Below are 72089 nucleotides of genomic sequence, written 5' to 3' on the forward strand. Positions count from 1 at the left end.
ACAGACGTGATGAATCATAGACTATTTTTAATGTGCAGAAAAACTTGAACATGAGCCGAAATCTTGCTGAAACACATTAAATTCCAGGAGATTAAACAGCACACATGCACTTCCCCAAACAAAAGACACAAAGGAGGAGAGAAGATTAAATCATGCCAACATGTTGACTCAGCAGAGATAACATTAAATGAGAAAAGTTGAGCTGGAGAAAATAAATATTTGGAAGCAACACAGAACGTCAGAGAGTCTTAATGGATTATATTCCATTATATTTTGAATTGTCACCTGGCCCCTGCGTTTGTGTTTTCATTTGCATAAGTATAATATATACAGTTATTCGGTGCATGAAATGAAGTGTTTAACATTCCAACAAACACAACTTACTTCTGAAGCACTTGCTCTGAGATTCAAATGTTGCTGCAGATGGGTTTACAGCCTTGTGCATTGGTATCCAACGCAGAGGATATGTGACAAAGCCTCAGTATTTGGCACCCTGGGAATGAGAGTGGTTTATTTTCCTTTTTTATTAGTTTTTTTCGGGCATGTCAGTTAGAACAATCATCATTACACATTATCTTAGTTTAAGCAAAGCTAGATTACAAGCAAAAGCTTATCTAGTCCCATTCCAGCTACCCACAGAATACATTATCTTCATCATACTATTTTTCTTATGACATTTAACAAGTATTCAGAGCTGCAGTCCAGCTTTAGACAGTCAAACAGACTACGAGTGTGTCTGCGCAAGGGCCCATATTAGTCCGTCACGAGTGAACAACAGTCTCGTCTCGTTGCCTGGCATGTCACAAAGTCACAAAGGGCTCCAATCGACAGAGATCGTTTCAGTGATTTGATTATAAGCTGGGATGGGGTGAGAGCCCATTTCTGACGTTTATTTGTTTCAACAGTCCGTCTCTTCTGCAGCTTTCGCCACACTTAGCTTCGCCATAAACTCCTAGTTGTGGACACATCCACTCACATCCTTGTCATGTACCCGCGAATTGCAGAGATGTCAGAGCGCATCCCAACCACAGCACTCTGAGCTTGCATGCATGAACATTCCACATCCCGAGGCGAGCATTTCAATTGTCATGAACGTCGACATGTACACATCCTCGATATCCTCCACATCCAGTGCGGCAAGCCAATCCCTGACTGGTAAAGTCTTTCAAACTTTTCACCCCAGTTTGTAATGCAAGTTGTAAATTACAACTTTTTTACATTCTGAATATTGCTCCCACAATATAGGGATTTTCTATATAAACGGTAGATGTCAGTTTTAATCAGAATCAGAATCAGAAATACTTTAATAATCCCAGGGGGAAATTGTTTAAAAGTAGTTAACAAGAAAATATGACCATTTGGCATCTATTCTAATTTTCTTTAGCCTATAAATGTATCCAGAATCGCTGTTGTCCACAAAATAAAAGTTCTGGTTGAAGGATCTACTCTAAAGGTATCTCGGGCCTGATCCTGAGAGAATTTAAATGTCAACTAGTTTGCATGAACTAGATTTTGTACTCTAAAAGGACCAGTTTAAATGTGAGACACGAGGAAACGAGTGAGAGGTTGGATGATACATAAGGTATGACTGTTTCTTTAAAGTGGAACAAATAAACTGTTATGTATAGTGCAGATTTCAGTTTAAACCTGATGTTCAGTTCTATTCCTTTAATAAAGAGATAACTTTATTTCTAAGATTTGTATTTTTCAAAAACACAAGGTTCATATTGTTATTGTTGTATTGACATTGTAATCTCAAGTTTGCATACAGTATATATACACAGCAAAACATACAGCATACCCAAGGTCACCAGATAAGCTCAGCTAGCTCATAAACAAAGCAAAGGCTTAGTTAAAGAAGAAGAAAGAAAGGTTGCTATCAGCCATCCTTTCTTCTCCCATGGGAGGCAGGTGATTTTGTGGGCAGGTGGGCCTTAGGGAGATTCTGTGGGGGCCTGACTACATGACAGCTTCAAGGAGTGAAAAGTGACTTTAAAGAAGAGGAGGTAGAAACCACAGGCTCAGTTTGCATTTCACTGCTGGATTCCAAGCATTTGAGAAGTAGAGTGAAGACAAAAGGTCATTCTGTAATTGAGATATACTACACTAACAATGGTCTCTTAGCAACTGTTGATGTGAATCGGTGCCGGGTTTCTATATACTGTATGCCAGTCACGTCATCAAAGTGACGTCCGTACTCCCACCTGACCAACCGTGAGTCAATCACGGCTCAAACATGATGTGTCACCCCGTCAACGCATCAAATAACTGCTTATAACCAAACGTACAAGAAAAATGATCAAACATCGGCGGGATAAAAAGTACATACATTTACAGAAACCCATGTTGTGAAAATGTATTTGAGGTGTCCTAAGAGTTTTTAGTTAGGCCCATGTCCCATCCACTAACACGGAGGGGCGGTACTTATGACCTATACTGCAGCCAACCACCAGGGGGCGATAAAGATGCTTTGGCTTCACTTTTTAGGGGGGCGTCAAGCCAGCCATCGGTATTTACAGGCTATGGTACAGAGATGGAGAGCAAAGCAGCAGAGTGGAGATCAAAAAGTGCAGACCAATCAGAGCAGACTGTGCTTTCTTTCATGAGGGAGTCTTAAAGAGACAGGCGTAACAACACAGGGTCCAAGACAGAGGGTGAATACAGGTGCAGCATATGTGTGCAGTATGCTTTCTGAACATTAGAGAATTTAAACAGGTTCTAGTAAAGCCACAAAATAAACCTATGAACCTGAAAACGAGTATAACAGGCTTCATTGTCACATTTGGAGGTCTAATGTGTTTATCTCAATGAAACAAGCTGAGATCAAAAACATTTTTGCTGCTGGATGCCATTCATGATGTCTGCCAGATAAAAGAAAAGATCCCCAGAGGCTTTAGTAGTATAATAATTATAACAGAATTATGATAATTCTGGGTTAAAGCATGGCATAAAGACAGGTTCTGTTATTTATCATTTTCCTACAGTATAATTTGAGTGTTTGGACTGAATGGTTTTAAAAATGGTTAATTGCACATGGCTTGAGAGGCCACTATGTGGGGATAGCCCCACTCACAATGTTAAGTGCCCAGAGTGTGAGAAAACAACAATACGCAAGCCTAGCATGGTACTAATTTGATGCAAAGTGGGTCCCAGTACAATTTGATTGGCTCTTTTCCAAGTACTCCTGTCATCATTTGCTCATGATTGGTAGAATTATTTCTTTAGCGTTTATGTTTTAGCAGATCACTGTGTGGATTAGCCTAGCGCCCATGGCCTCTTGTTTCTCAAGTGTAAATAAGTAATAAAGGCCATCAAACACCGTGATGAGTGGTTATATTTTATATTTTGCTTAAGTCACTTTTGACTGGCCACATTTCCTCCACATTATCTGGAGAAACTCTAGATGGGATGCACAGAGTTTTAAGTCCATAATATTACACGGATATTATGTAAATACAACAGGGCAAAATCCCAAGTCACTATATTAATATTTTTGAAGGGATATTGCATGCTAGATTATGGTACTTTAAGTAGTGCAGTATTTTAAGCTCATTGTAAATTCAGACTGAGATATGCTGGGTATAGTATAGTGATTTTATACAGGGATTACAAGGATTAACTTTGAACTAGTGTTCTGCTTTTTTGATGATTCAGGCAGCATACTTTTGACCATTTATATACTGTATTTCTGAACACATTGAATAGGGCCTACAAACATCTGCCTTCTCTCCATCAGTAGGCCTTCCCAGCCTCTATTACTGCGCATATCTTGACTCAAACTGTTGCACTGCCCCTGGCTGCCAGCCTGCCATTTGGTTCTCTGCACGGTCAGAGTGGCTTTGGGGACAGACTAAAATAGTGTAAAGACACTATTCAAAGTAGTCAAAGAACTATTACAATTTGGTTAAATGTGCTTTTAAGCCCTCTGATGGGATGTTCCAAGGTTACGCATTAGTCAGGCAGAAATTCAGCTCTGAAATGTGGTGATGGTTTCTTCAAGCTATTTCAAAGTGATGATGGACATTAGAGGGAGCTGTAAGAGTAAAAGAACGCTGACATTTCATCTCAGCAAGCTTTTTTATGACAATAAAATGTTAACAGGGTCCAGATCACTGTGACCATCCATCTTTACTTTCTGTCCTAATAAAGAGATTTTTTCTCTTTCCTGCTCTGGAAATGGGAAATTCCACAGAGGCATTCAGTGCTATAGAAGAGCTCCAAATTGCTTCCTATTGTTATCTCTGACAAGGCGGAGATGTTTTCATTTCTTTCTATTTGTTGTTTAGCAGCACATCTGAGGTCTCCAGATTGCCACTGGTTTTGTAGAAAGTTAGGGCGTATTAATTATTATTTAATTATTTAATTATTTGCTTATTGGGTTTAATATTTATTTCTGTCACCTTGCTTAATCCGCATCTTCTATAGACAGAGATTTCTGCCAAAACTGCCAAAGCTCTTGGCTAGGTGCCAAGCTCACACCGAGATCAGAATTACTTGCGGTCTGAAATCAGACCTCCTAAAACACTTTGAGTAGGGAACGGTCATGACAACACTCTCTGCTCAGCAGGGATCTCTGTCACAATCTGCAATGTCACGGACAACATTAGGTCCTGCAGAACAGAGGAGCTGCTGACATTCAAGCTATTCTAATGTTCTGGTTTTGACCTTACTTTTACAGATTGAAGCCAAAGGATGATACTGCACATTAAAATGAGCACCAGTTGGCAAGTGACTAAGTACAATCATGTGCTCTACTTAAACATTATAATCGGTAAGTACTTTAATTTTGATAGATAAATATAAATCTATTAGTATTTAATAGTTATTTTATACAAGGTGACTTAATAAAACCTATAATGAACATTAAACCAAACCACTAACAGTATATACAATGAATGAAAATTGATCATATTACTGCATCAATATTAATAACCCATCCCTGATGGAGCCCATTTTGGCCGCATAGTGTGTACAGTTCTGTACTGTACTTATGTAAAAACTTTCTGTTAATAATTCTACGATTACTAGTAAGATTTTGAATGCAGGACTTTTACTTGTAACAGAGCATTTTTTAAATAGTAGTATTGATACTAGTATTAATACTTCTTCCACCAAAAAGTCTTCACATCTAGACCAGTTTTGCTTGACTAATCACGTTTTTCCATGGGTGCTTTTAGCTGCGGCAAGTCCACATGCCATGGTGATTTGCATTTCCATTAGGAAGCCAAGATGGACCTTCGGGGCCAAAGCTAGCCCGACATGCCTCCAAGTGGGCAGCAATGACATGTCACTGACTGCTTCCAACCAGTGACGAACCCCCTTTCTTTCCCTACAAATGTGTTTCGCTAATCTTATGCCTGTGCCGCAGGAGAGCAGTGAGAAAGACGTTTTAAAAAGTCTCCGCGTTCAGCTCTTGGTACTTTTGTATAGCGAGTCTGTTTGTACTTTCAGATAGGCCTTTCACTTTTGATTTTAAACATTGTGAGAAATGAATATGTGTGAATATGACTACAACTGAATTCGATGTGATATAAATAAGTAGTACAAATGCCTCCCTCTAATGTTGATTGCTGATGAAAAATTTTTTATGTAATTAGAGGCTCTAATTTTTTGAGAGGCTGTTGTGTCTGCTCTCAACGCTGTTAGAGTTATAAAAAAAAACGGGTATTGATTAGACATCGCATCATTAAGTTGTAAGGGTTATCCACTAGAACAAGAATATTACACCATAAGACAACACAACAGAGCAGAAAGACAAAGTGCATAACAAATGGCTCTTTTGAACATTGCTAAATAATTTTGGTCTTCTCTCTTATGAATAGTAATAAAACAAGAGAACACAATGTTAACAAAGTATCTGACAAAGTGGGAGCCTGCCAGTTTGTTGCCATAGCCATGCCTTAATAATGGCCATCAGAGCAGATAAGTTCTGGGTGAACGAGTGACCAAAGGATCACGCTAAACCTGGATCCATAAAGTGCTTTGCATCTCAAAAACCAATCCTACTTACAGTAACTCTCTCGGCACAAGCCTGATATCTTTTCGAAAATACACTATAGGCCCATGTGGCTGCTGATAATGTTCTGGTACTTAACAGTTATATGTCAGAGTGCATGTCTATCCAAACCTGTTACTGCTACAGCACATAGACATGCAGCAGAGAGTTCAAATCCCTCACCTGGGAAGCTCTAATGCCCTTGGAAGTGGATGGCCACTCTCTTTGCAACTATAAAAAGATTTCCCAGTGACGGTACACTTGTTTGGCTGAGATAGTAACAAGGGGGGGAGTCACAGCTGTGAGCCCTGACTGCACGCTCTACCATGGGGGTCAGGCAGCAGCCGCATAGTCCATTAGCACATTACACGGCCCTCTCAGCCAGGAAAACGAGAAAAAGCCATTGAACATCCCATTCCACCCCGACACACAGATTAGAGTGGCCCTAATGCAGCTGCAGTAAGGTATGCTGCTCATGAAAGAGGAGAGGAGGAGAGGGAGACAGGGACAAGAGAGTGAGAGCGACAGAGAGTGAGGGGGAGAGGGAGGCAAAGACAATATAAGAAAGAGAAACGAGGAGGTAAATGAAGTGTGCACCACTGATGATCATTCTCTCTGATGGTGCATCGGTAAAGCATCCAATAGACCGCACACTCATTAGGGAATGAGAACAGAGTGCCATTTCCCTCCATATGCCTGGTGAAAGCAGGCCAAAAGTCAAGATGACAAAACCTAGCACAGAGCATATCAATATTAATCCTGCTGTATCAGCACAATAGTGCAGTTCTCAAAGTGTCCATCTTGTCTCTTTGTTTATAGTCGCTCTGATGACATAATTCCAGGGGGAAACAGTGTTCCCTGTATGCTTGGGTTGAATGGCGGGGCATGTACTACATTCTTTTTTATACTTTGCGTTACAGTTTGTTGGTTTCTGGGCCACTGCAACAAGCATGTGTCAATGCATTGGTTGTGTGTGAGGAATTACCCATCTCCAACGGTTCTAGGAGTTTAAAGAGCTAAAGGAGAGGCTTCTAATTTTGAATGACTCTAAAGCGCTTTATTCACTTGGTGCATATCACATATCACCGCTAACATCACTGAGTTATTCTCCTCTTCCTCTTTCATCCGCTGGGTTTAGTTTGTCCTTTGATTTGTTTTCCTTTCACACACTGTAATGAACATTTGGGAGAATACATAAAAGGGTAGTTGCATGCTTTTATCTACAAGGAAGTCTAATATCATCCAGAGGCTTGGCATTATCATACCAACAATAATGCAAAACTGCCTCAGAGACAAATGAAACCAATCCATTTAATAAACTTTTTTTATTTATTTTACAATCCGAGTGTCTGTGTGTGTGGCGATGGTTCTTCAAAGCATAAGCCTACAAAAGCTTTCACAGCGTGTGCCGCCTTTATAATTTGCTTGAAATCATTCAACGGACACCACACTTGTTCTTCTGCATTCTCGTTTGCCTCTGATGTTGACGGAGGGGGTGGTTGAAGGGGAGTAGTATCATGTAGACAAGTCATCTCTATTACATTTATTTTTGAAAAGCATTATAAGAGGAGGAGAGTGAAAACATTGAAGCTTGGTCATATTCTTTACTTTCTGCCCCTGGAAACAGGCCTTAAACTGTACTGACACAGTGGGAGGATGTGATAGATTGGATGCCCTATCCATTATCGACAGATGCACAAACAGAGAGACAGGTAAGCACCAACAGTCTATTGTTCACTTTAAAATACCCCTGCACGTCCATGATACAGTAGGCAAGGGTACATTAAAAGGGATATATTATGCTCATTTTCAGGTTCATACTTTACACGTATTTTTGGTGTGTACTAAAACATATTTACATGCTTTATTGTTCAAAAAATCACATTATTTTTTCTCAAACTCTCTGCCTGTATTCATCCCCCTGTCTCTTCAAGCCCCCCTCCTGAAAAAGCCCAGTCTGCTCTGATTGGATAGCTTTACCGGGTATTCGGCATCTGCACTCTCTGCACCGTCATTGCAGCCGGGGAATGACTGTAACAGAACTGTAGCAGCACTTTCCTCTATAGTTGTGACAGCACAGTTTCCGAATACACGCTCTGTGCATTTCTCTGTAGATTGAGTGTTTTGAAACTTCCACAGTATTTATATAGAACCCGGACCTCTATTATAATTAAAAAAGAAATTAAACAAACAAACAGGGAATTATCACCTTTTACAATATTGGACCTAGGGATGGATGCCGTAACCTGGTATGAAACAGGCCCCAGGGCTGAGCTGTTTAAGGCCGTATAAGCTTTGACACTATCGGTTCTTTTATCAGTACTTTTAATTGCTTTGGTTTTAATTACTTATCATGCTGCAGCATCTCCTCGGCCTCTGTTGGGACTGAGCTGCTTTATTAGGTTGGATTTAGGCTGAACTATAAATACATTCTTATTCTGTTTTTAATTTATTATTTACTTTTTAAAAGGCAATTATGTATTAATGAAAAAGAACCCTTAAAAGTATTGATAAAAAACTGAACCGATAAGGGGATCTATAAGAGAAGTAGTATTGATAAAATCTTACCCATCCCTTATTGGACCTTTAAAAGTGGACTGTACATGCAGCGATGAATCTATATAAATGACTATTCCTGGAGGCTGTACCAGTATACAACCATCAAAGAGAGCTGCTTTCCTTGACCACTTGCCCAGCCTGTCACAAATAATCCTTTTTGTGATATGCTAATTTAATGCTAATCATAATGTTTTGTCTTTATAGCTTTATGAGTCCAGTGAGACCTCACCCTTTAATCAGCGAGAAAAACATATGTGGCCACCGTGTCCCACAGTAATTTAATCCAGGAGCATAGCCATCCCCTTTATGCTAATATTCCATTAAAGTAATCAGTGTGTGTGTTGTGTTATGTGCGAGCAGACAGCTGGTATGAAAAATAACTCCTGTCACAACATGTTGCTACAGTGACTAGTCTGTCTTATCTAATTAGTGGCTAGTATGGATATTCTGCTAAGCCTAATGTAATTCTGTGTCCCTTTGTCCTAACAATAAAGGGCCCTTTCATGATTAGCTAACTGATTGATGAGCTAATCAATAGTCATAATCATTTGCATTAAAATAACAAAATTTATAAGTCGTTGTACATTGCAGGCAGGCAGATAGCATTAACTGTAAATATGGGCAGTTAGTGAGAATTTCCTTGCAGATTTACAATTCTCTTAAAACAACTAAAGGTCACATACAATATAATATTTCCATATCTTTTATTATAAAACAGATGGTGGTGCTATATTAATACTGTGAAATATCAATACACTTAATACATGGAAATGCCTGTATTCAGGAACTGTGCCTTTAAATGAGCCGCCAGGACTTCTGTACAGTTGTGATGCCTCAACTATAATATACGTTATGGTCATTCCTCGGCTGCAGTAATGACGCAGAGACGCTTAGAAGGCAGACGCGCATGAAGCTGTAAATTAGCTGAAATAATCATTACAGAATGAGTACAATTTGGGATGAAATGATAAAAAAAATTAGACTCAATGGGGTTCTTGATTCACATTGCTGCCGAAAGAATCGAATGCTGTAGAAAAAAAATGTCAAAGGTTGTTTTGTTTCTGTGTGTGTGTGTGTGTGTGTGTGTGTGTGTGTGTGTGCGCCTAACCAGGATATGCTACCTCAGCCTCACCTTCACATTTCGAGCGCATTTCAAATATAGTTCACAACAGAAGTTGACATTTTCTCTCCTAAATTTATCTCTCTGCAGAGACTTCATCCTCTTGTTTCAGACACAGAACGCTTGAGGCTCATTCATTCCTGCAGACATCTGTCAGTTCCCATAACATGCCCCCTATGACTTAGTTGAAATGCCAAGTGATGGCAAAGGTAATGCAGAAACACCTCCTTTGTTTTAATCATGGGCTCATCAGATTGGAGAAAAACTCAAGCTGAAACATTGGGTCTCTCTCAGTTATCCCATGTCCAGCTGGGCTGTATAGGACTTTAAAAGGAATCGTTTCCTCCGGAGTACAAAAATGTGTTGGTATCTTTAGCATGTGAGGCTTATGCATATTTATCTTTAATGATATACGGTGAAGACTGATTCCCTGCAAAGTAAACAGAACAATAGGAAAATAAAAGTGGTAACTAAAATGAATGGCGTTTCTCATAAGATGACTGATTATACACATGCAGCATCAAATGTGAGTCGTTTGACAAGTGCGGTGAAATAGAGGTTTTCTTCCTGGCAATTAGTTTTTGATTTATTGCTGAAATTACAATTCATAAAACACCCCAGATTATTTTGCATTCAACTGAACACTACTTTTATGCAAAGTCTGTCGAGCAATATTCCATATATTCCATTAGTGTTGTAATGTGCAGAATTGGGCAGGAACAGACAAAATGAAAAACAAGTTCATAAATTACTTCTATTCAAGTCACTGATTCCATGATTCATTATTCATTAATTCGCCCTACATCATAAAAATGTGTATATGCACAGGGCGATTTTGCAGATTATTGTGAAGAACAAGGCCAAGACAAAGAAGACATGCGACATCACTGTCAGTTGAAAGACTGCTTGAATAGCTTGCATCAGTATACAATTCCTCTGACAAATGACTGTTTGTAGTGAAAAAGCATCTCTTAGAAACAAAGGCGGGCTCTGCGAAAGGCACAAAGACCGAGACAGGAGGGACAGACAAGGAAACAAAACACATCAAACCCTGATGCCAAAAATGCTGCCTCTCGTAACATCCTATTCTAAGCGGTTTCTAACACTGACACTGTCAATCTCTCTCTGTCAAGCCACCATTTATTTATTTTGACTAGAGTGAAAAAACAAAGAGTTTGAGGTGAACGCGAGGTGTGCTTATATCCTCGTGTGCATTTGCAACCACAGGATATAAACACTGGTGAATCACAGCAGGAGAAGACAACAAGCTGATTTAAAGGGCCAATTTGGTCGACAATGTTGTGCTGCTTTAAAAATAGCCTTTACATGTAAAACCATTTAAATGGCTTGGCTCGTACTGGGCTTTTTCATTTAGCCTGTTCAGCTCTCACAACATAATGGAGCGAAAATTGCCTCAGCCTGCTCAGGGATGTGGATTTTTGGAGGGCAGGGGCAGAGTAGGATGGTGTTGACACAAACAAACATCATGCTATTTTTGCCCGGATTGCTCAATATCAATATTGTGCTGATTTAAAAAAAAAAATACTATGTATAACTCCAGTGTCTAAAAAAGAATAAGCAGACAAATAAAAGCGTAAGCTTAAATCTGTCACATCCCCCACCTCCACAAAAATGGCACCTCGTCAAATAATGCAGCTTGGTCAGTGGCCCTGAACGGTCTACTGTCACACTGCACTTACCTCTCTAGCTTCATTTTTGCAGGGCTGCCTCTAGTGGCCATAGCAATTATGACAGAAGTAAAGGAGGAAGTAGCATGTTGTGGCGTCGGGGTGGATGGATGGGTGAAACTAACACAGGATTTTCACAGAGGAGACCGCTGCTCCTGTCCACTGTGAATACAAACTCAACTGTGTCTTATTTTAAAGTACTTACTTAACTTGCGTCATGTACGTACGTTTAACCCAAACTAGGGCTGTAATGATTCCTTGAGTGAATTGCGTACTAAAAATCCTAATCGGGCCTTTCTTTAGTTCATTGTATGTAAATAAACAGCACACTGTCTTTCCGCACAGCTGATTATTAAGGTGCATAAGCCGTGGACACCACATTCATGGACACATGCCATGAAAAAGAGTGATGGCACAGATTACAATGTGGAGGAAGAGAGAGAAAATAGCGAGGGGCAAAGCAACGAGACAGGCTGTAAACAAAAGACAAAAAGTGTCCAAAGTTGGTCGTCATTTCAAAAACAAAACAAAATACAATCTCTGTATTGTGTGTCCGCATAAATCCACCTTGCTTAGCACCACGACTGTGCTTTAGTTTCCACTATGCAGTCCATGCATTCAATCTCCACAGACCGATCATAGACAGAGACAATGTAATTTAACAACGTTACAAGGTATGATCCTGATGAAACATCACTCGTAAAGGAGTGGAGTTGAAAAAAGGAATTAGTTGTTAATTTGAAGGAATTAGTTGTTAATTTGAAGAGAGTGTTGTTATTTACATTTACTTTTACATTTACACGCATCACTTACTTTTACTAAAAGTTTTTCTTATTTGATTAAGGCATGATAACTCTGAGTCGGCATAGTGAGTCAGGGAAAACGTGCTTGATTTGATTGGCTGCCTGAGTTAAGTGTGACATTGAGTGATGTGACTGCGCTAAAAATGTGAAAATATAATCTAAATTTAACTTTTACTATCTAAATTCTAGGTACTTTTTTTCCTTAATATCCTCAATACACTAGGAGAGCTCTGGTATCAGTGAGTTTTCTGTAACAACATGTATCCAATGGTTTCGTAAAGAACACTGCAGACTTTGGGAGCTGTAACAGAGCTCTGGACTTGTTTGTATGTATACCCTGCTCTCTCATACACCAAATTAGACAGGGCGTGAATCACTCCCTGTTTGTGTTGTCAGAAATAATGTCAGAGTACTTAACATAATTTCGGTTATAATCTACGACACACCTGGAGCAGAATGGCGCTGGAATACCGATAGCATCTGACTGCATTCAAACTAGAAAAAAACAACATGGGTGAATAAATCTCCTCCATGACAGGACAAATGGTTTGGCAGCTGTATTAATCAATCCTCATCTGTGAAATATGGCAGATTTATAATATTCATACAGAGCTGTGCTTTGTCTCTGTCTGTCTACTGAACTAAAGATGATGTGGGGAAAAATTGCAATTGATTTGGTTTTGTACACAGCATGCAGACGTCCTAATTATTGATTAGTTACCTTCGATGAATTCTTTTGATGTGTTGTCCCTTTGGATATAACATTGACCTACCGACAGGCCATGTAAAAAGAATTTACTTAGTAACAAAGTAAATATGTAAGCAAGAAAGTAGGTGAGCAGTTACAAGAGTAATTATCCGTCAAGTCTAACTGTTTTCTTACCTACTATAAAAATATCTAGGTTATATTTATATGTTATCATTCATTCATTCATCTTCAACCGCTTGTCCCTGTCGGGGTCGCGGGGGGCTGGAGCCGATCCCAGCTGACATCGGGCGTGAGGCGGGGTACACCCTGGACAGGACGCCAGTCTATCACAGGACACATAGAGACGAACAGAGACAGACAACCATTCACACCTACGGGCGATTTTAGAATCATCAATTAACCTGCACGTGCACATGCACGGGGAGAACATGCAAACTCCACACAGAAAGGCTCCAGCTGAGATGCGAACATGGAACCTTCTCACTGTGAGGCGACAGTGCTAACCACCACACCACCGTGTAGCCCATTTATATGTTATTGTATATTTAAATAATAGGACTGAATATATACACAAATAATTTATGAATAAGGATTTCGAATACCTTGTTGCAAAGGCCATCAGTTCCAAGTACTACGTACTACTTACGCTAATAACAAAAAGCTATACAATAATAACTGAAATATATAATATTATATAATAATAAGTCTACTTGTGCAACATTTGGGTGTTAAAGAACAAGTTACGTGCTTGACACTCCCATTGCCGCACAACTCTGAATGTGTACCTGAGTCCGTGTGAATTCAGCTGTATTCCTCTGTTCTGTAATGCACAGTATATAATACACCCAAACGCTATCCATGGACCAACACAAAGTCTGACGTTTTAATTGAATTTACAGAGATCAGGAATTGACAGCCAGACTCTCTCAGCATGGAATAGTACCTCCAAGTTGAGTTTCATTTCCAATATCCACCTCCGGCTGAGCCATTCAGTCATAATCTCTGAAGCTACAGGGTGTCGTCACCTTCTGCAAAGTGAGAGGAAATGTATTGCTCCATGCATAACCCACTTTAGTCGTCAATACCTTTTATAAGTATATTAGGCTATATGAAACATGCTAAATGAGGCATTAATTGAATTGCGTTTTAAGGAGAAGCATATGTCCACAGACCTATTTGTTCCTTTCAGCCCCATATTTAATTTAATTCAGCTGTGAGAACAGAACAGAACTCAGTGGACCACAAAACCACGGCGCAGCGTGGAGATGTAAATGTGCCACTAAATGAATGAATAGGTCCCCGTATTTGAATAGAAAGCTCCTGAATACAGGCGTTTGCATTTCTCTGTTGAGTGCACTTTTTGATACTTTTACCGTATTTATATATCACCCCAAACTGCTTTATAATCAAAATGACATAGCAATCTCACTTTAATAATATGGAACCTTTAACAAATTGATTTTCACCTGAGCGATTCATTATTAATAGGTCTTCTTATATTAAGGCAAACTTATATACTATATATAGGGGAAATTGTAATATGTTCTAGTCTACCTTTTGTCAGCACAACACCGTCATAATCCCAGCAGTATATAGACTAGTCAAAGAGATGATTATTTGCAGACATGCCTTCAATATTTGAAGCAAAAATACAGAGGAAAGTGCCAGTAAAGCTCACATTCATTTTGTATTAATGTCAAAATGAGTTCAGCAGCACGGTCCTGATTCAGTCGTGTTTAGTAACAATTCTGGTCTCTGTGTGTGTGTGTGTGTGTGTGTGTGTGTGTGTGTGTGTGTGTGTGTGTGTGCGTGTGTGTGCGTGTGTGTGTGTGCATGCGTGCGTGTGTGTGTTTGTTTCAGAACTCATCTTGGCTCGTGATTAGACTCCCTTGCCTCCTTCACTGCACTCAGCTGTGAATATTTCTGCTGCAGTCCCTCATTGTGCATTCTGACTCATCGAGAGTCTTCAGATGTCTACCCACAATGAAGGTGACTCCAATAACCACCTTTCTGCAAAATGAATATATGACAGGTTTGCATGGCCAGTACGGGATAAGGATGCTAAAAATATGCAGGTACGTTTCAAACTCCTTGAATTTGACATTTCCATTGTTCTCAACTCTGTTCACCTCTCAATTACTGTAGGCTTAATATCACAATTAAGACTCATCGATTTCGATCCTTACTGCCCAATATATATATTTATTCATGTGCTTTGTTTCTTACTACAAAAGGAGACTTTTCACCATGGTTTTCAGTAATCAAATGTTGTTAGCCCAGTGTTGCTAGAAAGGGAAGAGAACAATGGGGAAAGAAATGAAGACGAGTTATGAACCAGAATACCTCTATGTAAATAAATAAAATAAAGGGACAATAGTAGCCTGGTTCACCTACAGGGTGTTTAATTATAATTCAGAGGGTGTTAAAATATGATATGGAAAATTAAAATGGAAGCTTGAAGAACAGCACAAGATCCTATAAGAAGAAAAGTTTAAACCATGGGAGAGGAAAACCAACGGGTCATATCAACAGGGTAACGTACATCTGAGCATCATCTACATACAAGCGGAACTGTCTGCCAAAAATGTTTACCAAGAGTTTACACAAGCATTGAGGGATGTTATATCTAACAGTATGAAATGACCAACTGCTATTTTTAGTCACGTCATAAAGTATTTTTTTTAATAGGTACAACACAAGACTAAAATCACGATAGTGTAGCAGTGCTGCCTGCTTTTCTACCTTGAGTTTTGCTTATGATAATGACCAAAAATAAAAGCATGTTTAATTTCATTTCATTATAAATGTTATTTATATTTATTTTAGACAGAGAAGCGTAAGATTCTGACCACAGAATAAATATCTACATTTTGTTCATGTGATATTCTACATATATTTACTAGAGGTGCGTGGTTCGGCTCTGACCTAATTGGAATCTGTGTACGCTCTGAAATAATCAAGCCGCCACCATCCAAATTAATTATTTTCTCTGTTGTAAAGACCTGCACCATGGACAGTTCACTCCCCCTTCACGTTCATTTCCGACAGCGGAGGTCTGCTCTGCTGAGCGCTCAGTGCAAAATACCCCTAGCAAAACTAAAATCTGTAGTTATAAACTTGACAAAGGAAGAATAACTAAACATTAAGTTCTGAAATCATCAGTGAGGCATATGTAGCTGTAAAAAGAGACATCGAATCTCTAGAGCTTCCGCAACTGTCAAGCACCCAAGCCATGCTGCTCAGGTGGGCTATGTGGCTGCTCCAACCTGTTAACATGAGAAGCGGAGGAAAAAAGCAACAGGTTCAGCAACGCAATCAGGCTGATGACACGCACCATTTATGCTGGGGAGGCTGGTAACATGCCGTAAGTATGGATTATAATGTTGGATGACTGTTTCAACAATTTTATGGGGAGACACAACAGTGAAAGTGAAATATTTTGTCATCTTTTTTTAAACATTAGGCGTGATTGTGTGATATGGTGTCAGGTCATATTTGAATAAAAATACAGGTTGCAATAAGAGTTGTTTTTTTATGTCCAAAACAAAATAACGCCAATGCTGCTCACACAAGATATGTGTCTCAGGCATGGATCATCAGCCACTTTGGCTAAGACAATATCAGGCAAAGTCAAAGTGTTTAATCCTACTGACAATGTTCAAAAAGCTTATTAGAAGCAAGTCAATATAGTTGGTTGACTACTAAACATTCAAGGACATTTTAAGGTGAGTAGTGGGTGAGAATTTTATCTGTTATTCATACCATCTGGTGCTGAATTTTTTGAAAGAAAGATTTAATAACGGACATTTTTGAGGCAGAAAGCACCTTGATTTTTATATTTATTAAACTCAGTAAGAATATATGTCATCTTACAAAATCAATGTGCAATGCTGGACAACCTTCTGCCAGCATTGCAGCAACTGTCTTGATTCCTTTCCATATGTCAACCTGGATATCTAGGGATGTATGTGCTATGCTGTCTAGACAACTGTCCGTAATGACTCCTAGTATAGAAACGATGGTCCAAATCTGCCAGATGTCTCTTCCAGCACAAGCTGAAAATACATCTGTATGTCACGCCTAATTTAGAGAAAAGAAAAGAAAAAGGCACAAAGACAGAAATACAACCACGCTATCACAACATGTTAAAATTCCAGCCACTTATACAGAGCAGGTGACATCACCGCAGTGATATGTTATCTAAAAGTTTCAACTGATGATTAGAATTTTCCACAGGGAGCTGCATGAAATATCAATTGTGCCCTTTGACTGGCATTTGGACACGCTACTCTACTGATTACCCGGGGTAGCCAGCACTGTATTCTCTGCTAATAGGGCAAAACTGACATGCTGTTCATTAGCGGGGCCTAGTAATCAAAGGTACACAGACCCTCATTAAACAGTTGCCAATCACGTATCCGGGATCAAGTCAGAGACAGCTGCAGGAGGTTTTACTGAGCGCTAAGGGACAACGAAATTAGGCATGGTATTCTAAGATAAGATAAGATAAGATAACAATATTCCGTTTGGCAGCACTCCACACAGTTTAGCCAATAAATAATAAATATATTATTCTGATAGACACCCTTTTTTAAATGATGCCATGCTAAATGAAGAACTCAAATGTATGAGTTTCACTTTGAGTTTGCCTCCATGCAGATTCCTCAACCCTGAAAAAAAAAGCTTTTCCTTCCCTCAAAAGAAGGATCAAAGGCACTGTGACAAATTAAACGACAGACTATTAAGAATAATAATAGTATAGGCACATTCTGCCCAGCTGCGCAACTGTCTCTGCAATAAATTGCCATTAAGACCATTCAATTTACAGTTTAATTAATTGCCATGGGGAATGTGCTGCTGCAGTCATTATAATGCACACTACGGCATTCGCTGGTGAGACGCTTTTTCAGACATCGATGGCTTAGTTTGATGTTTTCCCTGGTACGTGGGTCAGGTTATCGTAAAGCAGTCTTTAGGGGTTATCCGTGGTCACACATGCAGAGATGTTGACTGGCTGGTGGCTGACAGTCATTGCGAAGCACAGCACAACAAGCGCAGGCAGGTGGTGCTATCAAAGAACCAGAGAGAGATGCTTAATAGGACACCCAAAGGCTGGCAGTGATGCAACAGTCATGGAAAGGGTCCTGATCAAAGGGGAGGATGAGCTGAAAGCAGCCATCAGTGGAATAAAGTCCCAAAGAACTGTTGTACTTATGCACTATGACTGGTATACGGCTTAATATGAGTGCTAAATGCAGGCAAAATACCATTCAGAGGGTTACGTACAGTGCATTGGCCGTTTTAACACCCAAAAAGAAAAAAAGGCTTACTTTGTACACAGTCTCTTTGCTTTGATTATGACAGAGTAGCCTATTAAATAGTGTGCAGGGGATCTGTTGCTGATGTTAATGTACTGTACAGTAGAATGTTGATGATCTGTAATGTGAATACATCCAAATGTCACCATTAACCACACAACATGCCTATTCTCTTGACAGAATAAATCGTCAAGTCAGAAAAAGTGAATCAAAATCGCTCCAATTTAACAAAAATGAAAAGTTTCTATAAATATTACATTGTTGATCAGCTTGCATTTCCAATCATGCCCTGGCCCTTGCAGCTGATGGAGAGCAGCTGTGACATCTTGCTATAAAAGCTGCGGCCAGCTCAATCTGGTGAGGTTATCGTTGCCCACTGTGCATGACAGAGCAAGTTGGAATCAAGTCTGACACAAATCTAACCGGCGTACATTGTGAGATGATTGATTCTGCGCAGGCCCGGCTCACCTGGCACAAGCCTTGTTACGGCACTGTAGCAGCACTTTTTACTTATAGACAGTATAGCTGTGACATCACAACCATACAGACGTCCTGACGGCTGCATTTCTCTGTGGAATGAGCAGTTTGATACTTCCACACTAATTAATGCATAAAGAATCTCAAACGGATTTATAGCCTGAATATGGGACCTTTAAAGTAATTTTCCGGTTTAAAATCATCCCAGGCTCTTTTTCGACAAATACACTTATCAAATAAGCCATCAAGGCAGTTTTTTTTTGTGTAACAACTATTAACGGAGATATCCCAGAAAGTCGCTAACAGTCGCTAACAGCCGAATGCGGCTAAAACACTGATTAGCTTGGGGCAGCTTGGTAATGGCATTAAAACGGCATTTTTAACCACTAATACTGCTCAAGGTAACACCAAACCTCTGCAATAGCATGAGAAGCGTCCCGACACATAAACCGAAGCACAAATGGGCTCCTTCCTTTTGGATTGACTTTGGTAAATGACTTGAATGGACTTTACTACGAGAGGAGCTGGTACCGAAGCCAGTAGGTAAGTCTCTCAAAACACTCTTAATAAATTCCGGGTTCACTAACTACGTTGTTGGTGCTTTGGTTAATGTGTAAGGACTCTTATCATGCTACTGCAGAGGTTTGGTGTTATCATGAGCAGTAACAAAGCCATTTGAATGCCTTCACTGTGCTGCCCCGAGCTAATCACTGTTTTAGCCGCATTCTGCTGTTGGCGACTTTCCGGGATATCTCCGTTAATAGTTTTTACCCAAAAACTGTCTCGATGGCTTATTTGATGAGTGTATTTGCCGAAAAAGACCCTGGGATGATTTCCGTCAAGCCAATCTTCATCTTTTCCTTTTTCTTTTTTTTTTTTAATTGTTTGAGGGTTCTCCTTCATAACAACCCTTTATTGTATGTTCATCTTGCTGAGCAGCATCATGACCTGAATTACAAGTGAGTGGCTACTTTACCCTCATCAGTTATTAACAATATGAGCCTCTCCAGCCGGTTACAAACAGAAAGGTTTATTCTATCTGTGACTGAACATTATTAATTCTCTTATCTCTGAAAAATATTCATTAAAACAACTGACGGTGAAAGATTACTATGCACAATTGGACCACCAAACCATGCTCAGTTTGCTCTGACAAGAGATTTTGAGGTAAAGGATTAATCTCAGTATGAGTAGGTCGATACGCCTGAAGTACCGCAACTGTTTTTTTTGGCTTTTTATATCTACTTCCACTTTTATGCACCATATTTCATCCATCTACACGGTTTTGAGAGAGATATGAACGTTTTAGTGACTACTCTGTGTGTGATTAACAGAATAAGATACTTCCTACATATGGGACCATTTGAGAAGTGAAAAGAAACACGAAAACTGTGATGGTGTTAGCAATTAACAATGACTTTTTAATTGCAAACGTGAGTCTTTACATTTCTCTTATAAGAACTCTGAATATCCACAGATGTTATGTTGCTAGGGCTAGAGTCAGAACAGTGAAGAGATGTATTATTATTATAGCAATATAGTAGACAGAAATAAATTGACTGAATGAATGGAAATTGCTGCATGCTTTATTAAGGCAATAAGTGAACAAAATGTCAATCACAACAAGGAACTGTGAAACTTTTAAAATGAGAGACTTTATGGATTCCCAATGAAGCTTATTTGCACAAAGCCAGCTAGTATAAACAGAAGGATGCTTAGAAATGTTAATGTCTGACATGGTGGTGGGCGAGAAAGAAAGCATAATTGAGGTCTTGCCAGGTATCTACATTAAAGACAAAGCTGGAGTGGAGAGATATGTTTAGACAAAGTGCCATGAAAGCCTCAGTACTTTCTCCAATAATCTGCTCCTCTCTCCGTATTCAAATGACAACACGATTCATGAAAGTCTTTCAGAGTCCTTTTTAGAGCCGTGTGTAAAGCTAAAAGGATAGGTCCACTTGTAGCTTAAATTATTTTCAGACGTTTTTGTTCTCTATATCGTTTGGTGGAGAGAACACAAAGCTCTGTTTTTGAAAAGACACGGTGATCTTCTCTCATTTATTTTAAAAAATCCCATGAATGTGTAAACAATGTTAGAGTAACCTCGGAAAATGAAATTGGCACCGAGGCAAGTGCCTTGCGTTGAAACGGACTTAGTTCAGAGGGATGACAGTGGTGTGTTGATAGTGTGCAGGCAACAATTCTGTCTCTTCTCACAGCTGGAAATTCTCTCAGAAACTGCAGCACAAGTGTGTAGATGCTATGCTACAGAGTGTATTTGACTGAAGTTCTCACCTACTGATGTTACCTTCAGCCGAGAGTTTAAAGCCCACAAAATCGTTCTTTTGTTTACCTCGAGGTGGTTGCGTTTAGTATGCTGCATACAAACCTTCAGCTCTTCTGCAATAGTCACACGAAGCAAAGGTTAGACTCTACCCACCTTGCAGCTATTACCACAAGACAAAACTTTAGCCTGAGGGTCATGAATATAAATTAGGCTGAGTTTAACATGGTTTTCAGAGGATTATGGGTAACTTGTATATATAAATGATGATACGCATGATTTATTTTTATATTAGAAGCCGTCCTTACCTCAAAGTAAGTTTTCTCGATTGCAGCTATTGCAGAGTGGCTAATTGAATATATCACAGAGGAATTACAGCTGAACGTTATTGATGCTGTCTGCGGTGCACCCTTGGGTTCTTCTTTTTGTGTTGTATTTCAAGAGATGGTACATTTAGGGAAATAGACGTATTCACTGTCTTACTGAGTTGACACCACTCTCACTGTGCAGAAATATGTAATTGGAGCTACCTGCACAGACGTACATACAGCTGGTTATCCTAGCTTAGCTTAACATAAAGACTGGAGGCTGGGGGAACTGCACCGTCTAGGCTGACGTGTGGGAACTAATTAAGCAAATAAGTGTGACATATCTCTTTTATTTAATCCGTACAATAACAACACCAAAGACAACACTCTGATTTTTTGGAGCTAATGTGCTCAACTATTTCTTGGCCAGGAACAGTTGGAATGAGTTCTAATCCACTTGTGAATTTTGAAGCATGTGCATGTATTCAAAGGCGTTTGCTAGCAAGTACTAAATGAGAATACAAACGTCATAACACCACACTCAAAATCAGTTGGAAGCTAGTGGTGGTGACACTGTAGTCATGTGATCATGGTGTAGTTTTTTTTTGTAGCGTTAGCTTTTTGGAAATCAATAAATTGGTGTTAATTTGTGAAAATACTTGCTGAACAAAACGTGTCAGTATCATAATTTAAAGAATAAATAAATAAATTGTCTTCGAACAGAGCCAGGCTGACTGTTTCCCTTTGTTACCAGTCTTTATGCTAAGCTAAGCCAACTAGCCCCTCGCATCAGCCTCCTATCTACCAGATTTGAGTGTGGTGTCAATATTCTCATCTGACTCTTAGCAAGAAAGTGAAAACATTTCCCAAAAGGTATTTTCCTCAAATGTACTGTCACGGATGTAACTAAATTCCTATACAGCATGTCTGCTAAACTAAAGTTATATATTAAATTTATACTCATTACATATATGTATCATGTCTGATCACATCTGAATCCGATCACTGTCCACTTATATCTTTTCTGCACTACAGTTCTGTTTATACCTGTTTCAACAGTCTACTGCATGTTTACATCATATACACCCGTTCACATGTCTGCTTACATCTGATACACGCATGTCTTTCTACATCTCACGCCGACGATGTTCTCCGTATCTAACTCTGTGACTGGATTCTAACCTGTACTAATTAACTAACATCCTGACACTTATTCTTCTTTCACACTTTATTCTTGTTGATAGGTAAAATGTTTTTTTATAGTTGCACTGACGTTATTTGCTGCTCTGACTGCCCTGAATTGCCCCCCGGGGACAAATAAAGTTTTTTGAATTGAATTGAATTGAATTGAATTGAATTGCACAGAACAACAGCCATATAACATTCCTTATATTCAATACAAACACCTTATGTGAAGAAGACGTTGTTCAGTGTTTAGGTTCAAGAACAGGTGGCAGTCCTCACCATACAGTACTGCCAGCAGGACATTTCTCCAGGTGTGAATCAATTATGGCATATATAATACAACTATTACTTGATAACCTTCACGTTTGTCTCAACACAAATGTGTTTTGCAATGAATTAATGAGAAGAATGAATACAACATACAGTACACACACATTCAACACTTAATATAAGAAATATAAACTCTCCATATTATTATGATGAGGATGTATACATCTGTAATTACCATAGAACATCTGTAAACATCCCCATCGAAAAGTTATGGCTTCTCCAAACTTTATTTTCACTTTATTGCTCATTCGTATTCCCTCCTCTTTCCTTTGAATGTCTGCTGAGTGGTAAGAGTGACTTGATGTCGTAACTCCGAGCACGACGCTATAGATAAGGCCTTTACCTTCTAAACTCATTTTGGGGGAGGGTCTCTAAACGTGACGGATGAAACCATGAGGTAAAAGCAAGAAGGAAAAAAAAGGCAGGAGGGGAGAACGAGGCCATATACTGTAAAGACGAGGTACCTCAGGTCTAAAAGAATTCTCTCCATGGATGTGCCGTTATCCCAGTGTGCCAGTGTCCTTTCTCAAAACAGACCTGAGCCGCTGAGCCCAGGGATATTAATTTGCAGCTCTAATGTTCTGTGGCACAGGAATTGGAGTCATCTCAACACAAACAAATTGGAGCATCTTTAATGCAAGTCATGCCTGCAGGTATGGTGGCGAGCCGAATGCCCCCCCCCCCTAAATTCTCTGGCGTGACACTGGTTCAGTGGTCAAGCTGGGTTTTTTGTTTTTAAAAAAGGAGTGAAGGAAGGAAGAAAAGCTGTGTGTGATACTTATGATTGATACGTTTCTGATGAGCTCCTGAGTGCAGCTGGCCAGTGGATCAGAATCTATTTGTCAGATATGATTGCAGTGATATTGAGGTAGGGAAAAAAGAAGACGGATGACCATATTGAAAAAAACTGAGAGTGAGAAAGAAGTAATAGACACTGCAGGGTAGGAACAGAGGGTGGTTTGGGGAAAAAAATGTTGAAATGGAGGTGCGATCAGTGTTTCAGAACACTCAGGCTATTACACAGCCTGTCAGAGCTGCCTCCCCATGTACTTGCCCCGCTTTTAGCTCCCCCAGTTTCAATCCCCTCGTCAAATCTCAGCGATGATTTGTGCAACTACAAGACTATATATGATCCTTTAACTTTGTGGCTCTTTCACTTTCTGACCCTTCTTGCCCTCCGTCTTGCTTCGTACACGTTTAAATGGAAAAAGCACAACACATTGCACCTGAAACTATGGGAGTGTCAATAACTGCTGATCCCTTGTCCTTTCTTTAAAGCGGACATATGAAAAACCAACCCGTCCACAACCCAACACGTTACATATTGCCGTTTTGTCAGTACCCTTGTCACTTGTTAATGCCCCGGGTAGCCTTACACACCCCACCACGGTTGCTGTTACAGGAAACACATGGTTAATGTTGAGAATTCACACAAAAGGTTGAGGCAACAAAACCAATTGGTAAAGGTTAGGAAAAGATTCCTGGGTGAAAGTCCAGTGTTTTATCCTGCCTCCATACACAGAGTTTGGCGCTCTTAATCCTGGAGCACTTGCTCCGAGCTTCTAATATCGCAGACGGGTCTACAGTTGAAAGCCTGGTGCATTTGGCACTTTGGCACAATTTTAAGGTTTTGTACTTCGCTTGAGTGTTTCCATTTCATGCCACTTTATACTTCTGCTCCACTAATTCAAAGGGAAATATTGTACTTTTTACTCCACTACATTTGTTTGACTTTGCAGAGTCAGATGAATACAAAATACAAATTAGCTGATAAATGATGATGTATTATTATAGATTAAACTACCAAGCAGTGTATGAAGTCACTTAAAATGAGCCTCATCTTTACCAGCTGCAGCATAAAAGAGATGAACAGATGAATGCATCAATAATTGTAATCCAATATAATTATAAAATGGGCCATTCCGCATAATGAGCACTTTTGATGCATAATGGCACTTTTATACTTTTAAGTACATTGAATGAATGATGTTTTTTTAAACTTGTAACAGAGCATTTCTACACTGTGGTACTGCTTTTACTCAAGTAAAGGATCTGAGTGGCTCGTTCAATGCTTATAAGTGAATAATGATATTTGTTGATATTGTATTGTCACTTGTATAACATTTATTATAATTTATAGGCCTGCCATCTGCATCCAAACTGTAGCTCCTATTGTAGGGTTGTGATTTAAATAAAGGAGTGTCTGAAATGTGTACTTTAATTGTAAGATGGGGCTTTGGATAGTGCTGCCTGGTGATCATTTTCAGGAAAAACAACATCCGCTCTTGGCACATAGGAGGTAGCCTACTCAGTGAAAGTATGAGCGCATGCATGCAGGGAGGGTGGACGTTGTTTTCACTCTTTGCGCGCATTGCGAAGCGCATCAGACTCTCCTCCTGTCCAACCGCGTCTGCCTCTATGAACCTCCACATACCAGGACTCGTCTCTCCCTCTCTCTCTCTCTCCCCCTCTCTCTCGGAGAAGGGGTTTTAACTTTCCGAAGGCGACAATATTTCAGTCGACTCTCAAGGTAAACGCTTTATTGGGAGAGGAGACCTTCATATTTATTGCGGAGAGAGATAACGAGACTGTGACGGCGGCGTTGTGCCGAGCGGGGACCTGTTCCGCCCGAAATGATTGGCTATTTCCTCAAATGAGAAAGTCTGAGAAATGTCTTTTTCCCTGGGCGACACCGTCGGCATCCCAGCCATAATGTACAGGCGGAAACAAGCTGAGTGTTTGCATCCTCCAAACAATATTTGGATTGTCAAGAACTCCAAGGTAGGAAATGGATTCATCAGTTAAAGGCAGATTTCTGAGTTTGCGTTTAACAGCGCGCGTTACGCGTGCCGAAAACAATTGTCTAGTGATGATGGGTGGTAAATTCTCTTTACAAATATGATTTTTTTTTACATTTACGCACACCTGCCTATATCGGTGTTTAATAGAAATAAGTGTCTCGTCGCAGTGTGTGTTGTGATGGAGCATGTCGAAGATAAAGAACTCTGCGCACAGTTCCCACCCGCGACTGCTGGAGCATAGATCCCGTCCTCTTGTCCGTGAGTGTGTTGTGATGTGAGAAATGCTTTTGGCGTGAAGTGATCAAGTCACTCTGTGGGCTCTGTACTGTAATAGTGTTTTTTTTTTTTTTCATTTCCTGTGTGGAAATTGTTCAGAACACTTTGCCGGAGAGTGCATTCAAGAACGTTTTTCACCCTGCAAATAGGCAGCGGAGAATCAAAATAGTGTTCGGTGTATCATCATTTTTACGCATGCAGTAAGATGTTGTGTATGGTGATGATAGGGATACATTTTGTAGAAAAGATTTATGCAGCTTGGGCAAAAATAAAGAGGAATGCAGCAAGGAGCTCATACGCACGCACGCACGCACGCACACACATACACACACACACACACACACACGCGCGCGCTTTCCCTGTGATCTATCCCTGGTGCCTGCAACAATTGGGTATGCACAAGTGATGTCAGGTCTGATCGCTGCTTGAACTGCAGTCCTTATAGATTGCAAAATCTCAGCCAGGAAGTAGCTGACTTTCGACTCACAGCCTCAGCAGATTTCACATTTCTAAAATTAATTTCATAGTCAATCTGCTACACATTAATTTCACTGTGGGATTTTAAGTGTTTGTGTTTGTTGCTGTACTGAAACTGTCTATCTATCTATCTATCTATCTATCTATCTATCTATCTATCTATCTATGTATCTATCTATCTATCTATCTATCTATCTATCTATCTATCTATTTATCCATCCACCTAGCGATCTATCAATCCATCTGTCCCTCTGTCCATCTATACATCCATCTATCTGTCTGTCACTTTCAGTAAATTAATGCTAGAGACAAAACACAATGTAGATGCTGCTGTCTTGCCATCAGCTGTCGTCTTGCCATTAGCTGCCGTCTTGCCATTAGCTGCCGTCTTGCCATCAGTTGCTGGAGACCGTGAACATTAGTCAATGAAGACACCTTAGCCGGAGCCTGCCTCTCGCAAACATCACACCACTCTAGCAACAGTGTACATGGCTGCTATTGACAGCAGCGTGTCATTGAATTATTCAAACGCATGTCGCCGAGATGTGAAAGATTTACACATCAAGGAGCACTTTAAATCATCTGACAGAGGTGTAGAAAACACTAAGCCAAGTAATAAGAGTGCAGCGATATAAGCAAGAGGAGAGAAGGGTCCAGAGGAGTCCTGACTCATGGTGGTCCCTTGCTGAGAGTGCAGATAGACATGTAGACAGACAGACAGGACAGACTATCAGCAGGGATAGGATTGAGATTAATTTCAAGTGGATTATGACATTTTACACAGTCTCCTTTGATGATAATAGTTCATAAAAGGATCAGTCAACACGGTCATAAGCCCATTAATCACTTCATCCTTTACTGTCACTTAATCCGTCGGTGGACTTTCATGTGCTGAGGCCAGGGGGCTAAGGTTCATTGACAAATGTGCTCTTGGATGCATTTGCATTTTCCGCAATGAGCTGTCATGCCATATCCTTATCTGCGATCATCAATAACTACCTGGCGTTAATGCACATTATACGCCAGCCACAATTTCCAAAATTAAATTAGAGAAAGATGAAGTTGTTGTTGTCGAGTGCTGAGAGCAGATCTCCACATGCGGTATACCGGAAAAAAAAGCTGTGAGAGACACAGGCCGGATGAAATAGGTTGGTAAACATGGCCGACTGATAAGACGCATTAGTATTCCGCTGCATCTCCCCACGCCGGCCCCGAGGCCTGGCTGATAATACCCGCCTTCGACTTTAGGGTCAGAGGTCTGAGGTTGATTGGCAACAGGCTGACACAGGGAAACAGAGTATGCTGACTGGAGTCTAATGGGGTTGAAGCGCACAGACCTATCAGCGTGGCTGGCATGTTAGCGATGCCACTGTCTCAGTCTTATCCTCGCACACCTGGATGCTACCAGTTCGTTCACTAATCTATTAGCTCCTATGTCAGACAGGCAGGTCAGTGCTTGTGCCATCTCTGTCACGCTGGATTGTTTTCTTGGCATGACGTTTGCTCTGCCTCATTCGCTTTCAGCTGTACCTCCCAGCTCTTTATACCTCCCAACCATTACTGTCTACCAACACACCCAAGTGCACTCAACCAGAGAATTGCATGTAAGTATGAGCTCTCTCTTTCTTTCCCCTCTTCTCTCTGTCTCTTTTGTTACCGTTCCAAACACCTCCACCCTCTCGTACACATATATTTACTCACAGCCACCCTTGCACACAACACAAACACCCACAAACAAATGTGTGACACAAACACGCAGAGCATGATTATTTCTATGACTCTCCATTGATTCAGAGGTGTCCTAGAGTGCTCAGCTTTCACAGAAATAGCTTATTCACACTTAAAACTGCCATTTGCTCGGAAGAAAAGCCCTCTCTGTACCAACAACACAGCAGGGACAACGTATCTGGAAGCATGACAACACCAAAAAGACTTCACAGAGCATCCCTAAGTAATGACACCAAAAGTAATCCGCTGTCAGCTTTTAGCTTTTGTGCAGAGCGGGAGTGTTATGGTGGCAGAAATAGGGAAGTATTTAAAGAATACATATTATGGCTATATGCATGACAGTCATTGGATCTGGTTCCATGTCAAAAAGAGTAAGTTTATTAGTAGTGATCTGTTGGCAATACCTGATGAACAAAATGGTCATTTTTTTGCCCGAGAATCCAAAGTTTTGAGAAAAACTTTGAAATCTATAGCTCTTTTTTGGAAGAGCAGGATTTTGTTCTGCTGGTGCAATATCTGTTTAGGCTGCAAAATTACACCATCAAATATAAAGTGTGGCGTAGAAGCCAATAGAAATAGCTTGTCCTCTTGCAAGCTGTCACATTTGATTATGGTAATCACAGCAGAGCTTCAGTATTAATGCGGTGGTGATTTATTGATGTTTAAATGCTATTTGTAGCCCCTTCAACTAAACTGGCTATCCTCTGATTTGAAAAATATGCTTTTTGACATCTGAATAACTCACAAGAGGACGTTATGTAAAGTTTGCTTTTGACACCCAGTTGGAACCAATGAATAGACAGTAGTGCAAATATTTGTCAACCTCTTCCATCAGGTCACAGCTAACACAGCAACACATGATTGGCATTTTAAGGACACCTTAGCGAGGCAGATGCCACTATGGTGCTTCAACCTGTATCATACCCATTTTCCATCAAAATTAACATGCATAGGCTTGTAGGGTTTTAAATAAGGGATAGACTCCTTTTTCAATTGCCAGCATGCCTGTCTGGGTTTATTTTTCTGTGTCTCAAGTGTACAAGAAAAACAGCATTAGTAAACAGTAGAAAGCAGAATGAAGGGCTAGCAGGTTTGTAGTTATAGTTAGATAGTAGTTACTTATTCAGTCTCTTTGTCAAACTCTGTGCCGACTAATTTGAAACGATATCTAATGGCTGCTTGGGAATAAATGGAAAGAATTTTGTGGCTGGGATGACAAAGAGTCGCAGAAATGACCAACAGAGGCAACGTGTCATTGCATCACACTGAAAGGTGATGGCGAAAATAAGCGTGTCTATCTGGGTGTCATGTTTCCATTACTGCTGATCAGAGTTCAAACAAGCGTGACTGCTGCAGATCCCTTTGTCCTGGGAATGAATGCAGTTTGTAACCTTTCCCACTAAAGACAAAAGCCAAATGTAAGTAGGTTTTTTTGTCCAGTCAGAAAAGGACTCCCGAGACCATCCTGCCCCCCAAAAGCAGCAGTGTATGCAGCAGAAGCATCTGAAGTAGAGAGCAACCTCAGCACCGGAGGTTTTAGTTTTTCATACAAATTTGTTCATAACGCTAAATACTCACATTTTCACTCAGCTGACCCAAGAACTGCATGAGTGTGCTATCCCTGGAGCTATACAGCACGTGGTACCAAAGGGTCCACTAGTGTGGAACAACAATATCAGCACATTCAGACCCAGAAGAGTCCAACAGGGAGGAACCATGAAAACTATCTGGTGCTTACTGAGCTTCAGGAAGCCTGGGAGCGTCGGGTTTGTGTATTATTCATGGAGCAAAAAAACATGAAAAGTATAGCAAACAAAACAATATATGTTAGGGGGAAATGAGGAAGAGAAAGAGAGGTTTAGGGAAAATGAAATCAAGTAATGATAACACTGTAAAATTAAATATTAACACAGGAGGGAAACTGTTAAAGTTAAGAGGATGCTGCAAAAAAAAAAGGAGTGGGGATGAAACACTCTGCAGGTTATTGCAGTCAGTTTATTCTGTTTGATGGGAAGCTATACTGGAGTGCAGTTGCATAACATCCTATACTATCAAGCTTTAAAGAAGTGAAATTAAAGAAGTGAAATTTCCATTTTGCAGGTTGAGGTGCTACAAAGATACTGTAAAAGTATCAAAACGCTCAATTCACATAGAAAAGCACACGGCCCGTTTTCAGAAACTTTGCCTTAAACGTGCCGCCAGGACTCATTTCCCGGCTGTAATGAAGGCGCAGAGACGCAGAGAGCACAGATGCAGAATAGCCAGAAACGCTGGCCAATCAGAGCCAACTGGACTTTTTAAGAAGGGGGTCTTAAAGAGTCAGATGCTAATATGGAGCATTTCAGGAGGTGAATACAGGTGTATTCAGATTGACAGTATGAGAAAAAATGTGTTTTTTAAACCTTGAATGTGTAAACACGTTGTAGCAGAAACCCCAAATATAAATATGAACATGAAAATGAGCACAAGTACCCTTTGAGAAGTTCAAATAAGAGGAGCAGTCAACCCCTCGTGGAAAGCCATGTATATTGGATCTTATCTTTTTAAATTAATGTTTGACACAGAATGTAAAGGTTAAGCAAAACAAAGATGAACATGTTTGTTTGCTGAATATGAATAAACAGAGGTTTTCGACCGTGATTAATCTAAGGATAAAGAAAATATATGAATTCTCCACGAGACGGATAAAGAACAAGTTATTAACCTGTGCACAAATAAGCTATAATTCATATCTCATCACCACAATGCTATTTGGCATTATGTGTAATCTTGTTGTCTTCAATGGGAAATACCCTCTCTTTGCATTTAGAAATAGTGCATTAAGCCAGACATGCACGATTGGGGTCAACACCCCAAGAAATAATCTGCTTTTGGCATTTCTTTATTTTAAAGGCAGATTAATCAGACAAAGGTTAAGGGTGGCAGCTGAGAAGCGGGTTCATTTTTGCAGTGTGGAAAAAGCTGGGAGGGAAAGAAGTTTACAATTTGGTTTTGATTCTTGTGATAGTTCAATGTAGAGCAGGTGCATGGCTTTACATCTGAAGTGGGCCTATTTATCAGAACACTTGATCTGAGCACTGCAGGCTGTCCTCTGTGGCAGACGCAGAACAAACATTCCACTTTATGGTGGGCAGTATCATAAAGACTTATCAATAGTAGCTTACTAACAACTTGTAAAGGCTGTAACCAGTTATCTACTGTATATGGCTGTGCTTCTGCGGATTATATTTATGGTGAAATGTCAGAACATTTAAGGTACTTGTTTAGTTTTAGACACAGTCTCACATTACCCCCATATTCAAATCTCTTCACTGGCTCCCTGTTGCATATAGACAGGATTCAGTTTAAGACTCTCAGGGAGCACTCACACTGTCCATTCGTACCATGCCCCGTGCTTTAGGTTGATTGTCCCCCCTCCCTCTTCCCCCTGCTTGTACTCACATTACTTCTGGGCTGCGGCTTGAATGCGTATTGCTTATACGTTATCACCACTTGGAGATATAGTTTTGTCTGACTGTTTTTGAACGTTTTATCTGACCAAATCTGCAGTAAACACTCCACCTCCGGGGGAACAGACACATATATAAATAGACATCAGGACCGCCGTCAATGCTCGTTCTCATGCTAGTACATGTGCGCACATTCTTGCCCGTACATGTGCATCTGTGCTTTACATAAGCCCACCTCTCTTAACCTGGCCGCGGCCGGCAAGCATGCCTTGCCTGGTGGTACAGTTGTACTCCCACTGGTCAAACGAACTAGACTTTAGCCGTAAAGCACGCTTGTGCACGATACGAATGGATAGTGTGAGTGCGTCCTCACTCTTACTTAACAGAGCGTTGCACTGATCTTCACTTTATGTTAAATATACTGTCCGTCCCATGCACCTGCCTAAGTCCCGTGGTGATCGCGCTTTTGAGTCCGTAGCACTGAAATTATTGACCCTTTTGGTCTGCAATTTCTGTGGATTATTTTAAAAGTCAAATAAAGACTTATCTGTTTAGACAGGTATTTTGTTTATCTGTATGTCCCAGGTCATCTAGATGGCTGGGTCTCAACTGTGTTTTTTCTTCATGTATTTTGTTTCTTCTGCGTTTATTTTATGTGAATCTCTTTGTCACTTTTGTCTGTGAAAAGCACAATACGAATACATGCTACTGAATTACTTACTTTCTTTATGATAAACGGCTGCAATTCTTTTTTGCTCATTTTATTCAAGGACGGGGAAATGTTTGGAAGCAAATAATGGCCATAAAGATGTGAACCCTACCATCAACGACAAATCACTGCTGTTGTGAAAAATGTGTACATCTGGTCAGTCTTCACAAAACAAACTGGTTGAGCTTCACTTTTCCTTACTTGAATACATAAGTTTATTACAACACAAATCTGACATCAGAGAAGATCTTGGTACAGCTTGTACATCACATTCATTTCAACTTTATATAGTTTGTCCCGTGTCATACAGGGAGGGGGAGAAACAATGCGTAACCCTCGGTCCGGACTATTCTCTATGTTTACCACGGGAATAAGGAACATCATCAAGGTCCTCATCTTACTCCTCTAAACATAAAGCACACCAAGTGTGAAGGACTCTGAGGCCTGTGAAAATACCAAACCATGACAAAGCACCAATCATCACCTTATGTGTATTCATGTTCTACCACAACTTATTTATAGCATTAGACACTTGAATTCATCCAGCAGTAATTCAATTTTACAATTCAGTTGCATGTAAGATTCACATCTTTATGGCCATTAGTGATTCCATTGAATGAGGCCAAAAACTTAAAGCTTATCATTATCATAATCATTTTTGAGTGATTACTTTACAAATATACAAATAATATATTTTGATGCTCGTCTTAAACCTATTTGTTTCTTACTTATATCATATATTCGCATAGTAAAGAAAATTTGCAGCCAACGTCAAACTAATTGTAGCATAAATGCTACAATGACAAAGATACAATGATACAGATGCAGAAGATTGTAGCCCTCTGAGCTTTATAGGTGATAAACTGATCCATATCAGAAAGACAGGTTGATGATAACACCTAATAAGGAAACAAACAATGGAGTGATAGCAATCCAATTATATTGCAGTAGATGACAATGCTTTGATATATTGCTGTTGCTACTTGTATTTGTATTTGTATGTGTGTGTGTGTGTGTGTGTGTGTGTGTGTGTGTGTGTGTGTGTGTGTGTGTGTGTGTGTGTGAGAGAGAGAGAGAGAGAGAGTCTGTTACTTGATGTGTCTAGATAGAGGAAGCAAATTAAACCTAATTGAATCATCTGCAGGGTGTCTCTCTTGACAGGCGGGATGCTGTAAAAATGGTTGCTGCTGAGGGAACAACGGCTAAACTTTGATCTAATGCGAGCAAGTGTTCGGTTAAGTGTTACCTGCTGGTAGATGTCGAATAAAATCATCCTTCCAGTTTTATTTTCAAATCTAAAAACTCTCCGTCTCTTTTTGTTTTCTCTACAGATCTCAGAGTGCTGAATGCTGAATAGCATTAACACCTTTACTGACACCAACGCACACAATTGAGGAGCACATCACGTCGTATTTCACTTGTCACTTTCCCATCAACCTACGTCACTGAGAAGCTCCGACTGCTCACTTTTTGAGCCCTGCTGCTATGGAGAATCTCAGTGAGCTCCAGAACCCATTGTTGGACAAAAACAGTAAGCACATGGTCAACGGTTATGGGGGTGACTTCCCTAATAACCAGTACCAGGAAAACATTATTAATTACTTTGCTGGAAGTGTAGGTGGAGGAGAGGGAGGAGGATCAGGAGGAAAGGTGACTAATGTAGTGAGCGGAGGTAGTTACAATACCAACGGGAAGATGAAATCTCAGCAGCTTTTGGACGCCACCTCGCTTCATCTGGCGGTAGAGGCATTCTACAGGCCCAACTTCATCCTGTATAAGGAGGACAGTGGGAGCATCAAGGCTAAGGAATACAAAAGCGAGTGTTGTGAGACCACATTCACAGAGAAGAAGGCGAAGGAGGCATCCAACACAGTGGGGGCAGACACGCCTGGCACTGAGGATCCCCAAGCCAAGCTGCTGGAAGACGGCGAACACATCAAGATCCAAACCGTCTCCTACGAGGTTGAGGAAGAGGAGTATGTGGAGTATGAGGTAAGAGAATGGATGCACAGGTGGAAAGAAATTAGGAAAGCTTGCATTTTATCAGAATTTATTTTTTTTGCTGTGAATAGCCAGTTTTTGTGATATTCAGTGAAATTTAATCATTATAATTTAAAAGTCCATGTAGTTTTATGCTTAGGAAATCCAGACACACATCTATTCAGATGTCAAGTGGCTGCACCAATGCATGCGTTTCAAAATACCACTGCCCGCGGTTGGATTGGATCGCACTACAACCCACTACAACCAATCATCCGCAGCCATCTTTGTTGTTCTTTGCTTCCTGTCACGACTTCTAGGGCCTATCACTATCGTCATCGGCCGCCTATAACAGATAGTACGATCTGATGAGTGAGTCAGGACTTTCTGACATAGTTAATGAGCTCCAACACTGCGTGCCCATAGGCAGCTGCAGAGCAAATGGAAATTGGCTAGCGGTGGATTTCTAGGGTAAGTGTAGAACATCAAGGATGCTAATACTCTCCAAAGTGATCCATACATATGAATGTTTTCTGGTTCAGTAAGAGACTTTATTGCACTTATTTAGGTATTTCTCTGAGTTTCAGAGATTTGTTTGATCTTAGTGTTTGGATTGGCTAGGATACCTGTAGCGTGTTTGTGCTAAATGAGAGAAAGAGCAAGCATGCTTGTATCCCTGTGGTATTTGTACACTTGTATCATCACATGGCTGGGCTCGACGCCTGGATCAGACTGACATTTTGCTAACCACAAATCCCATTTGATTCACTGACCTTGGCCTCAATTCCCAACTCTAGTCAAATTCACTGTTAGATAATAATAAATCACCCATGCCTGGCTCACCCAGGGGTATTAGGTGCTACAGTACTACAGCATTATCAACGGTGTTTTCACTCTGAACGGGTACGGCCAATAACACAAAGCTCTCTAAAGGATTTAGGGGATTGAAGAGGCGGAATAGGGTGTTGAATTCGACCAGTGACCTGGCTGCAAATCTAATGGACTGACTGACATACACTCATGAGTCTGCTGGAATTAACTTGGGCTGCTGTGATAAACATGTAGCTGCTGAAATGCAACGTGACATGTTTACATAGAGCTTGGGGGCTGTGCAGATATAGAGACAAACACATGCTGCCTCGCTAACTTCACTAAGAGAAAGAGATAGGAAAAACATTGATGTGCAGATGCAAAAGCGAACTTAAATAAGTTATACAATATTAAATAAATACATTTTCTGATGTGATTAAGTACTTTCTGTTGTACTTTTTCACTAATAAATGTGGAAAGGTGGATGCACACAAAAGAGAAAAGACAGTGTTTAATGATTATGCGCTGTGGAACGTCTAGACAATTTTTTTACCGCACTACATTAGCAGCGTGCAGAGAGTGAATGATCTTTGAAAGCCATATCGACATCATGACAGCACTTTCACTTCAGTTCCAAAGTGTACATATGTAGAATATGTCAGACATGAACAGAATTTAGATATTTGTATCTAACTCCACACAGTGTATGTTGTGTTTCTGTGGACAGAGTCTCAACCTTCTCTGTGTAAAAGAAATATAAATAACATTAGTTATGTTCATAGGCAGTGTGAAAAGGCAGGCAGCTCTGCAGATGGGCCGCAGACAGTTGCAGTAGTTTAAGTGAGACAGCCCCTACGCACTGCTCATGCATGCGATCTGGCCCGGCTGTTAAAAACTGCTCCTCGTAGCTTTTCAAAAGGTTTAGTAAACGCATTTACACATTTTGAACACCATATTTCTACATGTTTTCTTTTGACAAAGCATGTGAAAAAAGAACCATCAGTCCACTCTGACAATGTGAGATGCAGGAAAATACTCAGTGGGACTTTTTACAGTATGTAGCCTCCCAGCATTAGACCATTGACTACACAAAGAACAGGATGTCTCCGCCATCCTGCCAGCAGTCCTGCCACAATGCCACAATGACATGCACAGATTAGTGGGTGTTCTAGATTTTCAGCACCTAAAGGAGCTTGAAATACTGGGGAAAAAGTGGGCTGGGGCTGCCTCCACATGGTTCTCATATTTAGTTCCTCAATATGTAAAATACTATAAATAATAAATGTTATTTCATGGCCACATGTACTAACATGCATGTGCAGCTGTACCGGCTTTAAAAAAAAGGAAAAATCGGATTACAACACACACAGAAGGAGAATGACTTCATTCTTCATTCTGCTCAGGATGCCATTAGTTAGTTTGAATGCATTCAGAAACAGTATCAACATTTCATATCATGGCTGTAGTGACCAAAACGATCCGGGTTATCAGTATAATTGTGGTATGGTTGAAAAGTGCTGAAAATGCTCAAAAACTACTGATTCGCACATTGAATAAATATATATTGAAATACAAATACAATTACAGCACTATGCACTTTTTGTGTGCATAAAAATTCAAATAATTCCATAGCCAATGGCATAATAGAAACACCAGACACCAGGCGGTTCACCTGCAGTTTACTGCGTCTGTTCCTCTGAACAGAAACTCAGTCCTGCTGTGTGTTTAGCTGCATTAGCTGTTACCTCTAGTAGCACAAATATCAAGGAGTCGTCATATTGTACCCGAGAATACTTATGTCATCATCTTGACAGGTGTTTATATTGTCGCTACAGTGTAGAAAACCGTGCTGCATTATTAAATTAAGACTGTAGAAGGCTGAAAGAGTGCTGTCTCTGCCTTCCACCATTTATTTGTTGATGCAAAGCAGACAGCTTTACATTCATTGTAGGGCTGTTTTTAGTACAAATGAAATACAATATGTCCAATATAGACAATGTTATGTGAGGCACATTTGGAGCACTTCCACAGCTTAGATGGGTATGATATAGCCTCGCGAGATCAGGATGGTCTCGCGAGGCTATATCATATCATATATCATATATATCATATCATATCATATCATATATCATATATATATCATATCAATTGGTTGATTTGGCCTGTCTATCACCAACCTAGGCGGTGATAGACGGATGATTTATCTAATCAGCAACCAGTATTTTCGCCTCTTCCCAAAAGATCTCCAACCGAGAGTTCCCAGATGGATATGCTGAGCAAATGCAAACTATGCAAATAAATCCATCTGCTGGAGTCAGGTTAGGCATGATATACTTCTACCATCAAATCAGATTTAGAACTGCAATTTAAATACCTTTTTCTTTGATAAAAAAGAAATGTACCTCTGCAAATACAGATATACATTGGAAACTATTTTATTACTATAGTTTAAATCGGTTTGCTCTTAAATTCTGGCTCTCAACTGTAACAACGAAGCATTTTGAATTTGCTGCTGCTGTGGCTGCCCTTTTCTCCACAGCAGCAGTAATCCATGGCTCGTGTTGTATTTAGACCCGTCTGAAGAAACAAAGTTGAAATCATTTAAACTGGTGGCCTGTCTGTAGCATCATTACATTACCCAGGAAAGTCTTATGTTTATATAAGGATGTTGTTTAAAGGTAAAATTGAAATGGGAATACATAATGAGGAAAAACAACAACCTCTCCCACTTCACAAATCATCTCTGATGGAGGGATTGTAATAGTAGGGTGGTTAGAAACTATTAGTGTCCACATGGACTTTTTCTGCAAGGTGAGCAGTTGTTGTTGCTCAAGTTATGTCCATTTTGATTTAATTCAGTTTACATCATCTAATTAAATGCAAAGTATGTGGGTGTTGATTTTTACGCTTGAGTATGTTTGTTTTTCTAACTAAGTTTAACTGTTTTTTTCCACAACACATACCGTATACATCCACCAATTTGATTTGGATGTGCAGTGTTTCAGATAAAGAGAGCAGTCGTTATGTCTCTTCACTTGAAAACTCTGAAGCACAACTGAACTGAAATAGAATCCAATCTCGTTCTCTATTTATGAGAGATGTACAAAGAAGAAGAATGGTTTAGGTAGAGGCTTCTTCTGATGAGGGGAGGATTGGGAGTGTGATGACAAAGAGATGGAAAATGATGCTTTTATATCCAGGCAATTTTCTGGTATAATCTTAACTGTTCAGTTCTACAGCGGTTTTGTGTGTCGATGGATGGAGGGATTTTAGGAAACCTTCTCTTCGAGGAAAAGATGGTTGTTGCACAGCATGATTTCTCATGTTTTTATTTGGATGACATTGAGGCAGTTTGGTGCAAGGTTATAAGGTAATGTAACTCAAGAGCAATGAGAGGGCAGCTGTTTTGCGTCTGTTCTAGGTATGATGTGGTAAAAGAACATCTTTAAAGGTGTTACTGAACATGACAGTGCTCATACTTTAATGTTGCGTTGACACCAAACGCAAATGTTGTGAATACAATCGCTTCAGGTGCTTACATCACGTTGCTTGCTCACATTTGTCACATTTTTGATCATCATCATCGCTTCATTCACGTCTTTCGCATGTTGCAGCCGAGGCAGCTAGCTAGCTAAAGCTAACCCCCAGCTCAGCCTACTCTGCTGTCAGGGAAGTATGTCAATCTGCTGATGTCGCCTGAAAAGTTCAATATTTTTAACTTTATTTGCGTCGCATCAGATGTGCCAAACGCACCAGTCGCTCTAGACGCTTTATTCGCACTGCGTCTTGTCGTGCCAGAAGCTCCATTTGCGCCACCTCCACCGGAATCACGTGTCATTGCACCATTTACATTGATTTTCAATCAATAAATGAGTTGTTGCTCAATTTGCGTCTATCGCATTCGGTGTGAGCCCATAAGAGTCCTATATTGTAAAAAGTGAAATATCATGTCTTTTTTATTATCAAACACTCAATCCACAAAGAAATGCACACAGGCAGCATTTGGAAACTGCATTTAAAAGAGCCTGGAGACCCAGAAAGGCTGACCAATCAGGAGGGGGTCTTAAAGAGACAGGTGCTAAAACAGAGTGATTCAGACAGAGGATGAATACAGGTATACTCAGACAGACAGTTTGAGAAAAAAATGTGTTTTTTGAACATTATAGCACATAAACATGTTATATTAGAAACCCAAAATACAAGTATGAATCGGAAAATTTGCAAAGTATAGGACTTTTACGCATTGCATGTGCACTTCTAACCTGTGTAACTATAGCTTAAGTATGAACTGCCAGACAAAAATGATGTGGTTTACAGGCAGTTGTGAGACAGGAGATTAGGATATATATGTAGCATCTTCTGAATAAACTGTGTGAAATTTCTCACTGAATGACAGTTAACTGTATCACTTTTTGGTGTGACCCGGCCCATAGGGACATCTTTCAAGGATTGAACCGCTGCTTTTCAAAATCCCCCACGTCAACTATGTCTTTCAAGTTTTTAAATCCCTCTCTATCCTCTGTGTGTGTCTTGATACGCAGCGCCTCCTTTGTGAGTCATATTGATTGTAGAGAAAAAAATCAGTAAGGTGTGGTGGCTTTTTCCTGATTCAGCTCAAAAGCGTTCAGCAGGAAATGAGTTTTTGTCCTCAAAATTGTGTTTTTCTCGTTACTTCTCTTCTTGTTGTACGACGTCCAATCTATAATCATCATAATCCTGCGATGTGGAGTGATACAGCCATTACCAATAAGTATTACCTGTTTTTTGAAAAGTTTTCTTCAACATTTTCTTATTAGAAGAGACAAACGTAGTGGCAAGGCCAGAGCGCTCATTTAACTTCTGTTTTGCTTTCTTTCCGATTAGCAAAGTTTTCTAATTGCAAACCAAAACACATGCCTCAAAGGTTGATATATCTGAAAATCAAATATGCCAATACATTAGAAGAATCTGCTATATTGGAAGAATCACAGTGATCAGAGTTATTGTCAGCAGACAAACAATTAACAGATGCATTTTAAGAGGTACGGGCTGTTATGGAGGAATGTTCACCAGGTGCTGCACACAATATGGGAAACAGTGTAAAATAATTAGCTTTAAATCCTTTTATAGAAGGTCATTAACTGCAGGCAGTACAAGATGTGCTCATTTTGCTTTCCCTTTAACTCGTAGATATTAAAAGCGTGCTGTTCACCAAAAAATAAAGGGGGGAAGCTACCGAAGTGGGATGAAGCATTTTGTTTTTAAATGGATTTATTAAATGCAGCACAAATTCTCCAATTATCAAAGTACATGAGTGAATTACAGACAGCCTCCGAGGATCAGTAAAGTAGAGGAGAAATTTCATCAAGGAGATTTAAATTTCACTTTACTTTGTTTTCATGTCCCTGTCAAACCTGAAATGCATTATAAGAAACTACTGGAAGCTTTTAATGGTCTCACCTGAGACATTTGCAATCCTCCTATGATTTGAACCTCTCATTCTCACTTTACAGTTCAGCGACAGCCGCTGCAGAGGACAGACCTTTTATTCAAGCACCAAAAACATCCAATTATCAGGTCTCGGAAAGATTTAATGAAAGTGTTTCTACAAATTGTATTCTCTTTGCCAGGAACCTTTTCATGCCTTACATCTCCAAATCTAAATTTTTCTTTATTACTTTTAAATCGTAAGAGACTTCTGTTTGTATATCCTCAAGCAAAACCACTTTCTCTTCATCGTTTTTCATTCATTTGCATTTATTCTTTTTGAGTGGTATATTGGAAAACTACAGTGCTGTTTTTAAGCAGAGCATCTGATTAATCAGGCTGTCAGAATTTTTCGTACATATAACAATGATTTATGTCGTCTGTATTCAACTTATTGAAAGCAGGGGACATAATATAAGGTGGCAGGTTGGGATAGTGAATGGGTCCCAAAACACAGGACTTTCACCCGGGTGAGCAGGGTTTGCTTCCTGTTGCCATTCATGTCTGGGATGGACTAAGTCAAGCCACACCTGTTCTTAGAATCCTAACCAAGCCTTTTTAATGCCTACCTGTCACCCTTTGTAGGTTAAAACCGGTCATGTAACGGTAGATCTAAACCTAAATGTCTAAGATATCATTCAAATTTTTGTGCAGAATTTCCCCTCAATATCATACAAACCTGTAAGCACCAGGGATGGATTAGTGAAAGGCCTAACGGGCACATCCAGGGGCTCATGGGCTCACAGGCCCCGACTCACAAAATGCTGCTTAAAAAAAACCCCAAAACAATCACAAGCAGACATGAAATGACCAGCAACATTCTTTAAACGATTAGAAATAGCCCAAAATTAGTAAAAGGGGCACAAAATGGCTTCAAAGAAATGAAAAATGACTAAAAGGTAGATGCAAAACATCAACAAAAAAGATGCAAAATGACTAAAACTAGATGCAAAATGACAACAAGGAGATGCAAAACGACAAAAAATAGACTACAAACATGTTAAATCACTAAAAAGTGATGCAAAAAAAACACAGAGAGATGCAAAATGGCTTAGAGCCTCTCTGAGTTTGGGTGTCTTTTTTCCTATGTAGAGGGGCCTGTTGACCTCTTACAAGTCTGTGCCCATTGTCTCATAATCTGCCCATGTTGAGCACCATCCCTGCTGAAGTGTCCCTAAGCAAAACGATGGACCCCTCGCAGCTATGAGGTCGCAGTCGTGCACTCTGTCCTCCACGTAGAAGATTAAAAGCAAGAGAATTTTTCCGTTGAGTCAAAGTGCCGGACGACTGGGCGTCTCTGCCTTCCTATCTTAGTCTCATTGCTAACCGGCAGATGAGATCATGTTTGCTCTCAGCAAGGTATAAAAAGCTTCTGTGTTTTGGCTTTCCATCCATACTCCAACACATATTATGCCATACTGTATTCCTGCCGGCATTGTGAGATGCAGTGACACAGTCCTGGCTGAGGGGAGACAGCATACTGTTGCTCCTTGCTAAACTAAGCTGGGAGGGTTGTCACTGTGGGTCTGCAAGTTGTGTAAGGTAGAACCTCTATATTGGACACACATATGGCAAAGTTAGCATCTAACACCAGAGTACAGTTCCAGCAAAAATAAGGGGGTTGAATATGACAGGCCAAGGTGTAGGCATCAGTTTAGGTGTCTGGGTTTGCAGATCACATTTTTTCCCCCAATATCATGATAACTCCTTATCAAGTCATAAGTTTAGATGATTTGGCAACATCGGTTACTGGTTTTTAATGGGGAAGAACTTCCTGACAACATGTTTTAGAGTTCCATCCCGTCGAGCATCTGTAGTCCCTTGGCAGGTCAAAACAATAACAAATAGTATAGAGTAAAAAAAAAAACATACTGTGGAAAAAGTTATACAAAATAGAATCAGAATCAGAAATATTTGAATGAAAAAATTGAACACACAAGACACACAATACAAAGCTACGCACAAAAGCATATCACAAATGCATGCTCGTCAAAATAAAAGCCAGTCATGAATGATTTCAATGAGAGAAATTCAAGTCAGTGAGTACAGAGCTGGGCAGCTTTGAACAGCCTATTTCAGGTGGGTTTGAAAGCGATGATAGAGCTGCAGCTCCTCACATCACCAGGCAGCGTGTCCAACTGATCTGTGGCTTTTACAGAGAAAGCCGATTGGCCAAATGCAGTGTGGTGAAATGGTATGACACAGCCTCGATATTCTTGAGGATCTAATAGAATTTCCGGAGCAAATATACACAAAGTCGTGCAGTGGAGGAGGGGTTAAACCCTTTATAATGTTATGAATCAGATTTGAAAACAATCCACTTTTTCTTATTTCCTCAGAACCCTGCAGTGATGGAAATGCGATGGCTTTTTGTTTGGAGTTTGTTTGCATACAGACTCAATAGGTCTTGCGGTTGTATCACCAGCCTGTCCCCTGCAGGTAATGCAATAAGAAATATGGTAGAGGATCATAGCGTGCATAAACATCTCGGCTGCGTCAGAGAGAATCTAAAATTTGATGAGTTGGACTTTACGGTTTTCACCATACTAGGACAATGCACCCGCAGGTGACTTGATCCAGGATATCTTTGATCTCGCAGTCTGGTCCATTAAAAATAGCAGAATGTATTTTCACCTGCATAAGAAATTGGCACTTGAGCTGGGGACGAGACTCGCCATTTCTATTTGTCAGCCATCTGCTACACTGTCTCCAGTGCATGAAATTTGCATTTATCAGTCCATTTCATATTTGCATAATAATTGGAAATGCGGTAGTCCCGCTCCTGTGTAACATTTCAATGAAAGATGGCCTCTACTCAGCTTTTCTGATTTCATCCTTTTTTTTCAGCACGGGCATTAGAGTGCTAAAATCATGGGCGTGGGTGTGAAATCAATACGGTAGTTAGATCTGTTTTGAAATAAATATTTTTCTAACTGCCCTCTGTAGCATTTGAAGTCCGACCCGGTTTGATTAGAGGGGTTATCCGTTCTCACTAAATCTGAGGGGACATGAGCGCTTACAACTTCATTAAATCTCAAACGCAGTCATGCTGCAGTTGAGTGAGCAAATACGGTTCCTCTCCTGTAGGGTCGACCACCCAATATGAGTCAGTGTCATGTATTATATAGTGAAACTGATCTCTTGGATCATTTCAATTCAGCAGCTGTCAACTAGTAGACGTTCAATCGTTTAAAGGAGCAGCCTTGATGGGAATTACAGACAGAATTCCATATTGGTTTCTTCATTTTCATTTCCGTTTGGTGAAGGATAAGGGGCACAAGTTAAATGCAACGTTTTTAACACTTATCTCTGCCTGTGACTGCCTTTTCACATAGCTTATGGATGTGACTAGTCAAATCTTATTGTCAACTCAACCAGTAAAAAAAAAAAGAGTTTGAGAAAGAGGTTCAAACTTTTGTCTCCTTTCTCGAAATTATTGCGATTGATAATGATGATAATAGTTACTCATAAAAGTTAAGAAATAATCGTTGAAGATAAGACTCCTGAAGATGGAGCATTTGAATATAGAAGGCCTTAATCTTTAGATGCATTGGTTTTTGTACTCTTAATATGCTGTGGGCATAGGGCAGAGAGAAATGAGGAATGCTCGGGCTGGATATAATGCTATTTGAATTGCCATTATATGAGCTCGGCCCTTGAGGGTAGATCTCACCGAACTCTATGAGTTTTTAAACCACATTTAAGATTCGATCCATAATATAGGAGCAGAAGACCGTTTAAGGTCCAAGTTTGTGCAAATTCAGAAAGTGGTAACTTAGAATTGGTTGTTGTCAATATTTCAAACATGTTGCCAATAGCAACCTGTTAACTGTTACTGACGAGCACTTGGTGTAATCTATTGTAATCTAGTGGGAAGGCGGGTTGAAAAACAGACCATTAAAGAGAGTGGCGAGGCGGGATATTCTTTAAATACGGGATAATGGTGCCCATTTTCAGACAGTCGCTCCTGGAAGACATTCATAGTGTTGCACTTGGTCGTTCACATGGAAAGTGACAGGAATAGTTAAAGAGAGACGTTCAAGCCTGGCTACTTTCTTCTCTTTATTTGCATCAGTAATATTTTTGCAGTATATGAACATAAGTTTGAAATGTGAAGATAATACGAGACACGTGTTTATAACAGTTAACTAGATCATGAGAAATGAAAGATTATCAACATTCTTTGTTTTGAACAAAGTTTCTGAAGAAGAAAAGTAAAAGTAAGTACAGCATTGTCTCCCGACCAAACTTCCCTGGTGCTTACTTAATCCTCGCCTGAATGGCAGCTCAGAATATTAAAAAGTAAATAATGAGAGAGATGCTTCTGTAATTCATTGAGTTTTGACTAATATCTGCCCTTCGGGGGATGATTACGTTACAAATTTCAGCACTTTTTTGGGGAGACAGTCTGTTGGATTTAGATGGATTTAGATGCTTTATTCAAAAAGAAACTAAAGAGACACGAGGCTCTCTTGTTTGTTGCAATGTACGTATACGATGCTGGCATTCACAATACCTTGCTTTTCAGCCTAACATGCACTCTGTTACTCTCCATTACTCTGGCAGGTCACCTTCTCATTGGGTGTGAATATGTAACACAGCCTTGTCACATTGAATGACTCTATACACACGCTTATCGATTCCTCTCTGAATTATAGATGCTATAGCTGCTTTACTGTAATGTTGCAATCTCAGTCAAAGTGGCACTTATCTCAACATGTAGGGAGGTGTTGGTTCTGATTTTTTTGTTGTGAGGGAGGATCGAGTGCATGAGTACAGTCCTAAAGGTAATATTTATATTTATGTGTTCAGTCCAGTCACATCTTCAGCTTTTTGGTCCAGTGTTAGGGAATTTCTTGATTTGTGTAATGCAGGCAAAGTATATGCTCCTGTTTGTTGAAATACTATTGCTGTGTATGCGTTCACATGCATATGCTTGCTTTTTTTAGTTGTTATGTTTCTACCTGATCTCTGAGTGGACCTATGGATTATGAAAGTTTACCCCTTCTTTTTTTCCATGCATTTTTTAAAAAGCTATTTTCAAATTTTTGAGGGCATTTTATGCTTTTATAAGAGAGCCTGTGAATGTTCTCATTCGTCCAGGTCATCGTTATCCTAAAGCAATTTCAGTCAAAAACAACTGGACTGGTTGTTTGTCTAGGAAGACGTTTCACCTCTCATCCAAGAGGCTTCATCAGTTCATGTACGCAACTGACCAGGCTGGGACTGGTCCAACTAACTGGTGTGGAGATCCAGGTATTTAAGCTCTCACAAGGCCGATGATGTCACTGAAACCCTTTGTGCTCCAAATGCCCACGCCCGTCGTTAGAGTGACAGTTTACAAGAGACACGCAGTAAAGGTGATCAGAAATGAGGGTAGAGCTGGGGAGTGACTGAGTTACAACCCAGTTGTGGGCCATGGTTTTCCCCGAACAACTGTTTTTCTAGTAAACATGGAACAAACATGAGGTATTCTGGTTTCATAGGAAGAAAATATCGTTATTCTTATCGGATTAAATCCTTGATTTGTTCACAACAGTTTTGCTTTTGCATTTCAACCTGTTCACGAGAGCACGATATGTGATTACCAAGCATGATGTGTTTGTTCCCCTGTCGTAGCCTCATTACACCATCCGAAATTGCACACCTGTCAACAAGAGGCCACGAGGCAATAGAGAGAGCAAAATAACAAAACAAATATTTTGTTCATTATTTCACCGCAGGTAGTAAATCGCCCCCCTGGTGACTGTAATGCATGTTTGAGAGGACTGCGTCATGACGAGGCTCTTATCATGGTGATCACACACTCTGTGACTTAGTGTCCCTCTGAGGTTCCTGAGAGTGGTGGGCATCATAGGGCTGCTGGGCCCTGGCACTGTGTAAATCACAACAGTTTCTCTCTCACGCACGCACGCACGCACGCACGCACGCACGCACGCACGCACGCACGCACGCACGCACGCACGCACGCACGCACGCACGCACGCACGCACGCACGCACGCACGCACGCACGCACGCACGCACACACACACACACACACACACACACACACACACACACACACACACACACACACACACACACACACACACACACACACACACACACACACACACACACACACACACACACACACACACACACACACACACACACACACACACACACACACACACACACACACACACACACACACACACACACACACACACACGCTTGATAAATTACACACCCTTAAGACAACACCCAAGTCACATCTGAGGGCGTGGGCTCCTACCCAGGAATAACTTAACTTGACCATCTGGAAACATGGTGTATGTCGCTGCATTAGGGTGCAAATAGTGCGACTGAATATCGTCTTGGCTAGAACTGCCTCGCAACACACAACAGAGGCCTGATGACATGCAGATGACTGTTGTGCAAAGCGAACACAAACCGTTTTTTGTCCAAATATAATTAAATGAGATGGGACTATTAAGAGAGCACAGATCCTGATAACTTGTACCTGTTCCCTTTTCAAACGTGTTTTCTCATGCACATAGAACAGTTACTTTCATGAGATGACATCAAAGATCATTTCTGTCATTTCCTCGCTCTCTATCAGGATTATAAATACGCTGAAAACGTTGTCGTGTTCCATATTGCATCTTTAATGGAATTCGCTCATTAACTTTGCTTATGCATTCAGCCAAGTAATTGAATTCCCTTTGGTTGTGAAGTAGCTCCTTTCTGCATCCAGACCTCTCTTTATATTTCCACCTTTGTGTAGCTACACAGGAAAGCAGTCCGTTTATGTAACCTCAACTGCTGGTTTTTGCTTCATAAAATGGTTGAAAAGGCAATATTAATCATTTCTGTGGGTGCTTTAATTAGATTCAGTGTGCTCAGTAATATGTGTTTATGGGCTATAGTTTCCTTTTTCCTCTTATGCATTCAGACATGCCTGTAGTAGGGAAGAGTACTCTACGGGGGAATTGTTGGGTCTATGTAAATCATAAATAAGTCATAGAGTGTGGTCTATACCTCATTTGTAAAGTGTCCTGAGATGACTTTTGTTATGATTTGGCACTGTAAATAAAATTGAATTGAATTGAAGCGAATTGGGAGTTTGTATGTTCTCCCCGTGTCTGCGTGGGTTTTCTCCGGGTTCTCCGGCTTCCTCCCACAGTCCAAAGACGTGCAGGTGTTAGGTTAATTGATGACTCTAGAATTGGTAGGTGTGAGTGTGAATGGTTGTCTGTCTCTGTACGTCTCTGTGTCCTGTGATAGACTGGCGTCCTGTCCAGGGTGGACCCCGCCTCACGCCCGATGTCAGCTGGGATCGGCTCCAGCCCTCCGCGACCCCGACAGGGACAAGCGGTTGAAGATGGATGGATGGATGGATGAATCGAATTGAATTGACATCTTTTTAAAACAGAAAAATGTCAAATGACTGGTTATCTTATCAATATGGGCCATGAGAAGCAGCCTATTATTGGTTTTTGGTTTTACTAGCTTTGTTTTGTTCATTTTATAATATCTTGAATAAACTCATGTACTGCAGCCACCGCCCTTTTGCACTCACAACACGTGGACTGTGCACAGTATGTGCCTGTATTTATCTGTTTATTTTCCTGGCGTGAGTAAGTCGGGGACAGGGATCATCTCTGTCGCGCTTGTTTGAATTTCTAAACATGTTTGCACATCGCAAATAAAAAGGAAATCAAATATATGTGACAACTTGCGCGACACTTTGTACACAGTGGAGAGGTTCGGTTCAAAGATGCATTAAAATTCATGTTCACCCTCATGGCATCTTCATATGATTACCTGCCACCCACACGGCGTTATGGTATAAGACATTCACTTGACAGCAGGACAAAAGAATGAAGGTAAAAAGATAAATCTCCCGGGAGAATGAAGCAGGGGGGTAAAGAAAGGTGGACAGGGGGCACATTTCCTGCATGTTGTTGAGGCAATTTGGCAATAGATAAATTACACGAGCCGCCCTCCTGGTGATGCTGTCATGGCAGAGTGGTGAAACCATCTATTAGTTCTTCATTACCTGTCAGCCTGTTGCCACATGTTGACAGGATTTACGCCCCACAAGACATATCTGAGCACAGCTAGCAGCACCGGCATGCATAGTCATTAGGACTTTCTGGTATAGGGGAGAGGTTGAAGGAATGTCAATGTGCACACACGCATGCCCATTAAAAGTCAGATGGGGGGATTTGTAAACAAAATTCTGTTTACTTTAAATCAAATACAGCTTCACAGTTAATCCAAAGCCTGTCAGTCTGGCCTGTAACTTCTGGTTTGTACAGCTTCTCGGGATTTGAATTCACGGACGACGTAGAGAATAAATAAAAAGGTAATGGTGGGATCATACTCTCGTAATTGCTCCGTGAGAGCTCCGCAGAGGGATTGGTGGCCTATTTTTGTGGATCTCCCGCAACCATTTGAAAGTTTCATGATTAATGAACCTTCCCGTACATCCAGACAGGCCTGCATGTATACCTCCCTGTACAGAAGGCTACATGCAGCCCTGTCTGCAGACCTCATTGTTCGTTTGCTTGACTGACTTCCTCTGCTTCTTTAACTTCTCTCTCCATCTTCCCTGGTATAGCCTCAGCATAGCGAATGGCAGGCATCCCTGGATGATGTATGTTTTCATTCTCCAAACAGCCAGAAGCCTGTGCAGATATTGTCAGTAAGCTCTGAGGCACAGGGCAGAGCAGGGCTGGCTCTGCCGAGATTGCGCTATAGCACTTGCTTAAGGCCATGGAGGCAGAATGACATTATGCAGAATGTAGGCTGCACTCTGCTCATGTGTTCTGACCTTTTTTGCTTCCTCGTTGCCTTATTGAGCGATTAAAAATATAATGATAATCTCAGCAGTGGCATTGCCCGATTCTGCAGGGACAGATTCGCTTTCTCAGTCACTTCTGGAGTTTAATGTACTTGTTTTGTTCTCGAGGAAGTACATTTTTAAATTCAAACACTGTGTGTGTGTGTGTGTGTGTGTGTGTGTGTGTGTGTGTGTGTGTGTGTGTGTGTGTGTGTGTGTGTGTGTGTGTGTGTGTGTGAGTGTGTGTGTGTGCTTTGCCCACACATTTTAACCCACCCATTAATCCCCACCATCAATCAGGCAACATGACTTTAAGGGCCACATGTTATTAAAACTAAGTGAAACTGTTTCACCCCTTAAAGCAAAGTAATTCCCACCACTCTCACCCAGTTACAGTAATTTCACTTTTAATACAAACCAAACAACTGAACTGCACCCGTGCTTATTGAATTAAAACACTCACTGTGCACAACAGGATTGCATGTTTTTGAAAGAGTAGTCTGTAGGGCCCTTGCTCATTCAATTATTTAACGCAGAATATGTACCTTTGTAGGACTGCAACCCATCGTTTATTCGTAATGTTGATTAAATGGTTGATTATTTTCCTGATTAATCTATTTATTTTTGATCTCTAAAATGTCATAACATGGTGAAAAGATGGTGATCAGTGTTTCCTAAAGCCCAGAATGACGTCCACAAATATCTTGTTTTGTCCAAATCTCAAAGATATGCAGTTTACTATCATGGAGGAGAGAAACCAAAAAACGTTCAAATTTATTAAGCTGCAATAAAAGAATTTTGACTTTTTCAAAAAAAATAAAATTAAATACTTCATAACCCTTAGATACAAAATATTGACAGCCGTGTCTGTGGTATTCCCATTACAGTAGCTGTCTCCAGGACCACAGTTTGCCATAACGCTCCCTTGCTGTCACAGCTGGAAGCAAATCCTTTGATTAAGATTTTACAGCATGAAGTTAACCCAGAGAAGCCTGAAAATTCAGGCGTAAAAGGCAGTCATGAGCCCTAGTCGAGACAGGACTACAATGTTTTTTATAACACCAGCACCACTGGCCCCAGAATGGCCGGGGAGAGTAGCTTCTGTATCTATCTTTGCAAGATATGAATCTGCGGTCGAGAGGGAAACACTGTAATCTTAGTGTCTGAAATGAAAATCATACACCACAACCACAAAACCACATGCAGGGATTAGGAGTTATAAACCCATTGAAAATACTTACAAAAATAAGGATTACAAAATCGACAGGATGTCAGATCGCGCAATCAAATATGAAGGAAAAGCATTTCCTTCGTCAGATTGCAATCTTAAATGTGATGATTGGACTTTGGATGACATCCCCGTGTTTTTGCCTGATTGACCCCATCTCTGACCGAAAATTTCGGCTTCATATTGAGCTAGATTTCTGTGACACAACAGTACATTGTTAGCCTTGATTTCTTTCATTTATTTCTCATGTTCCGCCCTCATGCTGGATCATCCTTCAAACAGGATGATGTGTGAAGGATGCAGCTTAATGGCTCATATAGAAACCGTGGCCTCAATTTCTTTTCATTGCAGACACCGTGGAGAACAAATCTCTATTCTTAGTCTCAGCTTTTTTTGGGGGGTAAATACATTTTATGTGTATGTTAAAAGTTGTTTGGCCAAATGTGGTAAAAAATAAACAAAATCAACTTTTGTTTTATTACACACTTATCTTCTGCCGTGGATCAGACCTCAGAAGCCCCTAAAACGTACGCAGATGTATGAGTGTCTCCTCTCTTTTGCTTAAGGCCTTTCGGTTTCTTGTGAGAGATGTTGCGTGGAGCGTGAAATAGTTTCATAAAGCTTTAGGGAGGAGGTGTGTGTTTGATTCATAACTATTCCACATTTGAAATGAAGTGTACTTTCAACCGTATCTTTTTTTTTAATGCCATCTGTTGTTCCGATGCCACAGTGTAAGAATCTGCATACCTCAAAACTAATGAGAAACTAATGGGCCATCACAAAAAGTCCATGAATACGAGCTGTGACATTACGTGGAAGGAAATGATCCGCCATTCAGGGACTCGTCGATGTTTTCTTTCCCATTACACAAATGGCATTTTTTTTCCCTTTTTTTCAATAAATGCAGATTATTTTTTCTCTCCTCCCAGTTGACTTAAACCTCTGCCTGTACACAGATGAAGGAACGCTTTTTCTTCCATCCGTTACAATGAAATCTGCCTCTTTCCACTCGTCTGTCTGCACTTCACCGATGATCAAACCGTTCCAAAACTTCCAGGAAACGCATGCAATGTCCAGGGATTTTGATTGGCCCAAAGGGGTGCTGGAAATATTTGCGGGGACATGACATGTTCAAAATAGAGGGAAGAATAAAACTATCAAACTACAGTATATCTCTTGTCTGAAGTTGCAATCCATTCTTAATTGTTTTCTGTGAATGGAAGGTGCCTATTAACTTGCTTGCCAAGATCTATAAAAAGATTGTGTGTGTGTGTGTGTGTATGTGTGTGTGTGTGTGTGTGTGTGTGTGTGTGTGTGTGTGTGTGTGTGTGTGTGTTAAATACGAAGCTTTAGCTAGTAGACAGTTAGCTTAGCACAAAGACTGGAAGCAGGGTGAAACAGCCAGCCTGGCTCTGTTCAACAGATAATAAAAATCAGCCTTCCAGCACCTTTAATGCTCACTAATTAACACATATCTAGATCATTTCATCCATCTAAAGACAGGAGTGTTAAAATGACACGTTGTTTTTTTTTACATGGGATTATGTGCTACTATTTCTAGGCAGTGAGGTTGACACTCCAGCACATAACCACCGTGTGAAACCACAACTTGTCATTTTCGCAGTTTATTTATGTAACACCTTTCACAGACACTACTCACAAAGTGCTTCAAAGTCAAGCTGATAAAATCAAGTAAAATCAAATACGTAAATAGCTGTTGGATGTTGCCTTAAATTTACCATATAGACACGAGTGAGTTATCGATCTTCTCATCTACTGCAAGAAAGCAAATAAGCCTGTTCCCCAAAATATCCAACTACCTGTTTAACATAGCTGTGTTGGATTTAACTGGACCTGTCTGCTTGTTTACTGCTACATCACAACTCGTGAATTTGTATGTGTACATGGTTGTACCTCTATCAAAACTGAAGACCAAGGGTGACCATGCCTTCTCTGTGGCTGCTCCCAAACTCTGGAAAAGCTTGCCATTACATTGTGACATGCAGGATCCATGGAGAGGTTTAAGTGTGAAAAACATATTTTTTATCGTTGGCCTTCGGATTCACAGGGACTTCTAACCCTGCCTAGTTTTTGTTTAAAATGTCTATGTGCATTTTTAACAGAATACTGCACTGTTGTTTATAACTATATACTGTAGCCGTGCAAGTATGCGTATGTGTATGTATACGCATATGTTTGTATATGTGCAGGTGCTACATGCAATGGTGTGTGGGTATGTGTGATGATATGTATATTTACCTGTTTCTTGTACATGCTTTCTTTTTCTGGTTGTCTCTGCTCTATGAAGCACTTTGGATGACTGTTACAGGTCTTTTTAACTGTGCTATATATATATATATATATATATACGTAAATAAAAGTGAACCTGAACATGGCACAAAACAAGTGTGTGTTTTGACCTGAGTCGCTGTTCTCTGTACAGACGGACTGCTCCAGCGACAGCGAGAGCGAGGACAACTTCATAGTCGTCCCTCCACGAGACCACCTGGGCCTGGCAATCTTCTCCATGCTCTGCTGTTTCTGGCCCCTGGGGATCGCGGCATTTTACTTCTCACAGGGGGTGAGGTCACACATACACACATATGAACACATGCATGCAATGGGAAATACTCCAAGGTTGCAGTCCGTCACCCGTGTTGCTGAACGGTATAGCATCTGTTTTTTTGGAGGTCTAACATAAAACAAGTGCGTCCTCCCACACACACACACACACACACTCTCAGAAATGCAAGCACACAAACACGTTATGTGAATGGCCGGTTTTATGTATGACTCATCACAAAAGATGAAGACCTATCACAAATAAAAAAGGACTGACAGCTGACTTTCTTTCTGCCGACGCAAGACCACATTTTACTGGGCAACCAATCAATACCTCAAGGCCAATCTGTAATGGCTGCTTGATGCTCTGTAAACTGGCTGAGAGCCGGAAGAGTAGGAAAAGTATATGAATCACTTTCAAGGCTCTATCTGCAAACCATCCCAAAAAAAGGAAAAAGGAGGGGATCAAACGACTAAGATGAGAGACGGCCTTTGAACTAGATGCATTTTCAAGAGGGTAAGAAGAGCCCAATCACAGGTGTGCCCACGGATTAAAGGTTAAATTGCCTTATTTGAGCTGCAGTTCGGAAAGCTGTCTTTCTGGCTTTCATGCGCAAATATACCAATTTTTTAATCTTAACTTTTGAGTAATTTAAACCAAATCTAAATCTTAAATCTACAGTGTTATATGGGTTATAGATAAAATAATATTGCCTTGCCAGAGATATTTACTTTAATGGAAAGGTAAAGCCACATTATTATGAACTTAAGTAATAAGTTTATCCAAAGAGAACAGGCGCATGGGATTGTGCGATCTGTCACACTATGCCGAGGCAACATTGTTCGTTTTGAAGCTCAGCCACTGACATCTGCAAACTTACAGATAATTGTCGTCAAATGGATTCCAACCGCACTTCCTCTCTCTTTCCAACTCAGTGGGAAACAACTCCAATGATGGTGAGTCAGTGAAACAAAGAGCAAAAGGAACACTACTCTCGGCACTAATCAATTCTGCCTCCTACCATCAACATTAAAAGCCTTGCAGCGTATGTTTAAAACCACATGTAAACATGCACACGCATGCACACACTCACACACACACGCTAGAGACAGCCAAGAGACCGCCAAGTTTATCATTAACCGGTTTAGCCTATGACTATAAATTCGTATCAAAAGCTTGAGCATTTAGCCGACTTATCTGCGGGGGCGAGGAGTCCGAGGCAGATGAAGGCAGTCAGTGAATTATCTTGTCAGGAACTAATTTGATTCTTCCTGGGTAATTATGGGGAAGTGATGGCTGTGCTTACGGATGGATGGCCTTTCTGCCAATCTCCCTCCTTTAGAAGGTGCTGTCCAGAAGAGCTGTCAGGAAAAGATATGGTGGGAGTCTGGGATCGCTTCATTTTATAGCTCAATAACCCACTTCACCGGTCTTCATTTCATTCAATCGTTTAGGGAGCCCCCCCCCCCCCACCTCCCTAACTAAATTTATTAATTCTGTCGGACTTAGTACAAGGATATTGTAAGTTTTCAGCAGAACAAAGCCTGGACTTTGATTACCTGTGTGAACATCTGCATTATCTGTACTAAGATAAGAGAGTAGGAGTCAGAGTGCAATATCTATTTTTTTTTTTTTTTTTTTAAGTAGTATGTAAGGTCTGTGAGAAAGATTTTTTTGGGGAGTAAAAAACTGCCTAAAAACACAGAATTAAAAGGGATAGTTTGAAGTGGGGTTGTATGAAACATTCATAGTCAGTGTATTACCTACAGTAGATGGCGATCGGCAGCAGGAGGGGGGAATATTAACACGGGCTAAGCAATGGACTGCTGTGGTGGCAGCAGCTAAATGTATTTTAACCACCTAAAAAAGCTAGATCATTTTAAGTGTACATTATATTTAGACTATTTTCACCACTTAACCGTGCCGTCAGACTGCCCTGTTTAAGTTTATGCAGGGAGAACTGAAGCCGTTACTATGCTCTTATCAAAGCCACCAGACTCAAAACAGACAAAAACATTTAATTCAGTCATTTTACCTTGCAGAACATAGAAGATGCTGGTCTACCACTGCTTCAATTGGTTAGTTTTTCTGACTTTGGCAAAGTGCCTCATACAACCCCTTATATGCACCGTTTGGCTGCCTAAACTAGCCTAAAACCTTTTTTCTCAACTTTGTAGTTACTGCTCTTGGCCGTCGTAGGGCAATGCAAGCAGACGCATTATGGGATTAGACAAGGGCAGCATAATGAGCTGAGACGAAATTTTTTTAATTGATAACACTTCAGCTTCGTCACTTACTGCGAGGACATTTACAAACAAATAGCTTAGCGACTGTAATGGAGTCTGTGGACTGCAGATCAATAATGTTTTGTCCCTATGGAAGGTCAGACCTGGTCAAACAAAGAGCTGCTGCATGGCTTCCCAAAGAGAGGAGTTTTGAGTGAGGGCGTCATCGAACACACAGAAAGAGACATTCATTCATAGGCCGCTTATAATATGCTCATATCCTGCTTGGCAAAGACTACATGATTAATTCTGTGTGACATCTTGATGGTAAATAGCACTTTACCATTTCAGGATTCAGCGTTAACCGCCCACACATACAACTGATAATGACTAAAATACATAGAATAACTTGAGAAAATGAGTTTGGAGCATTTGATTGGGAAGCAGAATTGAGTTTCAATTATTGCCACTAATAGGGTGAGAGCTTTTGTTTGGAGATGTTCATGAATGTTTCCCTCAGCTCTGAGACATCTGTGCTGGAGAGTGCAGCGTCGAGGAGCTGCAGTGATTCCTTTCACGATTATGCAAATAAGAGTCCCCTGAAGTTATCTGACAGCATACAAGTCATCATAATGGAGGAAAATGAATGAGCTAATTATTGCAAAACAGTTTATGTATCTGCATGCGTGACTGTGTGTGGGAGGTTGAGAGACAGACAGAGATAAAGAGAGAGAGAGAGAGAGAGAGGATGGAGAGAGAGAGAGATAGAGAGAGAGAGAGAGAGAGAGAGAGAGAGAGAGAGAGAGAGAGAGAGAGAGAGAGAGAGAGAGAGAGAGAGAGAGAGAGAGAGAGAGAGAGAGAGAGAGAGAGCTTTGTGTGTTGTTTATTTGGAAGAAAAACCTGTTAAGGGGGCTGAATTGACTTCCGAGAATGCATCGCAATATGAGTCTCCGCGCAGCAAACTCTGAGATGTTATCTTTTTTTTCTGTGTCACCACATTTCAATCACTTTGTCAAGGTTGTGGAGCCTTAATGCTTCTAACCGTTTTCCTCTCAGCGGGTTTCAAGGCAAATTCCTCGCAACATATACGGTTCAGTATACAAAACGAATGCTGGTAGATAAGAGAGCACGCACACCTTTTCACTCATCTGATTTGCCCACATTATAGCATTATCATATTCAGCCTTTCAGAACCATGTCCCCCGGGAACATGCTCTGATTGAGTTATATGCGTCAGGTGGAGGAACAGATTGATATGTCGGTAACAGAGTTTAATAAATGCTTTCAGTGGAGAAATGAAACAACAAGCATGTGCCCTTCAACTCTGTTTCCTGCCAGTGATGCAGACAATTGATCTATACACAGTCACATCCTTCCTGTTAATACAAAGTCAACTTGAATCAGGCATCCATAACAGCACAGCTCAACATGGGTCGGAATCGAATCCGGGCCACTGCAGCGATTACGCAGCCTTTGAATATGAGGTGCACGCACGTGTTTGACCATTTTAGCTAGGCGGCACCACCTCACTGCCTTGTTGTCTACAGAAAATGGAGGATTACAAATCTGATTTTCAATAAATGTCCAAAAAAAAGTCTCCCTATACTAAATAGGGATGGGCAACTAATCAACGTTCATTTTCAATTACATTTCTGACTTCCAATATTATATTATTATAATAAGATAATCAAGATAAAATGTTTATTCTGCTGCTCATTTCGTTTTGCAGTGACGCTCTTGTTTTGTCCTGAGTTGTCTGAGCTGTCGTCTCAGAGGCGCAAGAGATCCATTCCCCTATTCCGTCTCCATACCTCTCACACAGATGGCGACAGCCCCTCAATGAAAAGGCTTTGTGAAAGGCTCTCTCAAGTGTGTGTCACATTTACCTCAGGCTCTCCTTTCAGTTAGCCATGCAGAGCACACCGAAAAAATAAAGCAGCCACAGGTTCATGCAGCTGGCTCCTCTCAATGAGGGAAAGAAGTGGCTCGATTCCAAAGTTCTCCCAGATATCTGAGCTTCTTATTGAGGGGCAAGGGTTAGGCATCCTGCAAAGACACCTCATCTGAGGCACTTCTATCCACAGTCCAAGGTCATAGCAAGGCTTTGTGAAGAGCCTGGCTTTGGTGTTTATGTGTTTTTTTTCACTACCACTGCCAGGTATAAAAAAATCAACACCGCAGATGCCGCGCCTAACAACTGTCTCTATCCCTCTTAACCTCGGTTGGAGGTCTGATGCCAGCTTCACTACATTCACACACATTAGGTAAATTATCCTCAGAATGAATCAAATAGAATAATGATGCCTCTTCACTCACATGGTACATTTCTGTGTAACCAATGTATTGTGCTAAAGGTACAAGATATTATGCGTGTGCATTTACAGGCATAAATCTCATCAACTAGAAAAAAAATGAAGCAGATTAATGTTGGCATTTTGTAGTATCATAGAGGAGAAAAGCCAATACGAAGTCCAGTCAAGGCCACTGTAACTGTTCCACTCTGTATGTCATTTCTGTAGCACATCTGACCCCAGGTGTATGCATAAAAGAAACCAATCAAAACAAAACAGGCATCCCTTTTACCTAGATTTCCCTCCTGGTAAACAAATTAATTCAAATAGCAAATTAGCTGGAGGATACCTAGCACAAGCAGAGAGCGTAAACACACCAACAATGGGCAGGATTTACAAGAGAAACCACTGTTCATTGTTGTAGTTTCAAGCAAAGTATTCATATCTGTTATCTAGATAATACTGAATGATACAAGAAACCCAAAACCTCTTAAGCATCAGTTACATAGCTGATAATTCCTATGCAGCCAATTAATAAGCATTGGCTCAGTAGGATCATTTACTTTGTCTCACTCATTAACAGGGACTCCCAGTGATGCTTTATTTAATGGTCTTAATATAGTATTAGGTATTAAGAATAGACTGTTTTGCACCTTTAAGGGTTTGATGTAACAAATTGTATAATCCATGTCCGCTCTGCCCCATCCCTGCCCATGTTCAAAAAGCACCTCAAAACATTTCTTTCACCAAGTCCTTTGACCCCCCCCCCAATTGTTAAGCGACCTTGGGTACCATGCAAGGAGCTATATAAGTCCAAGTTATTATTATTATTATTATTATTGTCATTAAAGGGACATATTCTGCTCATTTTGAGGTATTCTGTATTTTGGGTTTCTACTAGAACTTATTTTTTTTCTCATACCCTTGAAATATACCTGTATCCCCTCTCTGGTCTACAATGCTTCCAAGCCCCCCTCCCAAAAAAGCCCATTCTTCTCTGATTGGTCAGCATTTCCTGGTCTTCTGCATCTGCGCCCTCGGTGTCTCTGCACCATCATTGCAGCCATGGAAGGACTGTTACGGCATCGACTGTTACGGCACTTTCTACTGTAGCTATTTATAGTATAGTTGTGTCATCACAACCGTCCTGACAGTTCGTTTAAATGTGTTAGGCGCGTTTCCGTTAAATGGGTTAAATGTGGCTGCTGGGAAATGTGCAGGACACACCCTCTCAAAAGTCTTCTCACTCGCCATGTTTCATTTACAAAAAAGGCCCCAGAGGGATTTACGAGACTCCGGAGGTGTCTTATAACTCTGAATGGGTTTCGATTATCGGATGATTAGTGAGACTAGGGCTCTACATTGTTTCTAAAAGTGAGAAATACAGAATAGTCGCAGTTTGATTTAAGGTGGCCCATATGATTCACAACTCCAACTTATGTACAAGTAACATGAAAGAAAACACTCCACCTTAATAATTCCAGGCACTGTAAAAGTGTGTGTTGACAGACATGCTTGCAGCGGTGCAGACTAGAGGACGTATACAGCAGATCTCTATGCCGGTCAAACAGCCGCTCAAGCGACTCACGTGCAAATTAGGGGAGTTTCCACAAGGGAGACCTGCCTCATTCCAGTATTTGACCCTAATGGTAATGCACCTAGTGTTTCTGAATATGGGCGGGGATGCATTTCCCTGTGGATTGAGCACTTTGAAAAGTTCATAGAATTTGTGTTGCAGCTTGACCCACTTAATAAGGACAAGACCTGGAAATCTCACTTCTTGTAACATGGGACTTTTACAGCCATTGTAACCAAAGTGTTTATTAGCAATGGATCAAAAGACATATTATGTTAAAGGGGACACTTAAAGAGACAAACTCGGAGAGGGTCATCACCCGACTCTGCACTGAAAAGATTTCAGTTGCTCTGCGCTACAGTGAGTCAGAGTAAAACCACTGTTATTTAAGCAGAATAGTTAACACAACAACACACAAGGGATCTGTGTGCCTATGGATGTGCCTATAGTGGGTGGTTAAATTGGCCTATAACCTTAAATACATGGTAACTGGGTCATGCTGCTGGGGGTTGCTGTATAGGAAAATAAGTGTATAAACCATCATGCAACAAAGGACACACAGAACCTGTGCTTTCATGACCTGTTTCGATAGGCTGCTTCTGTTAGCGTAATATGTGGATAAAGTTATTTCATAATGTTATCCTAACAATAGCATCACTGTCAAAATATACTCTTCATATTTTCGTCTTAACAGATGTTGTTTTACAGCTCAAACACTGCTTCTCTGTCAATATTTTTTTCCTTGGAGAAATTATGATAAATCTGTTTTTCTCACATATCATTTATCATTCTGTGCTAGAAGCCGATACGACTGTAACCTCCAGTCTTTGACATTTTCACACTAATTGCCGTTGTTTAGTCCCGCTATGCGTGATGAGCTCTCCTGGGTTACGCCAAGCAGCGCGGTCAATTGGTATATCCTCCGACTGCGTTTTTTTCTACTCACCGCAACCGAAATGATAAACAGCTTCTTCAATTATGGTTCTTTTGAAAAATGGGTCGCCCTTTCTTTCTCCAATCTATATCTGACTTTCTTCTTCTCTTGCATTTTTTTTTTCATTTCCAGACCACCAAGGCAGTGAACAAAGGTGACTTCCCACTAGCCAACATCGCCTCCAGACGTGCTTTGTTCCTCGCTGCCCTTTCCATCACTATAGGCACCGGTGTGTATGTGGGGGTGGTGGTAGCTCTCATTGCCTACCTTTCTAAACCAGGACACATATAGCAGCTGCAACTTCCCTCCAACACACCCCGGGGAGCCCAAGAAGAGAACAACCCCCTCATGGGAACAGCATTGCTCCTGCAGACTTCGAGGAAAAGTTTTTTGGGGTCTACAGTCTCTCCCTCTGCCTTCCTTTCTTTCCAGCTTTCTCTCCCTACAGGCCCTCTGTCAGCCAAGATTAGCCACAGTGACTGGAGAGAGGTCAAGCTGGAGGGTGAGAAGAGGGGGAATGGGGATTGACAAGATTTTTTGTTTTGTTTTTTTTGGTTGACACAGGGAGAGGGTTTGAGTAATGGAAGTATTCTATGTTGGAGTCCAGTTTGCATCTCACTGACTTAAACCCCGGTTGGCTACATCCATCTTTTGGCTGATTTCTAACTTCCAAGATCCCTACAGACACACCAAGGAGAAAAGACTGAAGCGCCCACTTAAGCAGTTATTAAAGAGCAGAGGTTGCAGAGGATTAGAAATCCACACTAAATAACTCTTGAACCAACTCTATGTCGTTGTTGTCTAGCTACAGTAAAAAGTCACAGGCAGAGTCTCTCTGTGGAGTCCAGTCTACTGTCATCTCAGTTTGCCACCCAGGACTGTCTTTAATAGACTGTGAGCGGCCCTCATCGACTAAAAAAAACACAAGACGGCATTTGTCTCTGGGCTGACTGGCTCCCAGTAGACGACCACATTCACATTTTCTTAAATTATGACAAAGGAGGGCTTTCATTTACGGAGAAACTTCAGAAAAAAAATATTGACTATAAGTTCTATCCAAGAAGAATAAAACTCTGAAAAAATGATGGAATATGATCAGAGGCTGTTTATTTCTCATTGAACAACATGCACTGGCATGACTTACAAGAATCTCAACGGAGCCTCAGGCCTGTGTTTTACCTCTGAGAAGGTGTCCGTCCATCAAAGACATGCCCTGAAACCTGACAAAATGTGTTCATGCCAGATATGGTTTGCCTACATACATGCAACTGTGCTTTGTTTTTATGTTTGTCTTTTTGTGTTCCCTGCTGTTCCAAGGCAACTTGATGAATCTCGTTTAAGGAATGTTCAATTAAAGCCTTTGAAGTAAAGCACACGTGCAAGGTGGCCAGATGGTCAGAGATTCAGAGGGAATCAGTGCACTCCCAGTGTCTCCCAAAAACAGTGCATCTGGAGAGGCAATGTGAAATGAAACATCAGCCATTCCCAATGGGTGAGGAAGTTATAAATCAGGTAGATAATGTCATTAAAGGCAGGCCTATGTGTCCTCCAGGGCTGTGCATATAAACAAAGTCTGACAGCTTTGAATTTAGCTGTGATTAATTATTCTTTGCATGACTCTAGCTATGCCAGCAGTACACTGCTACGCATGATTGATTGGATTTAGAACTTGTTTTTGTCAGATCATAAAGAAGGTAAAATTAAAATTGATCAGGCTGTGAGGGGGCTCATATTTTGTGCAATGCTTAAAGCCACGTCTCCCAATTCAACTATTAAGACCTTTCGGAGTAATAAAACATCGAGACACTTTGATTTGTTCCTTCGCAGAATTATCGCTCAAGTTGAGAGACGATAGACAAATTCGCTAATTCTCTTTGTACGAAGGGCTTATTAATTACAGAGATTTTAGTTTGTGTTTTTTTTTATTGTAGATGCAAGCAAATGCTAGATCAAGCCCCAAGAGGTGACATTATACACTTAGTTTCCCTCCACAGATCGTGCATTAGTCATACCTGACATTTATGGTGCACAATTAGCTCCCTGTAATGGCTTTTTCTGAAGGAATGTGTACTCTCTGGAGCATAGCCCTAAAATAGCACAAGCACATTAATTTCACTAATAAGCCACTTTTGGAGTCGCTGGTTGCTGTCAAACCCTGCAAGTAAACAATCCATTTACACATCCTCGGCTCTGTGAACATTTTAAAATAACCATGTTAGTTGGTTGTGCTGTGCTAATGAAGAGTGAATATGGCCCTTATTCTCCACATGGGGAGGTTTCAAGTTCGTTTTACTTAATTAAAACTGCAGCTAAGCCTACTAGCTTTTTTTTGGGAATTTTATTTGTGGCTACTTGTATGAATACACATCAAGGCAGTCGGATGATAAGCTGAATGCCAATTTAATGCTAGGTATTTATTTGGGGCCCTGAGGCTACATTCACACTAATACATTTTCATTATAAAACAGCATTTTACAGCAACTAGGATCTCTGTCCACACAAGCGTTATAGCTCCATATCTGAATACTCTCCATTCATTTTAACACGCCTGCAAACACATATCACATCACCAGTGTAAACAGGAAGCAGATTGTCTAACGTTACTATATATAGAAAACACTACACAGGAAGAACAGCAATACTGAAAAGTAGACGAGATGTCTTTGCTTGGACTGATACCGAGGTGGAACTGTTTCTGAAAATAATATGCGTATAAAGCAGTAAGGGTGGTGTAAAACATAGATTAGGGGTCGTTGCAAAGCAGATATAGCGTCATATTTGAGCATTATCCATTGCTGGGGGAAGCCATAGCAATGGGAGAGGAGCACTCACGTGAAGGATGAAATCACCAAATGTAACTAGGCCTAGCTAACTGATAAGACTGACTGACAGGGACTGATGAGAAAACCCAATCAGGAAGAAAACGTGGGTGTCTGCGTCATCGTCTCCAAAAGTGTGTTTCCGCCCGGCCAGACTTAAATGCACCCCATAGTTTTCTAACTAAAATATTTGCAGCGGCGCTTCCAAACGTCTCCGTTTTAGAGTTTGGGAAATGCTGGAGTAGTGTGGGAACCAGGTGTAAACATAGCAAAAGTTGTGCTTTTGAAGCAAAAACGTATTAGTGTGGATATAGCCTAATGTGATCCTGCTGGTGAGTGACACAGATTTCTCCTGTTCAGCTCTTTGCATCGACTTTGCATGTACCCGCGCCGCTCCACTCGAGTGAAACGTGGGCAGTGTGACATCTGAAAAGCTGGACTTTATACTGTATATGTTTAGCCCTATAACCTCTAACCCCTTCGGACCACACGTCCCAGTGGTAACTCATGAGCTACTAATTCCACGTCCGTGTACGCACACATCATGACCATCACTGTAACTATACTGAAAGACTGTACATCTGCTTTCATCTCTTGGCGAAAGTTTAATTGTTGATAACGATGAACATGCTTTGTGTTATGTAGCGTGTCATGCAAAATGATGTGTTTTTATCTGGCTTTTTTGGCAACCTGGTATTGTGCAATGTGTTACGACAGTACGTGGGTTTCAATGCTGTTGTTATTTCCTTCTCAGATGCGCTAATATACACATCCACACAATTTGTTGGCTGAATGCATTCCCCAATTCCAGGGTGATAGTGCTCTCTTTGTGTCGTGCTCTTAAGCCCAATTAAGGAAGACATTTTCTTATTACGTTCATGTTTTGAGGATTATTTTTCCTATCTTGTGTAAAGGCAACATGTACATAGTGCAAATAAAGACATGTTCAAATGTAATGACAAAATAAATCAGAAAGGAAGGATGTCCTTTCTTGAAAGCGAAACGTGTTTTCCTCCGCTTTATATAACATCAAGCTCTTTAGTGGGATTCAGATCCGAAAAATCCTCCATGACCTGAGAGCCCATTCATTGAGATGCTGAGTTGTCCTTAAAACAAAAGCGAACCCAGACTGAGTCACGGAGTGTAGGTGGTTTTGCCAGAAAGAGACGGGGGAGCAGCTCTAGAATGTGTGGCTGCGGTGTTCTCATATGCGTGCAGGACATTACACCTTTCTTTGAGCTGTAACCGTCACGGTTATTGAACATAAATGCAAAGCCGCACTCAGCTCAGCATTTCACACACTGGATAATACAGGCATGGCACAAACTGACATTTCACCACATTTCATGCCTTTATATTATTCTGCAGTCTAACAGAGCTTCAGTGGGTCAGGATTGTCAGGTGTGTGTGGTTTTTGGTAACTTTTCTGTCTGATGTGTCCCCACAGGTATCAGAGCCCAAGTACTCCCTTCATCAACACCACCCAAATATGTTCTTATACAAAGATTATAACTTTGATAAACTATGTCAACTGTTTATTATTTTTAGCAGTCTATTTCAGGACTGTGTTGATTACTTTAATAATTTCAACCCATTTTATTTAGCAATTTTAACCATTTTCCCATCACTTTTAGCTAGGCTATTGCAACCGTTAAGCTGTCAGATTTTGTCCATTACTTTTAGCTAACAATTTAACAATAATCTATCTTTTTTTTACTATTTCAACTCGCTTTTAACTATATATTTTGACTATTAATCCATTACTTTTCACTAACCATTTCAACCGTAAACATAATTAATTACATTTAGCTAACCATTTCAACTGTTAGCCTAATTCATTACTTTTAGCCAACATTTTCAGCCCTAAGCATAATTATTTACTTTCAGCTAACTATTTTAAAAGCCTGTTCATGATGTTTTAAAACTTCAGCTAAAATGTATCTAAAGATTTTCATTTATTGTAGCTAACTTTTTTAAAACTTCGTCCAACACACACAAATATTTATTTATTGCTTTAAGTGAACTATTTAACATTTTTTTCATTACTTTTTGTCAAGCCATTTTTTTATTTATATAGCACCACATCACAACAGAAGTGATCTCATGACACTTATCACACAGACCGTACAGTTTTAGCTAACTGTTTCAACTTCTCTGCTTGATTGCAGTTTTCATGCACTCGTTAATTGCAACACGTTATTATAACCAGACCGTCATCACCAAAAAACAGTGGGATAGGTTGATTGTGGTGGTGGTGGGAGGGACAAACAAACACAGGACTTTCCCTCAGGTAAGTTCGTGTCCAGTGTGAAATCAACTACGTCACGCGGACCTAATTACATCACAAACGTGACGACAGACTTACAGCTGTACAAACTCCTTTAAGCCAATACATGATATTTTCCTGACCCTATAGTTTTGTTGTGGGGACGACAGGAGAATGTCACTCTTTCCTGTCTTCAAAACATGAGAGCCCTGTACGTCGTTTTGGGAGTCACTGGCAAACGACCTATGCTGTCATTTAGGTACAGTATGAGGACATGTTGCAGACATGTTGGTTATAGCTGAGATTGATGGGCAGCTTATTCTACTGCTTATCATAAATCCATTAAATATATGAGTTACCCCATCTTGTAATCCTGTTTTACTCCCCTCCTTAAAACAAATATGTGGATATGCATTTTAATCAAATCACAGTTTCAATGTTTGAGATAAGTTAGTTGAGTTTGAGATACCCCCCTGGGGTAGGCCAACAATATCCTGGTCGGAAATGATGCAAATGACCCAAATCAATGAATAACTTCACAAAATCATCCCATGTAGGCAGGGACTAAATCCCACATGCAGCTGAATCGTTCTGTCAGAACTGATTCGGAGGTAATGTGAGTATAACATAGCAGGCCAGCAGTGTTGGAAAGTAACACAGTACATTTACTCAAGTACTGTACATACCTACAATTCTGAGGTACTTGAGTAATTACATTTTTATCTACTTTATACTTCTACTCCACTACATTCCAGAGCAAATATTGTTACAATGTGTTTTATAAATATATATTATCTGTATAATATTGTTGTTGTTAAATATGTTGTTTGTATAGCTGGAGTTTGAAACGAAAACAATTTCCCGTGGGATTATTAAAGTAATTCTGATTCTGATATTATACTTATTATACTCCATACATTTATTTGGTAACTTTACTAGCTAGTTACTTCACGTCACTACAGTGTGATATTCCTACTTTTACTAGTAAAGGTAAAAGCTCTGAGCATGCTTCGTCCACCGCTGCTGTCCAGTGTATATGTAACAACGATGGATGTGACTGCAGCAGCTGGGGAAGAGCTGTCATTACAGGAATGAGTCACAAGCTGATGTCTTTGTCGGTGAACACGCTGCAGCACAATAGACAATGTTGAGATGCTTGCCCCGTCATCAGGGGTGAAAAATCCTTATATAAAACAAAAACAAGGAGCATGATCCACTTTTTTTTCCCACCTGGATATGCTAAACAGGCTATGCTTAACGCCAGACACACTGGCAGGTTGAATTAATAAGCACCATAGATCAAAAGGAGTCTGTTGTGTTTCCCAGCGTTCTGCCTGAACAAACAAGACAGTGAGCAGGGAAATATTTTGCTCGTCCTCCGGTGTTGTGCCTGATTTGTGCAAAAGGGATTTCACATGCTCTCTTTAAAAATTATTCGTGAAGTTAGAAGATGCTCCGGAAAAGGTTCTGTTGTTATAAATATACAGCACAGTCATCACGAGCTGTCAATCATTACATTAGAGTTTGCTATTAGATTTAACTCCATAAAGCTGTGCTGGACATCTGACTCCCTCAGCTCCTCTCCTCATCAGAGTCAGTTTTCATCATTTCATCAACCATTTCTTGCCCACCTTAGCGGATCATGCTGAAGATTATGGTGGGAGAGAAATTAGCCTAGTTTCTCTTGCTCTCCTCGTGTTGGAAGCTGAAAGCTACAAGCTAAACTGCAATCTTGTTCTGCGAGTGCAGTTCTCGAGATTGGTTATTGTATTTCACTCAAGAATGGTGCAATACCCTGGAAACCACTTTATGAGCTCTCACGCGTTTATGAATAGCACTGCAAGTCAGTGGAGTTACAGTTTCCCGTTATAATGGTCTGGACTTGAGAAAAAGGAGTCCAGAAAAAATGTTATGCATGCATATGTCTTTGTCTCTCTCTGTCCATCTGTCTGTCTTTTCTCTCTTTCTTTCTCCTTTTCAACATTCCTGTCTGTTATAGGGAAGGTTTTCGTTGCCACCGTACTCTACTGGGGAATTGTTGGGTCTATGTAAATCATAAATAAGTCATAGAGTGTGGTCTTCACCTACTCTGTTAAGTGTCCTGAGATAAGTTTTGTTATGATTTGGCACTATAAATAAAATTGAATTGAATTGAATTTGATTTAATTTAATGAAAAGCCTCAAACTCCTCTTAAGGTGGAAGTTTGGGTCATACACACATCAGACTTTCACCGCAAAGAATGTGGTTTGTGTCCCGTTCATGTCCCATCCCATTATGTGAAAGTGAAACTTAATAACATAACAGAAGCACTTATTTTAACCCGAATTATTATCTTAGTCTGAACAGTGTAGTTTCGATGCCTTAACATAAGCAGAGACTGAAGTCATAGTTTTTGTTTGAATTCACATTAGCCACACGTTTTAAACTGCCACCGGGGAGCATCAAAAAGTGTTGTTATAGGATGATTGGGAATAAGAACGGGTTGCAGCAGTTCAGAAATGTTGAGATTCAAAATATTGGTGGTTTGCAAAAATGTGCAATGCCATTTTGAGAAACTGTTTTGTTTTTTGTTTTTTTTGCAGCCAATCATGTTGTTTTCCTAACCTGCCAGGTGTTTGGGGTTTTTAGTAGTATTAGTAGTTTAATAGTATCTTGAGGTTCCGAGCTCCTCTCAAATCTTATTGAGGTTTGTTTGGGGAGAAATGCCTTCAAGGCACCCTGTAAGGATTTCAAACCAATGAGGAAGCTGAAAAATAAAAGTATACCGCCTCCCACTGAGGTCGTTCCCTCTCATATTTCCCTGCAGCTGTAAATTAAACAAAACAAAAACAACAATGCAAATAGATTTTCTAATATCAATTCTTGGTTAACCTACTGGATTTGGTGTGGTTTATGATGCTCCCTTGCTTTGTCACTAATGTGCTAATTTTAGGTTCTTAACGGGATTGCTTCAGGCGTTAAAAAGGTTTTGGACAGATTGCAACATCAGATAAAGAGGCTCATTTCACTTATGGGATTCAGGCACTTTATAAAAATAGCACAATGAAGAGGAGCTGGTTGTGAATTTGTAATGCAGGACTATTCGGGGGGTGAAGGAGCTTGGACGAGTGGGCACTGCCTTTTCTGCTGAGAGGAAACTGAATGTCTTAAAAGCTCCAATCCATAAAAGATAAAAAGGCAAGCTGATGTTAGGTTCTTTAAATGTTCTCATCTTGGATGACAAGACTAGCTGGGCCCCAGGCTGTTTTGGCTTCGTTTCCATAGCGATCCCTATGGCTATGGCTATAGATCACAAAAGCATTCTGGTCATGAAAGAACCCCTTTGGTACAAATGTATTCCCATTTTCAGAGTTAAAGCTGCTGTGGAGTAGTGCCTATCCTTCTATACTATATCTAGTCTCTATATTTAGACTGGATATTATGTGAGTACATGTGCTTTTACTTATCCCTTTCAATAAGGGAACTTCGGTGGAAAAAAGAAAATCACGTCCCTCCTGAATAACTCTGATTAGAAGACTGTGCTGCATTTGTCACTTATTCATGATTTTGTCAGTTATTCATGAAAAATAGAAGAAAATATCTGCACTAGATTGAGAGAGGTGCATCAAAATCCTCCCTGTTTAGTTTGGCAGCAGTTAACATTGAGCGAAATGTGGGATTAGTGCTGCTTTTTGTATGCAAAAACACAAATATACTGTACACACACAAGGACGATCATCACTGGATTCATAAAACCATAACTTGTACAAGTGAGTACCATGTACCATGTCGGGAATCACGAGAAATAACGTGGTAGGTAGTTTATAGTGTGACTGGACTTTTCTATGACAGCACAATCATGAACTTGCGGTAGTGTGAGTCAAGAGGAGATGCATGAAAGAGCTCTTGAATTAAATTGGCTATTATTTGCACATGTAAACGCTCTTAGTCTCAGTACAGCATCAAGATCGGTGTTTACCTCGCAGCAGCAGTTTCTGCATGCAGGCAGATATCCAGACTGTTAGTGCTGTTGAACAGCGAGTGAATAATGCAGTTCTGCCCTAAGAATCTCTCATACAAAGAAAAAAAACTCTCATCCAGGACTTTGTACGCCTCGCAGAGTATGGGCTGTGCGTCTCCACGAAAACCCATTCAAATGCGATAATGTTTTCACATAACTCTTATTTTCGACTTTTAACTTCTGCATTTGTTAGTTTGCTTGTACGCAAGGAGGGGCAAGATGTAACTAGTTTTTGGGATTTGAAGCCCTCAGGAGAAAGGTAGATACCTCTGTAAAGATTTATTTATCAAGTGGAAAGCAAGCACGGGAAAGGAGTTATATATGGGGGAAGAGATTGTACAAAGGAGTCTATGTATGTACAGCTATTCAAAGTCGTCAGAGAGAGCAGCTGGGCGACTGAGGCGAGCATATCTTCTTTTGGAAGATAAGATTAAGCGAAAAGCTGACAAAGCAGTTATCATTGTGGATAACACATTCATACAAGTTATTCAGCTCTACGGGCGTGCGCACTGCTGGAATGGAACACTTGTGAAGCCTTTGCTTTACTTTGTGGTATAGTTAAGCTTTTCGGGAAATATGCTTTTTAAATAACATTTTAATTATTGAGATAATGCCCATTCTCAGGTCATGAAATAGTATCTTGTCCAATAATTCTCACCAAGAATTCGAATAAGCATATTTCCAAGCATAAAATGTGGAACTACCCCTTCAAAAAGGACCGATTAAGCCATTTTGTGAAAGAAGTCATCAGTCACACGGGGCACAATTTACAGAAAGATATATCATTAACAGAATAAGTCTAAAAATGCATACAGGGTACGAGTACAGACAAACATATTGAGAAAATTGATGTCTCAAATGCCACCATGCACACACACAAACCCAAGAAAAACACACAGTCATTAAAATCTGTTGCCTGTGGCTAAAACACACCAGTTCATGTTTTAGCAGAAGTGAAAACTAATCTCTTTTTCCCTCCGTATTGGCTTCTGTCTTCTTCAGCTTTTGTCTGCCTCAAACATTTCCGAGCAGTCACGACTGTCTGTGAAATTCCTCAGGACAAAGAGGAGCAGGGCATGGATGAAACATAATAAAATGGAAAACTCAAAGCACCCTGCTCAGAGTAGAGCTGCAGGTGTCTGGTGGTGACAGATGTCGGCCCTCTGGAGCCGCCTTCAAAAAGCACCCATTTCTTTCCACATTGGTGATAAAAAAAATAAAAGGACAGAATGCAGACTCTTCCATCTGCTCGCAAAAAGGAAAGCTTTTCGTGCCAGCGTGCGAGACAGACGTGCCGGTCTCCGTGTGACAGGAGTTGGATTAAATGCTATTTCATTAACTGAAACATTAAAAAGATATCAGCACAGCAGTTAAAGGGGGTTAGAACTTTCACACCGCAGAGGTATGGCAGAGCTGCTGCTAATCAAAAACCAGCCGTTTGCCTCAAGCAGTGACACACTGCAAGGGAAATATGAGCATCCATTGCTGTTATGACTGTACAGTGCCAATTTGCATGTGTTAATTGAGAGCAATTGAATGTCTACGAGGCAAAACTGACTTTGGGATGTCAAGGTTGCAAGAACACCACTCCCAATTGAGGGAAGTCAATTATTTCGTCCCTTTTACTTTCTTTCTATATCTGCGGTATATGTAGTCATTAAATGCATCACTGTGGTGTGCGTGAGCCGGGATAAAAGAAAAAGCTATATAATAAAGCAGTCATAAAATGTCAACAAAAGATAAGAATGATGACACGCAAAGCTCTCAAGTACTAAATCCATCCACTTTCTCCAACTCCAGCCAGACAACTGTCACATTAATGACTCCTGAAAGACTACAGCGTTTTAAATGACAGCTGGACCTCCCTGTCTTCAAGTGTGCTCACGCTTGATTGAGTTAACAGCAGCTCGGCAGGAGTTTTACACACTACAGTCTCTCTCTGCAGACTAGATGAGACCTACAGTAGCATGCAGCTATAAGCAACATGAAATGGAAACAGTTACTTGAATAATGCACTAGGCACCCACGCACACACACTTTCTACGTCTCACCCCGTTCTCCCCGTCTCTCTCTCAGCACTAAGTGACACACGTGAACACACACACACACACACACACACACACACACACACACACACACACACACACACACACACACACACACACACACACACACACACACACACACACACACACACACACACACACACACACACACACACACACACACACACACACACACACACACACACACACACACACACACACACACACACACACACACACACACACACACACACACACACACACACACACACACACACACACACACACACACACACACACACGCCACTGTCATTATCTTGAACAATACACCCAGCTCTGTAGGAACACTCACAACTTATCCTGTTCCTCTGCGCTCAACTCGTAATTTCTTCTTTCAAACAGTCTCCCTGTAGTGTTCAACTCTATTATCTCAGATCGTCAGATTAGTTTCAGGTGAGATTTTTCTCCTTCATTTACATGGAGGTGCACTTGTTGTTCTTCCAGCTTAAAGCTAAAAACCAAGAGACTGTTTGGCAGGAGGCTGCACTTGTTTTTTTTCCAGCTGGAACCAACAGTCTGATTATGAACCTGGTTAATTGCATCAGTGTTAGAGAGCCTCTTTGATCAGCGGCAGTGCTCCCTTCAACACATATTAGGACTCAAATAAAACAAAATGGAAGAATTTGCTTCCCTTTCTGGGAAGACATACTGTACTGAAGTGCATCAACTGGTGTATTTGAATAGCTCTTAAATGTATTGACTGCTTCACAGCACTGTGTTCATGCTTGTAAGCACAGACAAAAGCCAGCAACTCAATAGAGCTTACCAGGATAAATGC

General features: G+C 40.5%; 1 protein-coding gene across 1 annotated transcript; it reads left to right on the top strand.

Moving 5' to 3' along the window:
* Positions 1-33686: 33686 nt before the first annotated feature.
* syndig1l (synapse differentiation inducing 1-like) lies at positions 33687-60411 on the top strand (the record flags this gene model as incomplete). Its single annotated transcript, XM_083934438.1, has 3 exons — positions 33687-34208; positions 52975-53112; positions 60253-60411. The coding sequence occupies exons 1-3, from the start codon at positions 33702-33704 to the stop codon at positions 60409-60411; spliced, it is 804 nt and encodes a 267-aa protein (XP_083790564.1). The 5' UTR covers positions 33687-33701.
* Between the last annotated feature and the right edge of the window lie 11678 nt (positions 60412-72089).

The sequence above is a fragment of the Echiichthys vipera genome (genome assembly GCF_963691815.1).
Source record: "Echiichthys vipera genome assembly, chromosome: 19".
Classification (NCBI taxonomy): Eukaryota; Metazoa; Chordata; class Actinopteri; order Perciformes; family Trachinidae; genus Echiichthys; species Echiichthys vipera.